Consider the following 71,012-nt stretch of genomic DNA (forward strand, 5'->3'; position numbering starts at 1 on the left):
CTTCATAAACTCTAGTGCTGCCCGTATCTTAACTATAACTCCCTCCATAGATCATATCACTCCTGTTCTCCAGCAGCTTCACTGACTTCCTGTTAAATATCACATCAATTTCAAGATTCTGGGTCTCACCTTTAGGCCCCTTCATAACCCAGCCCCTTCCTACCTGTCTGAACTCCTTCATATCTACACACCCTCCTGTACCTGTGCCCGCTGGACTACCATGGGTTCTGGATCCTTCAGCCGTTCTGCCGGCACCTCTGGAACTCTCCCAAACATGACATTTACAATATCGACTCCCTTTTCACGTTCAAATCCCGTCTGAGAACACACCTTTTCAAGCTGCCATATTCGGTCTGATTTAACGGTGACACACATATGGAGACCTGCACTGATGATGACTTAATGATGATTATACCTAATATTTATAATCCTGATTTTTGTCTAGTTATTTCATGAACTTGTTATCGTGTGTTAATGAATAGTTTGAAGCTCAAGTTGCCGCCACATGGTGGTCAGTGGAATCACACTAAATTATTAGGCGTGTGTATTGCATCACTGAAGTGTGTGTTTGTTTCAGTTATGGAAAAAGATCCCCAGCCTGTAGTCTGAGTCTGACGAACAAAATCATTCGTTATCTCAACACACAAACGCATTTGAGTGTTCCAGATATGGCAGTGAGCACATCTGGTGAGAACGTGACACAACTTTTAGGAATGGCTCAACATAAAGAGCTGCAGTGGACAGGGTGATTAAAAAACAAGTGCCTTTAATCTTATCGACTCTCAAAGTGGTTTTGTGCGGACATCTTGGCGAAGACGCTGCAGTGGAGGTCGTGGTCGCAGTGGACTCAACAGATGGACGCTTGTGTTAAAAGGTTTTAAAGTACTTCCTGGGACTTTTGGGAAACGGGGCTCTGATGTGTTTCAGAGGTGAGTGGGTGGATGTTAGGGGGAGGTTTGTGTGTGTCTGTGTGTGTTGACAGTGCTGAGCTGCAGACTGTGGACTCTCAGTAAACACTGGCAGTTAGTCATTAACACACCAGAAACAGAGCGAACCATCGTCCCTGTTCACGACCTCCTTTCTTCACATGTAAGTACAAAAACGCTCCTCGCTCTCTGAAATCTGCTTGTCGTTTCTGTATCATAGTTGTCATGGCGGTTTGAGGACGTCGTCTCGGCTCTGCGGCCCCCCGTTGTTCAGGGGTCAAAGGTCGCAGAGGTTCAAACAGGGACCCAGCTGTGTGTGTGTGTGTGTGTGTGTTTGGAGGCCTCTGTATTCTCATCTGAAAATGATCAATAATTTAAAAACGCTGTTGTGATTTTGTCTCCACAGATCATCTTATCAACCTGCGTCAATCTGGTGAGTGTCACTAACTATCATGTAGACGTGGATCATGTGTGTGAATGTTTGTGTCACGGTTTCTGCTTCACTTCAGAGAGTAGGTAAATATAAATACTGACAGGAAGAGGCGATTGGCTCGTGTCTGTCTCGTCTCATTGGCTGTAGGTTTAACTGAGGTCATGTCCCGCCTCGTCCTCTGCGTGTCTGTCATCATCACTCTGTGGTCGGCATCAGTGCTCAGTATGTCAGGTGGGTGAACATGTCCTCAGACCTCTCAAGTTTTTATTAATGTTTCTCGTTGGAACGTCACAGAGCTTCTACTTTACTGTTTTCTGACAGCTTTAGGTCCTTTACAAATTAAGATTCTTACACACGAGTTTATAAATGTTAGTTATGAATTAAACTCTTCATCAGTTTATTAAAGTGAAATAATTAGTCCATCAATAAGTCTATTGACTGAAAATGTACAGGGTTTCCCACAGATCCTTAAAAAGTCTTAAAGGCATTGAATTAAAAATACCTTAATTAGTATTAAAATATCTTAAATTAGTCTTTCAAAAGTTTAAAAAAATGCTAAGACATGGCAGGTAGGATTTTATAAATCTTTTTTCCCAAAGTTACATTGTCAGATCTTAAAATAACAGTACCTTTTTCTTTTTAAATAATTTACCAAATGCCCCTTGCATAAACGTCACGCAGATAAGGACGCTCATATTTTGTTTGTGGCCGAGATGCTCGGAGCAGAGGATGCACTGTCTGTTAGTCATTCGTCACTTTACCCTGGACGACATGAGGAGCCGCAAAGTCAACAAATTTGCAGCGTTAACCGCACACTGGGTTTCCATCCAAATGGATCGCAAATTTTAAGCAAATTTTGTGAAAATGCGCAAAAGACAATGTGAATTTATGCATGTTTCCATTCATTATTGTTTTGCGAGTATTTGGAGTCAACAGGTCGAGCAGTATGTGGCGCTTCTCGTGAAAAATAAAAATGCAAAAGAACGCCGTAGAAGAAGAGGGCACCGTGACGTCACTGAGAGCGTCTCATGTCCACAACTGATGTAAACAACTACCGGCACATCCACGACTACGACGAGATGGAGAGATTCCTTGGGAACTTCTGTGCTATTGCGAGAGCTCTCATCTCATATCAGCGTTGTCAGCGTACATAAGATTGACTGTGGACTTGTGGAGCAGAAGTGAAGTGTAGAAGTAGGATCCAGTAGCCTACGTCATCGTTTATTCGCTAAATCTGTTTCCATTGCCAAAAGTCACATTTTCCTAATATCGATGCGCTGACTGTTCCACCCCCTCCAAGCGTATAAACTTTTTTGCGATATTTCGGCCTTTTTTCGAATTTCAAAAGTTTTTTTTTTTTCCACAATTGTTGAAAATGCAAATAAAAATAGGTGGATGGAAACCCGACTACAGTCATGAAAAACCTTGAACAGTCGTCATTTCATTTTCCAGGCTTGGAAAGGTCATGGAATTAGTAAAGGTCATTGAAAGTTTTGGAAAAGTCGTAGAGCTTTGCTGTGTGTAATGAAACTGTAACAGTACTCTTCTGTCGATAACCTTCACGTGTAACATGTAACAAACAAGATCGACTATTAGAGATTGAAAAAGGTTGTTAAGTTTTCATACCTCAAACATATGGAGTAAATTACAGGGGACAGTTCTGTTCATGTTGTGAATGGTCATTACAGTTTATTATGAGTCCTTGAAAAGTCATGGAAAAGTTTTGTCCATGAAGATGTGTGGAAGCTCTGAATTTGGTTATTGTAAAATTAATTTTCATTCTGTGGCATTAAAGTCATTAAAATGTGTTGAATCTAACTTTCCCTAAGTTTTATGAACTCTGTAAATGAGTCGTAATTTTCTTTCAACCTGATGATCAAAGTTTATTCCCGACTCCAAATAGATGGATTTCCTTAATTTAATATTGATCAAACTTTCATGAAGCAAAGTTTGAGTTTATAAATATAATATAGAACTAATGTGACGTGACAGTGGATCATGAGTTTAATAGTTTATTAATGTGATCAGACAAACTGCCAACAAAGAAGCAACACGAGGATTTAAATCGACTCCTTAAAGTCTTGACCTCAGATTTGAAAGTAAAAACATTCACGTTAAAGTTTATATTCAGGTGTTGTCACAGAAAAATAAGACATTAGACGTCAGCAGACTCACCGACATTAAAACTTTAAACTGTTTAAGTGTAACACGTCTCTCTGTCTCTTCCTGTGTCCACTCAGTCTTCTCGGACGCTCCGGAGGCTCACATGCTGCTCCGCTCTCGCCGGGCGAACTCCTTCCTGGAGGAGCTGAAACCCGCTTCGATGGAGCGCGAATGTGTGGAGGAAAAATGTGACTTTGAAGAAGCACGAGAGATTTTCCAAAGCAGGGAAGCGACAGTAAGATGTGAATTTTAGTCTTGTTGTTAACTGTTACATCAGCAGGTAACTTAATGAAGACCAGCAGCGTGTCTCCAATCACGTACGTCTGTACTAAACACTTGATATGATGTGTGTGTGCCAAGTATGTTCACACAGCATAGTACGTGAAAATGCAGTGTACTACTAACGCACTCAACACGGTCCACAAGTTGAGTGTGGAATGACGGACACTTCTCACCCTCAACGGTCGCCATCTTTGTGACATACCAAACCGTCAGACGACAAGGAGCCTGTTAGTTACATGTTTTTTGAACTAAGTACCAAAACTGTCAGTAAAGTTTGTTGGGCCTGTAATGATTTGGTACCACAAACAATGAGTGCTAATGTTAGCATTCATTAGCTACTTGCTCCAAGCTATAGCAGCACAGTTTATCAGCACTGACCCTGTGGTGGAAGTTTAGTTCATGTGTGGGTGGAGATAGCCGTCAGATGTTGGCGATAATGCTCCACCATTGGTTTGCAGTTTGCTTAAAAAGAAGACAAAGAAAATGAAGAGGTGGTTAAAAAAAAAGCCGCCATCACTTTCGCTAAGTGTGCGATTTGAGACAACGCATGAGTACATAGTGCACTACATTGACGTGTACTAAAGGAAGTATGTGATTTGAGACACACTCCAAAACATGAATGAATCCTCGTTGATCTATTTACTGATGATGTGACGTCTGACGAGCTGTTCAGGTTTCCTGATCGTCTTTTTGTTCTGTGTGTTTCCAGCTGGAGTTCTGGACGGTGTACACAGGTAGGAAACCCTGAACCTGTTCAGTGTGCATCATTCTAAAGTCAGCTTTTGTTCACTTTCTTTTATGTACAGTTTAGAAATAGATCATTAAAGGGACAGTGCACCCAAAAATGAAAATTCAGCCATTATCTACTCACCCATATGCCGAGGGAGGCTCAGATGAAGTTTTAGAGTCCTCACAACACTTGTGGAGATCCAAGGGGAGAGGAGGTAGCAACACAGCTCCACCTAATGGAGGCAGTCAGAGCTACAGGCTACAATGAGGCTAAAAACAGAGTTCAAATGACGTTTTTCCAAACAACTTTTTATGTCGGGGCTTCAGCACACTTGGATCACTAGGACTAGGACTTGGATGAGCAGTATGGAGATATTTTGTGGTTTCAATGATGTGTTTTTGGACGTTTGAATCTGGGGCACCGTCAGCCTCCATTAGGTGGAGTTGTGTTGCTACCTCCTCTCCCCTTGGATCTCCGCAAGTGATGTGAGGACTCTAAAACTTCACCTTAGCCTCCCTCGGCATATGGGTGAGTAGATAATGGCTGAATTTTTATTTTTGGGTGCACTATCCCTTTAAAAACATTAACTGACTTATGAGACATTTAAAAACCTTTAAGGGTAAAACAGGTTTCCCTGATTATGATGTTGGACCTGATTCTTCTTGTTTTATTTCAGCAGAGTAAACCCAGCACAGATACTGTACCACCAAAATATTAATGTGTGAAGATTATGGAAGTTAAATAACCACCACACCAGGACGTATTAGTAATGACTCTAACTACAAAACTGAAGCAGATGTGTTCATGTCTTTAATCAGTGATTTCATTGTCGAGCAGATTAACAGGAGAGAAAGTAATTGACATGATGTAACTTTGAAATCTGGAACTTTCATCTTTTTCAGTAGATGGACTTTGATGCATTTACTAAACATCGGCAGGAAAAACATGAATCTGATTTGAGAGTGTTTAAGATTTATTCCAAGGTGTTGAAGGTGAGTGTGAACCTCGTAGCCTCACCAGATAAACGGCCTGATTGGCTGCTTTTGTTGAGTTGAAGCAGTTTGTTACAAAGTGAAACCAGATGGAGACAAACTCACCTGCACTTCCAGCTGTTCTGGAAACAGTTTGTTGTTAATGTCACGTGAACGAAGCAGAAAAACACAACACCGAATATGAATGTTTCTGCTGCTGTGACTGAATCGTGACTTGTTTTCTGTCCCCACTATGTGACTGGTCAAACTGGTTCCAACTGCAGTGTGCAGCTTTCTCCTGTGTGGACAGTTTGGTCTCTGAGCTGCCACCTTCAGGGCATTGTGGGAAATTAACTCATGGACCTGACTGTGTTTCAGATGGGAACCAGTGTGCCGCCAACATGTGTGTCCATGGAACCTGTGTGGATCTGTACCAAGCCTATGCTTGCCGCTGTCAACCTGGATACGAAGGCAAATACTGCAACCAGCGTGAGTGATACACAACATACAGTATGTGATGATTTAGTTCCCTCTCCGGGCCGTTCACACGCACTCAGATCAGTTGTTTTCAATGTACAGTACAGGCCAAAAGTTTGGACACACCTTCTCATTCAATGCGTTTTCTTTATTTTCATGACTATTTACATTGTAGATTCTCACTGAAGGCATCAAAACTATGAATGAACACATGTGGAGTTATGTACTTAACAAAAAAAGGTGAAATAACTGAAAACATGTTTTATATTCTAGTTTCTTCAAAATAGCCACCCTTTGCTCTGATTACTGCTTTGCACACTCTTGGCATTCTCTCCATGAGCTTCAAGAGGTAGTCACCTGAAATGGTTTCCACTTCACAGGTGTGCCTTATCAGGGTTAATTAGTGGAATTTCTTGCTTTATCAATGGGGTTGGGACCATCAGTTGTGTTGTGCAGAAGTCAGGTTAATACACAGCCGACAGCCCTATTGGACAACTGTTAAAATTCATATTATGGCAAGAACCAATCAGCTAACTAAAGAAAAACCAGTGGCCATCATTACTTTAAGAAATGAAGGTCAGTCAGTCCGGAAAATTGCAAAAACTTTAAATGTGTCCCCAAGTGGAGTCGCAAAAACCATCAAGCGCTACAACCAAACTGGCACACATGAGGACCGACCCAGGAAAGGAAGACCAAGAGTCACCTCTGCTTCTGAGGATAAGTTCATCCGAGTCACCAGCCTCAGAAATGGCAAGTTAACAGCAGCTCAGATCAGAGACCAGATGAATGCCACACAGAGTTCTAGCAGCAGACCCATCTCTAGAACAACTGTTAAGAGGAGACTGCGCCAATCAGGCCTTCATGGTCAAATAGCTGCTAGGAAACCACTGCTAAGGAGAGGCAACAAGCAGAAGAGATTTGTTTGGGCCAAGAAACACAAGGAATGGACATTAGACCAGTGGAAATCTGTGCTTTGGTCTGATGAGTCCAAATTTGAGATCTTTGGTTCCAACCGCCGTGTCTTTGTGAGACGCAGAAAAGGTGAACGGATGGATTCCACATGCCTGGTTCCCACTGTGAAGCATGGAGGAGGAGGTGTGATGGTGTGGGGGTGTTTTGCTGGTGACACTGTTGGGGATTTATTCAAAATTGAAGGCACACTGAACCAGCATGGCTACCACAGCATCCTGCAGCGACATGCCATCCCATCCGGTTTGCGTTTAGTTGGACGATCATTTATTTTTCAACAGGACAATGACCCCAAACACACCTCCAGGCTGTGTAAGGGCTATTTGACCAAGAAGGAGAGTGATGGAGTGCTGCGGCAGATGACCTGGCCTCCACAGTCACCGGACCTGAACCCAATCCAGATGGTTTGGGGTGAGCTGGACCACAGAGTGAAGGCAAAGGGGCCAACAAGTGCTAAACACCTCTGGGAACTCCTTCAAGACTGTTGGAAAACCATTTCAGGTGACTACCTCTTGAAGCTCATGGAGAGAATGCCAAGAGTGTGCAAAGCAGTAATCAGAGCAAAGGGTGGCTATTTTGAAGAAACTAGAATATAAAACATGTTTTCAGTTATTTCACCTTTTTTTGTTAAGTACATAACTCCACATGTGTTCATTCATAGTTTTGATGCCTTCAGTGAGAATCTACAATGTAAATAGTCATGAAAATAAAGAAAACGCATTGAATGAGAAGGTGTGTCCAAACTTTTGGCCTGTACTGTAGACGTGCAGAAAGTGCGCTTAAAAGTGAGAGTGACGCCAGGTTGTGGGTGCTGTTTGTTTCCAGTGGTATAAAGTCTTGCTGCTCTACGCACCTGATGTTTCTGCTGGAGATTTATTAAACCTTTAATCAACCAGGTGAAGACACATTAGGATTCAATATAATATAATACTGCGTTTGTACTGATAAACACATCCGTACATCCACAGTCTGCGTATTACCTACATGAGATGGCAGTCAGCATGCTGCCAGTACCAGTGCGATGTAAAATTACTGTTTTTTGTCAAAGGAGTTTGGTGGTTGTGGACAGGCTAAAAAACCTGTATCAGTTTAAGTGTACACTATATGAAGATTATTTTACCTGTGTGTCTTGATGTCAGACAGCACTTCCTGAAGCTGTAGTTTGTTTTTTATTGTGTGACTTGAGGAACCGCAGAAGTTCGTAGGTTTATACGTAGCAACGTCATCGTCACAAGGGAAATAACATTTTAATGAATGAACATTCGCAATAAGAGCAAAATTTTAATTTTCAGCTTTGACAACACAAAGAAACACTAACAGGAAGCTACAGGATGATATAAAAACCTCAAAGAAACAAAAAATAATGGAGTTAAAGAAGCAACTTCTTAAAATGAAGATGAACTGTATTTAATGAAAAGAAGATTCTGAGAAGTTCAGCTATATAGTAATTACAACAATTTAAACTTTAACATTTTTCAGAACTACACAATGTCATCATGGTCCAGTGTTTTTATACCAAACTTATAATCAGTGTTTCTATGTATAAGAGATGATATCATAGTAATAAATATTCTTTTTTCATTATTTTTCAGAAACAAGTTCACAGAAATGAAAAGTAAAAATACACAGTGCAACTAAGAAAGAATAAAAACAAATTAAAAGCCACTTTATAAAATTAGTGTTGTGAGGACTGATTAAAATCCTGATTTAAGTCACAACAGCAAATTAATGCCTCATAGACCTGCAGCTAATAATTATTTGCATTAAAGATTAATCTGCTGATTGGTTTCTTGAATAATCAGTTTATAGTTTTGAGACCAACAGTCCTGACACGGATCGCGTTCATCATCACAGTGAAATAAAACAATGTCCTACAGAAATGTTGAATATATAAACTGAGGTAATCATCTGTTGTCGTTCAGTTCAAACAGCCACAAACTGCTCGGTGGATAATGGCGGCTGTGACCATGACTGTTGGGAGAGCAAGGACGGCCTGTCAAGGACCTGCAGCTGTGTGAGTGGATACGTACTAAACGACGACTCCAAGAAATGTGGCCCGAAAGGTAAGAACATTTATAAAAGCATAACATATTAATAACTTAACACAGGCGGGCAGACAGAAGGACACAGCAGTGTGACTGCAACCTGTCCTGCTGATGTAGTAATTTCCTGTTTAACCTTTGTCATGTTGAAGTTTGTTTTACATGTGATGTTATATGTGATGAATTTAATGTGTAACGTTACACATTACACTGTTACACACAGCTTGCTAACATTAGCCAGCGTTATTAGCCCTGCTCTGTACAGTAACTGTGAAGCACTGAAGAAGATCAGCCGATTTATTTTCATCTCTTCAGGACCGACGACTTCACATTAAAGTGTTTATTTCACGGGAAAGAACAAGAAGGTAAAACAAAGTTAAACATTAACAGCAGGTTGTAATCGAGCTGCTCTGTCTCCTCTCACCTGTCTCGGTGTCTGTCCCGTACAGTCCGTCCGTTCCTTTGGAGCAGTGCATGATGGGATATATTGCTTAGTGAGTGACCATCGGTTGTACACAACTGTTCACAGTGCGTTGTGGGACACTTTGATAATACACAGTGCTACAAAATGGTGATAGAAATAGTGAGTAAGTGATTAAGACACAGCCCACGTTCACCTTATTTGGATTCTCTGTTGGCCGTAGACAGGGCTGAAAATTAACACCCGCCAAGCGCCAAATGCGGGTAGATTTTCCATTTGGCAACTAAATCTCAGAAGGTTATCCGCCACACTGGCGGGTAAATGTTTGTACCAAAATAATCATGTAATAAATTATATATATATTAGCCATTTGATGGTGGCTAATAGCAGACCGGCGCTCTGTTGTGTGTTGCACCTTAAAGTGAAATTTGGGTTTATTTCAACCTGTCTCCTATCGTCCTAAATTTGTTTCAACTGACTAGTGACATAAAAATAATAGTTAGCATGTTAGCCGTTAGCCTAGATACAGCCGGGGCGCATAGTAGCGTCAGACCTGTTAAAACATAAGTGAACGGGCAACCTTCAAGTGCAAAGTTAGTCCACTAAACAAGCTTTTTTTCCACAAAGACCGCCTCATATCATTAGGATAAATGTCAGAGAACATATAGAAAACGACATGTAAACGTGTTGTCTTACCTTACCGGTGTGCTGCCATGTTTGTTTACCATTTAGCTCTGCTTTCCAAAGCACGGCCGAAATCTCGCGAGAACAAGCAGCAACAGCTGGAAGGCAGAACCGGACAGTAGCCTGAAAAGTTCATTCATTTATTTTATTAAAGATTTATAGAATAATGGCTGACTTTTTGCCAGACTTTGACTTTGTGGAGGAGGAATTTGATTTTGCAGAGTTTGATGGCCGCCCTTATTTATTTGAGCCAGAATACACTGACGAAGAGCTTCGTTAAATTGAAGAACAGAGGAGGAGAGAGAGAGAGGCGCAACAGGTAGAGGACGAGAGAGGAGGAATGGCTGCTGCAAGGCTGCGTAGCTCTGGAGATTGGTGGTGTACCTGTGAATGCTGTGCCCCAGTGCCCACAGAAGAGGAATGCCTCTGTTGCAAGGAATGGGACCGGTTGCAGCCTTATTTTCAAGGTCTGGATGTGACCGAGGACGAGACACCTCCACCTGGAGTAGTATCCAGCTGGGCTTTATCTAGAGCTCGCCAGATGTATTTCGGCCGTGCTTTGGAAAGCAGAGCTAGATGGTAAACAAACATGGCAGCACACCGGTAAGGTAAGACAACACGTTTACATGTCGTTTTCTATATGTTCTCTGACATTTATCCTAACGATATGAGGCGGTCTTTGTGGAAAAAAAGCTTGTTTAGTGGACTAACTTTGCACTTGAAGGTTGCCCGTTCACTTATGTTTTAACAGGTCTGATGCTACTATGCGCCCCGGCTGTATCTAGGCTAACGGCTAACATGCTAACTATTATTTTTATGTCACTAGTCAGTTGAAACAAATTTAGGACGATAGGAGACAGGTTGAAATAAACCAAAATTTCCCTTTAATTGCTCCCCGCTGCATCATCAAGGAATCTGTACGCCTGCTCGGACGACGCGTGCCGACGTAGGCATATCCCGCGCCTAGATCCATGATCTGCTGTTAGTAGCAAGCAAGCTATCACCACGGGCATCATGTGGCAGATTACCAGGTGTAGGTAAACCAGCAACAAAACAAAAAAACACAGATGAGGACGAAGCTGTAACGTTAAAGAAAAAAAGAAAGGAGGTCTGAGGAGGTTTAAGTTACATGATTAATAAGCATCTGGAAGGTTTACAAAAAAAAAACAATTTACCGTCATGTTTGAAGTACAAAGTGCAAATGGAATTTTGAGCTCAAAACTTGATAATATTTAACTAATTTTGCTTCAAATTTCACGCTGGCCTCTCCTTTAAGCTTGTATTCAACATAATACTGTATTATCTCAATAAAAAGTACTGAAACAAATGTTTATGTGACAGAAAAAGGCAATTCATTATTTTGGCTGGTAAAAAATATGGATTTTTTTTCATCTACCAGTCTCCGTGGCCGGTGAGCCAAAAAGTTAATTTTCAGCCCTGGCCGTAGAGGCATGAGAGAAAACTTTTCTGTACAATTCCAAGGTGACACACGGAGAGTAACTGATATACAAATTTTTGTACCACGTTACGGTAACCTGATACTTTGAGCAGTACCAAATCAATCTAACACATTATTTATATGATTGAATATAACAGGCGAGAGTTCTGACCGTAGATTAGTTTCGATGTTTACAAAGACTTGGGGAAGACTTTTTATGAGTGGCTTTAGCTCTGCTAGTTGTGTTGTAGTGGCCACACTGTGACTGTCTGCGTTTCAAATCAGAAATCAGACCCAGTGAGTCCAAGAGTGATGCTGAACTGAAATTAATCATTAGAAAAGTGTGGCAGCTCTGACTTAAAATGTGCTGTTGACTGATTCCTCGCTGTCTCCCCCTCCCTCGGCAGGTCCCTCGTCCTGTGGTCAGCTGCTGATAGGCAGATCGTCGTACACTGAACCGCAGGACGGCCTGATGCCCTGGATGGTGGGAGGGGAGGTGGGGAAGAAGGGAGAGAGTCCCTGGCAGGTAACTGACTGATGTTTACAGTTATTCTCTACATAGAAACCTTTTCAAACATTTATAATGTTCCAGAGAAAATGATCTGAAACTGTTTTCAGGGGCTTTTAAAATGAATAAAGTAAATGTGTTTGTGTGTGCAGGTGCTCTTACTGAATGCCAGAGGGCGTTTTCACTGCGGAGGTGTCCTCATCGATAAGAACTGGGTCCTGACCGCCGCTCACTGCCTTGAAAACAACTTCAAATTCAGCGTACGACTGGGTGAGCCTTCACTGTGCCGACAACACAATTCAAAACGTTAACTCCAGTTAATGAAGCTAGGGCTCTCCCCTCTCTGTCCTAAGCCCCTCCCACCAGTCAACCACAGTCCACCACTAACATTTTTGTCACATCTCGTCTACGAAAACGAAACATAGGTTTCTTCTTAGTTTTTATTATCAAGATCAATTTTTATCTCGTCAGAAAAAAACTTTGAACACATGCAGATCTATTCACTCACTCTACAATGTAAATGTGTCTCACACATCTTTGGACTTTCAGGGAAAGTAAAATAAGACACTTACCGCCTTCTCTAACAGACGTCAACCTGCATCTGTCTCTTCAGGTGATTATGAGCGTCACAGAGACGAAGGCACCGAGGTGACGCTGGGGGTCGTGGAGACCTTCAGACACCCCCACTACAACAGCAGGACGGTGGACAATGACATCGCCCTGCTGCGCCTGCAGTCCCCCGCCCCCTCCTCCCAGTACATCGTCCCCGCTTGTCTGCCGGGACGCGAGATGGCTGAGCGGGTGCTCCACCTAAACGGCACCATCACCGTGGTGACCGGCTGGGGCAAAGAAGACCTGGACAGCACCAGGTTCAGCTCGGCGCTCAACGTCATCAAAGTCCCGCTGGTCGAGCGGAGCATCTGTTCCCAGCAGATGTCCCACAATATCTCCAACAACGTGCTCTGCGCCGGGATCCTTGGACAGAGGATGGACGCCTGCGAGGGAGACAGCGGTGGACCGATGGTCACTCTGTACCAAGACACCTGGTTCCTGATCGGCCTGGTGTCCTGGGGCGAGGGCTGCGGCAGGGAGGACAAGCTGGGCATCTACACCAAGGTGTCCAACTACAACGAGTGGATCGACAAAGTGCGTGAGGACTGGGACAAAGGTCTAATTCCACGAGAACCCCTGAGAGTCTGAACCACCTCGGCCCACAACAGTTGATGAGTCTGGTCTGGTAAAGCCACATTAAGACCTCAGTGCAGTAAAGATGTTTATAAATAAACTGATTGTGTCTCAACACGCTTCGGTTTCCTTTTTCACCAAAAACACCAACTTTACTTTCAACGTCACACTGACGCCCAAAATAATGCTCGAAATATTTCCAGATAAATATCAGCCGCACTGGTGCAACCCCCGGGATTAATAAATCTTCTCTCTTTATCTGGTTCACTTATTGAAACAGTGTTTTCTAACAAACATCAACACAGCATCTCTGCATCATCATCATAAACCATTCATAATATTAAAGGAACAGTTTGGATATTTTGAAATGGGGGGTCACAGGGTAACGATTCTATTATTAAACATTTATCAATTCATCAAAATGTTTTTTCTCTTTTAAAATATAGCAAATTAATTTTTGGTGATCCATAATTAAATAAACAGATTATTTTACTTGCGTACAGTCTGGCTCTTGTCCAGGTCCCTTTCCCCTTCAGCCTTCCTCTCTTTTGAGCCAGGGGGCGCCAGTCGGATTGTGTCCATCTGCGGATGCTCACGCTTGTCCACTGTGGGATATACAAAAAAAATGGGAGCAACACACACCTGCGTAGGGTGCTCCCCTCATTAATGTTAATGTAAGATGTCATTATTTAGACATTAAAACAAAGCAAGCTGCAGCTGCTGTCTTACACGATTGATTATTGACATTGTGAACTGATGCCGATTCATCCACGTCCGCATTGCAATGCATGTAAGAATCGTTTATTCCCACCCGAAAGAGGAACGTATCCACAGTCAGTGTGTTACCGACAGTAGATGGTGGTTGGCACACCCCAGTTTGGAGAAGCAGGCTGGAGTCCAGCATGGAAGCTAAGACATGTGCTGCTGTGGAGGGGTCTGTCAGAGTGAATTCCAACTAGAGACTGGATCTGTTACATCGCTCTCTTCAAAGCCAGACTCCATTGAGAAAACAGGTGATTTAACATCTCTGAACACAGGAGCTGCTGGTCTACTGCTGCCTCCATCTGTTGGTTAGTTTGTGTTATTGTGTGACTTTGGTGATTAAAGGGTTAATTCAGATTCACCAAAGTCACACAATAACACAAACTAACCAACAGATGGAGGCAGCAGTAGACCAGCAGCTCCTGTGGTCAGTGAGGTACAATTACTGTTTTAGTCAATGGAGTCTGGCTGTGACGAGGTTATAGATGTGGAACTGAGGCTGTTAACGGCTTCCCTGTCTGAACAGGCTGTCTGACAGAAAGGTAAAGCAGTGAAAACACTTTCAGTATGGCGTACACTTTAACTGATACTGATTTTTTTTAGGTGCTGCCCCCTCCACAGCAGTACATTGTTTAGCTTTTGTGTCAGACTCCAGCCTGCTCCTCCAGACTGGGGGCGTGTCGACTGACATCTACTGTAGGTAACACACTGTCTGTGGGTAAGTGCCTCATACACCTCCACTTCAAAAAGTCCGAACTGTCCCTTTAAGTTGATTTAAAGACACGGGTAGTGCACAATCCCACAGAGCAAATAAAGCTGATCAATGACTGATGAACACATGAATTTATTCAGATTGAAGAATTAGCATACACTAACAGCAGCAGAGTGTTAAAGGGACGCAGCGTCATGTGATAATCTGTGTTACAGGTCATATTGTTACACTGACAGAACAGAGCTGCACACTGTGTTTCATTATGTAAATATGTACATATACTGAGGTCTGACATGGCTCATGGTGACATCAGGTCAACTTTAAATTACTGCTTTTAATCGAGCACCACAAAAGACACACCTGAGGTTCACACACAAACACACACAGTGTTCTTGTATCAACAGATAAATATAATCTGTTCCTAACTTTAAAGGAGCAGTGTTTCAGATTTAGGGGGTTTGATGGTGTCTAGCGGAGAGGATTACAGATTGAAACCAGCTCAAACTTCTCCTGGTTAGAGCTGATTTATCCACAGAGGTCTCCTCCTCTTACTGTACTTGCACACCAAGAGGTCGCCGGAGCAGCGGCGCTGTCCAAAATACTTTTGGCAGCTCAAGTCGCTCATGACGTCATACATTGGAACGTTCGATCGTGCTTGTCAATTTAAAGGAGCCACAAAGCAGGTTCCTGGCTGGAGCACAGCGCCTTTGCCGGCTAATTTATTTGCATTCTTCACATTTGCACAGACAAAATGTTCGGCAGACCACGATTAGCATGCTAGGCGTTATATTAGCATGGATGTATTTGCCCCTAGTTTAAAAAATTCTTTCAATATCACCTCACAGGGCAAACCAATTACTCAGGACTCGGCTTCCCACACCTGCTCCTTTTGATTTCAGTCCCTCTATATAAACAGGCTTGAATCATAACAGACTCGGTGTCCAGCTACAGCAGTGATTAGCTTCTCTCTCATTTTGAAGTAGCAACGAATGTGTGGTAGGAACAAAAGTTTCCGAGTATGTTCTCTGTATCTCCTTTTCGATTGGTGGCTGGTCATTTGCAGCCGAAATGCGTCATAGCTAATCTGCATAAAGTTTACGACTCCCCAACTTTCATCTGACGCTCTGGTCGCCAATACGCGGACGCTTTGCAGCTTTTGCAGCTCTTGGTGTGCACGTACAGTTGGTGTGCACGTACAGTTAGAAACAAACAGACCAGGTGAATAAAACTGATCAAACCACTGAGTAAAGCAGTTTTTCATTAAAAAAAAAAAATCAGTGTTTATCCAACACTCGTCACAGAGGAGCTGCTAACTGTGTTGGCCGGCTCAAAAACACAAACATCCCTCTCTAGTCAGTGTTTGGTTTGTGTGTTCTGGGCTACTGTAGAAACATGGCGGTGCAACACGGTGATCTCCGTAGACGAGGACCTGGGGGGTATTCCAGAAAGCGGGTTATGTGAAAACTCAGAGTAAGTTAACCCTGAGATGAGGGAAACTCTTGAGTTATCCGTTCCAGAAAGAGAGGTAAGTGAAACTCTGAGTCAGTCACTATGGTAACAGACTCTGTGAACATAACCTGCTCGCTGGCAGGTTTTCTTCAATAAACCCTGAGTTTTTCTCTGTCTCCTCCCTCTTACACGCTGTTTCATTTCCTCATTCATTCAGTCTGTGTCAAAGCTTGTATCGAAGCGCATTCATTAGCGGAGATTTACCGTCTGTCACAGTCTAAATCCTGCTGGATATTACTTTGTTACTCAGGACTGTCTGAAGTTACTGAATTTATGCACATCAATCATTTCTTTGGACATCAGTTTTTGTCTTTACATTCAAATATTACACAGCGAGAATTCACCCTCAGCTCAGAATCAAACCTCTGTCCTTTTTATATTTATTATTTTTTATAACACTGTGCACAAGGATCAGACTGTCAGTCTGTTAGAGCAGCTCCCAAATGTTTATTGCACATAATGTGTAGGTCTAATTATTTAAATTTTAAAAATCAGTATGAAGCTTTAGACATGTAGTATCAATGACTAATGATCTCTGTCACTGATGTCATTGGTCGCACTGATGGAACATAATTCCTATAGCCTAATATTGGGGATTATATGTTCATATTTCTGAGTGAGCAATGGTGCAGCATTTCACTGTCTTTAAATTTACTACATTTGTAGCAGAAATAAAGTCACTGAATGCTGTTGAGTCAAGATACAAATACATGTGCAACATTTTCAAATCTACTGTATTTTAACCTCAACGTCTTTAAGTGCAAACCACCAAACATATTATTACTGGGTCAGACTGTGAGTTTACAGTCATGTCTTTATGTCTTTGATCTATAGCCTAGCCTATATGTTTTAATTCTTCTGCCTCCTGTGTTTTTCCCCATCAGATTAAATCTGAACAAATATATTATTATATATTATTAATATAATGTAATGTATCTACAGCCTGATACACAGTCAGATTCCACCACTTGATCTTCATTAAGGAAATGTAAGTCTGATAAATGATGAATAAACTTTTTTATTAACTTTATGGTTAACTTATTTACACTTTCCTCGCTCTGACTCAGGCTCTTCTTTTAAAGATAAACGTGCACCGTCTGCTACACGTGCATTAATATCTCTACATCCACTGGATTAAAATGGAGGCGCTGTCTTTTATTTACCTGTTGCCATGGTGAATCGTGGAGTCGGAGCTCCATTGATGATGGCTTTTTATTGTCGGCTTAACTCAGAGTGAACATACTTAGAGTTGACTGAACTAACTCAAATCAGCTGTTCTGGAACCGGTAACTCAGAGTTTCCCATCTCAGGGTAAATCAACTCAGAGTTTGTTGAACCTCCTACCTGGAATACCCCTCTGCTCCCTATGTAGATATAAACCTCTCATTCTGAGGTGGGGAAAACACACCTCCTATTTTCAGGTGATTATACTCATCATATTTCTGCCGATGTGTCCCCCTAAATCCTCCACCCTGCAGCTTTAATTGAATCACTATTAACAGTATCATAAGAAAACACTGAACAAACAATCTGCAGCTTTAAATTTACATCTCTGATTCAGTTTGTACAATCAGGATCCTGAGATCAGAACACATTTCATCCTGCAGTGATTATACGCTGAGCTAAGTCTTTGTTTTATTTACTAACTCCATCTTAAGACATCTGATGACTTGTTAATCATATTTAACATGTTGAGTTAAAAACTAGACTCTGTACAAGCTGTAAAAAACTGAAAGTGTCAAACTGAAGATTTAAAGGATTCACAATTTGTTGTATTAAACTTTGTGCTGCCAGAGCCAAACGACGAGTCGACCCACACAGGTGTGCTGAGATATTCTGGATGATAAGATGTGCTCAGGCGTGACGGGAACACGATGAGTAATAAAGTTATTTATGCTGTTTTCTGCATTCACATTTACACACCTGTTGATATTGAATTAGAGATTATGATGCACTGCTGTGGATAAACTACTCAACAGTTTATAAAGGAGTTCACATGAGCTCAACCTGAAACATCTACAGCAGTAAAATGACTCAGATACATTAATGCTGCAGAAATATTCATCCAAACACATCAGATAAAATAGGAAAACACTTTTTATGCAACATACTGACTTTAACTTCATTGTGCTGATGCAAACAGTGTGGTTTTGATACTCTGAAGTGAATTATCTTAATACGTCTTCAGTTTGTTATTAAACTGTTTTTATTGGAGTTAAATCTCAGAACTTTAAATATTACTTTACAGATTTATAAATCTGAAGGAGTCAGTTTCACCCTGAGTTTCTCTGTGGGCACGTTTCAGCTTCAGATCATTTTAATTGTACAGATCTTTTCCAGACTCGTCACCCTGACTCGTCCTGTGTTTTACATGCTGCGTTATCTTGTATGGAAATGTTTCCATCTAGAGGTAGAAGGTGGAACTGCAACCACAGTGTGTTACAGGAGAGCCGACACAGCTACACATGACTGACACAGATTTAAGGTTCATAGTCCTGAAAAATAAAAATTCAAGTAAATTCTGCAGCTTTTTGAAAGAAAATTTGTTTTTAAAAAGAGTAACAACTCTGTTTCTTTGACCTGTTTTTATGTTTTATCTCGTCATAATACACAAACAAACTCAGTAATCTTGGATGTGCTCTGACGGCTGGTTCTGTTCTGGATCAGAAAAATACCAACGTTCATTAAAGGAACTGTTTGCAGAGGGGTTGTATGAGGTCATGAGGCACAGTCAGCGTGTTACACACAGTGGATGGCGGTCAGCACGCCCCCAGTTTGGAGAAGCAGCAGGAGTACCGCCACTTTAGCTGAGCGATGTTCTGCTGCTAATGTGTTTTAGCCACCTAAAACAATGAGTATCAGCTGAAGTGTTCGCTATATTTAGAATATTTATGCAGCTTTATTTTGTTGTCAGGCCACGGCTTCAGTTCTGAATCAGACAGAGCAGACTATGTTCTCATCAAAGCCACCAAAAGTTATTTTAATAATGACTGCTGAGGTCTGTCTGACTGAAACACTGCTTTTATATTAACAGGAGCACATTAACAGTGTGTGTGGGGCTGGGCGACATGGACGAAAATTTATATCTTGGTATTTTCGGTTCAGTCGCCAATCAAAGCCACGTTTGAAATGTCACAAACACTTTTATATAAAACAGACTGATCAAATTAAAATGCAAAGACAGATTTTTTTTCTGTTTGAAAATAAACAGCTGCACAACATGGAAATGTAAAATATGATATCAAATAAACTGTGACTGTAAAAGGATCAGGAAGGTTTGAAACAATTAAAAATCTCTGTGGGCGGAGTTAAAACATTGTTTTCCATCTGTCGGCCTTTCAAATGAATCTGGTGCTTATTTCTTATACAGAGGCCGAGGTAGGGACGGCGAGAGGTCAACGTAGCTGTCGTCAGCTCAAGTTACCTTCACCTCTCTGTCTCCATCGCGGCATCTTTACTCCCTGACGCACAGGACGGCAGGAGGAGAGGCTGCAGCATGAATATAAATGCCACCAAACATAAAGACACAACGGCAATAGTTAAAGTTGAAAGAGCCGGTAAGGTTCAAGCTTGTCAACACCACCAGCGTTAATAATTTAGCACTGCGGCTCGTTTACTGTCGGCGAGATTAACGGGGTTAAAGCTTCACACATTTTTGGGGAAAAAGCTGATATTGAGAGATCGATGTTGGACTTTATGAATTATTATCAGGTCATTCAAATAAATATCGATTATTTGAACCCAGCTCTGTGGAGAGAGGAGGACACACGTGTTGTATCGCCCAACACTGGCGCCGAAAGGAATCAGGCAGCACTCCACAGAAAATCAGCATGTATTGCGGCACTTCTGCGTCCAGTGTGAACTCATTCTGAAAAAATCATTCTGAAATCATAAGGCCTCCATTGTTTCTTCTTTAATAAGTGATTCGCTTCTGAATGTTTCTGCCATCAAAAGCTGATTAAACTTCTTTAAACTGGAGTTATTTCAGACTAATCAAACTGATCAGAGTGATTCAGACTCAATCAATGGATCTGAATTCTAGTTTTCATTCTTTACTTACTGTTGGAGCCTCTGCTTGCTTTAAATATTATATCAGCGGAGAATAATGAGTTGAATAGTTTTATTTCTGACCCACTGAGCCCGACTATAAAACAGAAAAAGCTGCTGTCACAGTTTTTACATCTACATGTTTGACTAAAGCTGTCAGAGCACCTAAAGGTCAGTTATTACCTCTGCCAAGGAGGTTATGTTTTCGCCGGCGTCGGCCTGTTTGTCTGTTTGTCTGCAAAATAACTCAAAAAGTTATGAACAGATTTTGATGAAATCCAAAATGGATAAAATAATAAATAAAGTCTATGGTCTAACAGCCTCAACAGCAATTCCAATTTCTAATGAGGCGTTGAAATTAATGTTCTGTGTTGGAAAAAAATAAAGTGAAAAATACAAAAGAACATTATATTCTTTGTTGGTACAAAATAAAAACGACATAAATACACCACAGTGTCTCCATGGTGAAGGCATATATAACCTAATAATGATAGTGATGCAAATAACCTGATTGTGATGCAGGCTGCAAAATCTGATGCAGAGGGGGAGGGAATATCACCTACTTGGCGGAGGTCTGCACTCTGAGTGCTTTTCTAGTTTTCTTCTAAAATAAATAAATAACCTGGCTTTATATCTCCCAGACTGTGTTATATTATTTACATGATCTTATTAATCAGCTTTTTTATTGCCCCCCTCCCTTTTTAATTAAAGCACTTAGTTATGTACGAATAAAGTTATTGTGTATTGTTGTTTGCACCCATGTGTTTATTCAGTCCTAACATTATAGTCTCTATTCTCTACTTTATTCTTTTAATATTGCTTCATTTTATTTTGTGTATTTTACTAATTATTCATGATTCAGCCTTTAAATTGTTTTCGTCTCTTCCTCTTTGTTTTTTTTGTGATTTACATGAAGAAACTGCTGCAACACTGAAACTCTACAGTCAGTTGAAACAAGTGACATTAACCCTTCAGACCTTCACGTCTGTCTTTAAGTGAAATTAAATCTCAGGTCGATGAAAACGTTTCAGCTCTGACTTCAGTAATCTTGTTTCTGCTAACAGTCACAAAAGATCATTAAGGATCAGAAAACAGAGTTCGCACTGAGTTACAGTAGGAGACGGTGAGAAGGTGGACAGAGAGGGAGTCGTTCACCTGCAGGCTGATTTCAGGTCAGTGTGAAGGCGTCTGGTGGAGCAGACGGACGTCCATCTGTCTGTCTGTCAGTCCGTCTGTCCTCGTCTCTTCTTCAGCTCCTGCTCGTATCTCTGCAGCTGAGACAGGAAGCCGGGGTTTGGATCAATCTCGTGACGAGCCGTCTTCACTTTCTGGAAAAAAAGTGTTGAGGTATTAATGTGTGTCAATCATTGTGATTCCACTCTGTAATACAGGGACGCAGGACACTGGATTTTTTTGCCGGTATCTAATATGCCGATATATAACAACTAAATACTGATATCGATGTATCCACTTTTTCCTCCAGCTAATTTCAGTGATCATCAAGTCTCTTCTGTAGATGAATTAACATCATATTATTCATGCATAGTCTTATAGTGACGGCCCACCAGCAGATGGAGACATGAAATTAAATGCTTCTCAACTTATATAATATTCATTCATTCATTGTGCAAAATAAGAATAAAGCATGTCGGCCGATTCTGATAGTCCTGACAGTACTGTGCCCACTGTAATAGATAATACTATATCAATACTTTATTTTCAAGACAAAAGGATTTATGGTTTTTAAAACACTGATGAATTTAAGAGTAACAAAATTTTACGTATGTACATTTAGGAGTCATGTTTTTTAAATGTGCATGCACCGATCAGCCAGAACATTGAACCAGTGGCAGGTGAAGTGAGTAACATTGATCACCGTGTTACACTACAATGTTCTGCTGGGACACATTTGGTCATAGCATTCATGTGGATGCTACTTGACGCCCTCCACCCTCCCAAACACCGCTGTGGGCTAAGTAACCCCCCCTCATGGCAGCAGCACTCCCTGATGGCAGCGGCCCCCCAGCAGAAAAGCCACACCACAAACTGCTCAACTGAGGAATGTGACCAAAAGCTCAGGGTGTCGACCTGGCCTCCAAATCTCCCACACCCCAATTTGATGGAGCATCTTGGGATAAGCTGGTACCCCACCTCACAGCTGACAGGTCTCAGATGATCCGAAGCCAACGCCCTGGTGCCAGACACCACAGGACACCCTCCAGAGGTCATGTGTCCATGCCTTGACATGTCAGAGACAAGTCAGATCCTGGATTAGGGGTTCCTCTGAGGTACCAGCACGTCCCATGGATGCTCAGTCAGATTTAGATCTGGGGAATCTGGAGGCCAGCTCGATGCCTTGAGCTCTTTGTCACGTTCCTCTGGCCATTCCTGAGCAGCTTCTGCAGTGTAGCGTGGTGCATTGACCTGCTGGGGGGGCACTGCCATCAGAGAGTGCTGCTGCCATGAGGAGAGAAACTCCACCTGCAGAGGTGTTCAGGTGGGTGGAGCACATCAAGTGGCATCCTCCAGAACTTCCTGACCCCAAGGTTCCCCAGCAGAACATTGTAACAAGATGATCAATGTTAGTCACTTCACCTGCCACTGGCTCTAATTTTTGGGCTGATCGGTGTGTATTGATTTATTTTACAGGGACGGCACATTAATAAACACTTGACAGATGTCGCACTTTAAAACCAGAGCAATAAAAGATGAACTCAATAACTTTATAGTATGTAAAGCAATAACAGAAAAAGAAGAAAAAGATATTGATTGAAAATTACACTGTATTGTCAGGTCCTATATAGAACAGAGGCTCACACCATAAGACATACAAAGTGATTAAATGTGGACTATCACTGTTAATATTGATACGGAGTACATGAGACGACACTGTGCTGCATTATCAGACGCTAACTGAAACGTGCACAGCAGGAGCACAGACAGATTATTAATCACAGAAATCACTCTGACATAATAAAACTCAAGACCACAAACTGACAATATGAATATTACAACCCCTGGCAAAAATTATGGAATCACCAGTCTTGGAGGATGTTCATTCAGTTGTTTAATTTTGTAGAAAAAAAACAGATCACAGACATGACACAAAACTAAAGTCATTTCAAATGGCAACTTTCTGGCTTTAAGAAACACTAAAAGAAATCAAGAAAAAAAATTGTGGTAGTCAGTAACAGTTACTTTCTTAGACCAAGCAGAGGGAAAAAATTATGGAATCACTCAATTCTGAGGAAAAAATTATGGAATCACCCTGTAAATTTTCTTTCCCAAAACTAACACCTGCATCAGATTAGATCTGCTCGTTATTCTGCAGTTAAAAAGGAGTGATCACACCTTGGAGAGCTGTTGCACCAAGTGGATTGACATGAATCATGGCTCCAACACGAGAGATGTCAATTGAAACAAAGGAGAGGATTATCAAACTCCTTAAAGAGGGTAAATCATCACGCAATGTTGCAAAAGATGTTGGCTGTTCACAGTCAGCTGTGTCTAAAATCTGGACCAAGTACAAACAACATGGGAAGGTTGTTAAAGGCAAGCATACTGGTAGACCAAGGAAGACATCAAAGCGTCAAGACAGAAAACTTAACAAAGACAAATATGTCTTGAAAACAGAAAATGCACAGCAAAACAAATGAGGAACAAATGGGAGGAAACTGGAGTCAACGTCTGTGACCGAACTATAAGAAATCGCCTAAAGGAAATGGGATTTACATACAGAAAAGCTAAACGAAAGCCACCATTAACACCTAAACAGAAAAAAACAAGGTTACAATGGGATAAGGAAAAGCAATCGTGGACTGCAGATGACTGGATGAAAGTCATATTCATTGATGAATCGCAAATCTGCATTGGGCAAGGTGATGATGCTGGAACTTTTGTTTGGTGCCGTTCCAATGAGATTTATGAAGACGACTGCCTGAAGAAAACATGCAAATTTCCACAGTCACTGATGATATGGGGCTGCATGTCAGGTAAAGGCACTGGGGAGATGGCTGTCATTACATCTTCAATAAATGCACAAGTTTACGTTGACATTTTGGACACTTTTCTTATCCCATCAATTGAAAGGATGTTTGGGGATGATGAAATCATTTTTCAAGATGATAATGCATCTTGCCATAGAGCAAAAACTGTGAAAACATTCCGTGAAGAAAGACACATAAGGTCAATGTCATGGCCTGCAAATAGTCCGGATCTCAATCCAATTGAAAATCTGTGGTGGAAGATGAAGAAAATGGTCCATGACAAGGCTCCAACCTGCAAAGCTGATCTGGCAACAGCAGTCAGAGAAAGTTGGAGCCAGATTGATGAAGAGTACTGTTTGTCACTCATTAAGTCCATGCCTCAGAGACTGCAAGCTGTTATAAAGCCAGAGGTGGTGCAACAAAGTACTAGTGGTGTGTTGAAGTGTTCTTTTTTTTGTTTGTTTTTCATGATTCCATAATTTTTTCCTCAGAATTGAGTGATTCCATAATTTTTTCCCTCTGCTTGGTCTAAGAAAGTAACTGTTACTGAGTGCCACAATTTTTTTTCTTGATTTCTTTTAGTGTTTCTTAAAGCCAGAAAGTTGCCATTTGAAATGATTTTAGTTTTGTGTCATGTCTGTGATCTGCTTTTTTTCTACAAAATTAAACAACTGAATGAACATCCTCCAAGACTGGTGATTCCATAATTTTTGCCAGGGGTTGTACAATGACTGACCACAAGCACAACTTTTGTTGGATTTGTTGTATTTGGTGACTGTGAGCATGAATGCATTCAGTGAGCAGCGTGCTGCTCAAGGGCACCTTGGTAATAGACACCCTGACTTTAATACTTCAGTTCCTGCAGACGACAGCGTTTTGCTGCAGTTTGAACAGTCAGTGATATTTCTGACCTCTGATCAGCAGCTCAGAGAACACTGGGACATTACGGCTGTGCCCAACTCAGAATGACGTCAGTTGAATCTAATGTGGCCGTTTTTAAATGAATATTCTATCATTCAGGTTTGTTTTTTTCCATATATAAAGTTTTGAAGTTTGAACGGGCAGCAGCACTCATGTAATATATTAAACAAGCTAACAAGGGTTGGAAATGTGCAACACCACCTCAAACACCTCATCAAGTATTACCAGTTACTGTCAGACCTGAAGCTACGTGCATGTCACCCACCTGCAGTGCGTCGGTCAGCGTCAATCTGCGGTGTTTCATCAGGTAGGCGATGCAGACAGTGGCCGAGCGGCTGCGTCCATTCTTGCAGTAGACGACGCTGCGTCCTCCACAGTTCGCCTCTTTCTGGATGGCGTCGGCACAGCGGTCGAAGTGAGCGTACAAGTCCTCGTTGGGGTCGTCGTACACGGGGATCTGAAGCTTGGTGATGGCGGCGGCAGAGGGAAACGGCTGCTGCTTGGACACGTTGATGCAGAGCGTCACCGCCTCCTTCTGGAGGAGCTCGTCACTGCAGGCTGAGCGCGCGTTACTGATAAACAGAGCGCTGGTGACTTTACACAGCTGCAGCATCCTGCGGAGCTGACCCTCACAGGCTTCCTTACTCAGGCATTGATGTTCACAGGAAACTGCCACCTGGTCAGAAAGAGAAGCGTGTGAGCGTCAAAGCTAAGTTAACTTTAGTGTTGAAACAATCAGTTCACAAAAATATTATTTACAGAATTAAATTAATTTGGAAATCAGGAACCATGTTGAGGTCTTTGTTAACTTTTCTTAGGTGCAGTCTGAAGTCTGGTTCAGACCAAAGATTCACAGCAAGACAAACCCATCTCAGAACATTGCAGGGAAAAGCTGCAGCAGTGGTCAGTGATGCAGCTTCTGTTAACTGTAATGGACACGCAGCAGACATGTCGCACTATGAGCGTGACTAATGTATTTTGGCCAACACGTTATTTAAATCTTAGTCTGCTTTTATGATGTTGTTTCGGTGGGTCCACAACGTTTTTTTTTTATGTTGTGAGTATTATTTCCTGTGTTTTGGTCATCAGTTTAGAGTTCTGTAATTTAAATCCTTTATGGACAAATACATAAAACCTTTGAACCACTGAAACTATTAAAAGAAGATATGACTATTATTTTTTTAAATTTTCTTTTTGGACTTCATTAAAGCTACGTTCACACTTACGAACACACAAAAAGAAAAACACAAAGTGTTTTATACAGAACATTGTGATGTCACAGTGAAGTCTGACCTCTGACCTTTTGGATATAAAATGTCATCACATCATCATTTTGTCCAATTAGACATTTGTGTGAAGTCTTGTCATAATAAGCCTCAGAATTTGGGTGTAGGGGCGGGAAGTTGATACAGCGGTGAGCACTACTGTGCAGACTCTGGCTCCAAATGACGCCACCAGCACGAGATGGCAGCGACTATGTGTGGAATATTTTGGCTTCATTTTTGTACAGTGGGAGGAAGTGGACACGAGTCGTCCATCTTTATTTACAGTCTATGATAAAGCTACACTTAGCCGGGCTGATTGTGGCTCATCTTAGATGCATCAGTGCATACGTCTGCTACTAAGTAAAGAAAAATGACACTGCAATGTTGCTCACATCAACACAATGCGAATTTTTGCTTCGTGTTACTCGCACCAGTGTGAACGCTAGAGTATTTTCTGTTGACTCACTTCATAGGCGCGAATAACTCGTGACATATGCGAGTGAAATTGCTGATTCAATGAATGAACATATCCTCGAAGGATCTCAATGCTTGGGCTACTCGCTTCATTCATGGTGCTTAATTTGCCTGTTCACGTCCACTGCGTCTATCGTGTCCTTACACTAACTTTATGAAATTGCATACTTGCATAAATTGTTTTATTCGCAACCAGTGTCAACACAACATCAGACAGTGTAAAATGTCTCTGACTACATATCTTGGTCATTAGGCTCCAATTATCAGCTTCATTAAAACATATTAATTGACGCAAATACTAATTAACAGTTGAAGTTCTTTCTGAGTTGTTAGTTCACTTGTTTCGGCTTCTTTTTTTTTAACAAACAAACAAATAAAACCATCGGGGCACTCGGCCAAGTTCAAACCTTGTCTCCCAATGTTAACAAGTGAAAAATAATTTGTGTATCTGTCCCATGATTCAGATCCGCTCCTAAATGTAATGCATTCTTTGTTGCCCCATGCTTCACCCGTCCACGAAGTTTAATCCTCCCGTAATCCTGCTGACAAACACACAAACAAACAAACCGGAAACATGACCTACTCAACAGCAGTAATTATATGACTAAATTATGTAACACATATCCAATGATAACAAAGAAACATTCTTTCCTGCTTTAAACTACAAATCTCCAGTTGACCTACACAGGCAGCAGTCAGTGAACGCCTCACACAAGGACAGACTGACTCACATGCAGCCGTCAGCTGACGTTCAGGCCCCGGCTCTCTTCAGATAAACTCTCTGTGGTTTTCAGAGGAAAAGTGTTTCCTGTTCCCTCCTGCAGACGGAGGACGCTTCAGGTTGATCTGGTCTGTTCAGGTCTCCTCATGACCCCCGACTGCTCTGATCGACATGCCGCTGCTATATTTACTGCACGGACTCTGACAGCTGCTCTGCTCTGGGTCCTAGTGCTGATCACGTTCATGACTGACACACGAAACATGGACAAGTGGAGACTGGGAGGAACAGGAAGACTATGATGTTAGGAGTCAGTGGTGGAAGAAGTATTCAAATACTCTACTTCAGTTAAAGTACTAAAACCACACGGTGAAAATATTCTGCTACAACTTAAAGTCCTGCACTCAAAACCTTACTTCAGTTAAAGGTATGTCAACCAGTCTACATTAACTTATATTTATTAACACATGAATTCTGTTGCTGGGGTGAACATTATTTTTAGAGGATTATTTATATATTATTATTATTTATATTCTAAAAACCTGGATGCTTCACACACAGAAGATCTATACAATCAGCAGTGTTTAGAGATTAGAGTCACCAATTCAGTATCTGACCAAATGTCTCCCCTTCAGTTCCTGAGATATGACGCTGAGTAATGTCACAGTGAAGTTGACCTTTGACCTTCTGGATATAAAATGTCATCACTTCTTCATTTTATCCTGTTAAGACGTTTGTGTGAAATTTAGTCATGATTAGCATATAAATTCTTGAGTTATGGCCAAAAACATGTTTTTGAGGTCACAGTGACCTTTGACCACAAAGTTCCAATCAGTTCCTCGTGCAGTCCGAGTGGACGTTTGTGTCAAATTTGAGAAAATTCCCTCAAGGCGTTCTTAGAGCCCAGTTCAGACCAAAGATTTGCCACAACACAAGTTCTGATTTGCAGCTTTTCAGACTTATTTTGTGGCTGAATATAATTTGTAGCTTCTTAAAATCTGAATGAGGATAGTGATAGTGACATACTGGATACAGTGATGAAACAAAACCAGCATCAGATGGACTGTATTCATAATCAATACGCCACAATAACATAAATAACCAGCGCCAATTCAGCAGCAGCGACCCACCGTCTGACACCGGCACACTGTGAGGACGGAAACAGAGGGTGTTCGGCAGGGATGGAGCACCTGCTGCAGCAAGCCAACACGCCGTCTGTGGTCATTTTGACTTGACCAGCTGACTTCACTACAAGCTGATTGGCTGTTGAAACAGGTGACATGCTTTAAAACCAGCCGCCGGCCATTTGACCAGCTGAGTGTCAGGTGACACCATCAGCCGGCTTGAGTCCAGCTCAGACCGACCAGTTCACACCGCTGACACTTTTCTCTGCGGCGTTCTAAAGTGGTTTGCTGTTGTTAAAATGGTCTGCTGAGTGCTGCAGCACAAACACATGATGAATTACAATAAACAGATAAAGTAAAATATAATCCCTTACATCCTACATCAATAAACAAATCCATGAGGATTATGTTTTTCTTGTTGTTTCAATAGACAGAAAATTCACTTCAGAAGGTGCAATGTGTCACATGCCGCATGCTCCAAACAAACGGAGCTTAAAAGGACAAAACACACCATTGAGAATGTTTCTCTGTATAGTTTGTGTTGTCATTAGTTGCACACGTTACATGTTACTTGCCAGTGTAAAAGAAACATTGCAAGTTCAGTAATGAAACTCATCTCTTTGCTCGCTGAGAGCTCTCTCCAGCAGTGGAAAGCCACGTTCATGTTTCCTCTTGTTTTGCGTCTTTAACATCACTTCTTTTCTTTGCCGTAAAACTTGGTTTCTTGCCAGAAGGTGGTTAGGATGGTGATAAAGGTCGCTTGCCAAGAGCGTCAACCATCTTTTGTGTCATAAAAAGTTATGCTTTTAAACCATTTTAATGTGGATGTAGCCTTTGTGGACTGAGGGAAGACTGAACACTAGTGACTCACCATCACCTGTCAAGGCACAAGTGGTATTATAAGACAGGGAGGGCCAGGGCTAGGTAGTTAGTAGGGGTGTAACGATGCATTGATCTGGATCAATATATCAATTTGATGATCAAGCATAGGGATTTTTTTTTCCAAATCGGTGTCACTGTCAAACAGCAGCAGGCAGATAACGGCAAGCAACCGAGAAAAAAGACCGCGAAGATAATGTTATTTACTCTGTATGTGTCAGGTGAGTCAGGTGATGGGCGGAGCTTTATCATAACAGTTTCTCAGGTTGAGTTTCATCTCAAATTGTTGATGCTCATCTTTACATGACGACCTGTACTCCCTTTCCATTACCACCTTAGGCCGCGCAATCAAACCATGCTGCATCGATTAGCATTCTACATTCACATTCATTTGTTTTTTGGTTTTAGCTTCATGACCTACTTGGAAACTATCGAAACATCTGTCAAATTTGGAGATTAACGGACCACCAGTTTCAACACTGGTTAAAGTTCATACCTGGAGATGAGTTTTGTAAAAGATGTGACGTTGTCTTTGAGGAGCCTCGACAGCCTGGTCCGGTTAGCATCGTTAGCACCGTTAGCATAATTAGCGTAATTAGCCGCAGGAGGAAGTTTCCTCCACAGGTCGCTGTTGTTAAAATCAGTCCTCAGTATCTTCGGTGCTGTTTTACAAAGTGAAATAAACACTCACATCTTTAAATAACTCGTTTAGTCTCTATAAAAAACACGGGAGCACCATCGAAGATTCCAGTTCTTCTTTCTGTCCGCCATGTTTGTTTAGAGGACGCAGGTGTTTCGCTCCGCTTTGTGACCCGGTAGATTCTGTGACCTGCATTTCCTCCTCAACCGGAAATGACTTTAATTAAATAACGTAAAAAAATAAGTAAAAAAAAATATTTCGCAGTCTATGATAAAAACCAAATAAATCTATTTAAATTTAAAATAATATTAAATATAATTTGGTTATATTTTTTATAATTATATATAATTAAAAAGTTCAAAAAAGTGACAAAAGTTGTGTAAAATCTCTTTTTTTGTTTCTTTGTATAAACAAAACACTGACAAACATTGAAATAAAAAAATTAAAACATCATTTTGTTTAGTAACATCTGGAAGAAACACACCTGATGATTTCCTTTTAAGAACTGCAATTAACTTTAAATTTCACTTTCACTTTTAAATATTCAACTTACATATTTAGGTTTGATTGCTCTTGTGTTCAACTTGTGTCAGCAGCATGCCACAGTATTAATAAGCACACTTTAAAATGTGACATACATCCTGATGTGGCAAATACACCAAATCACATATAAAATAATTCAATAATCAAAGCCTTGAACTGTTTCATCACTTTAAACTACATGTGAACAAACTCTGAACGTGTCCAACAAAACTTGTATGACTCATTTTCTCTTTAAATCAGTAATTTGAATGTGTAGAATGATACAACATGATAATATTAATACTTGATATTATTGCCCAGCAACACTTTGACACACTAACATGTAAGTTTCATTTTCTCTGCAGGTTAATCCTTGTAGAAATAAAGTGAAACCAGCGGCATGTTCACAAACACTGTTCAGAAAATGGACAACACAGATGTAAAGACCAAACATGAACAACCATGATTTGTTTTTCTTCTTTTATAACAGACAAACAGAAAAATCTGTCAGTGACGACAAAATACAAAAACAAGTGAAGGAAGTGAGTTTATTGTTGGGGTTGAAAATTCATCACACATGCAAACAGCGATGTCGAAGCCGTGTATCATCAATATTTTATTAGCAAACCAGAGAGAAGTTAACAAAAAAAAAAAAAAAAAAGAAAGAAAAAGAACTGAAGGAACTGAACAATTTGTGTTTCTGTAGTTTCTGTACAGGTCCAAATATACTACAATATATACTATTATACAACTGGATTACAATTCATGTCAGTGTACAGCAGTCACAAACAAAAACTTCAAGTCTGTTACAGCAGTGTCGTCTGAGCAAGCTCTTCTTCCTTTTGATTCATCCGACCGACCGACCGACTGGTTTCTTCTCTGACTGATGAAGATTCAAGTGCAGCTAATACGAGCATGCTACGCTAACATTCCCTCTTTTTCTCAAACAAAGTGCAGAGTCTCACATTTGTTCACCCCAACGGCAAAATAAACCTCAGAAATCTGAAAACAAAAAGACTGACTCACATTTTGAGGCTTGAGATTTGTTTTCGCCAAAAACCAGAAAACAACATAGGTCAAACTAAGAGACTTCTTTTAAAGTCGAACATGAGGATTTATACTAAAACAAATGAGGTAAAAGCATTTAAAAGTAAAACCAAAAAAAAAGAACCATATTGTAAAACTAATCGATTTTGTGAAGAATGAACAGATGTTAAGGCCCGACGATCAGTTCCTCCAACAACATGGAGATGTGGAGAAAAAAAAACATTTTGTTGGCAACAAAAGTGTAAACTGACTTGGAGTCATTTTAAAGGAATAGTTCAGTGTTTTGAGAAATTTGCTTATCTGTGTTCTGATGGCTCATGATTGGTTAGCTTGGCCTAAAGTCCGGCCAGAGACCTGTAAAACTACAGTGGGTTGTTTTTACACTTTTTGTGGGATTTAAAACAAACAGGATGTAACAGAGGAGCTGGCAGGTGGATTTACCTTTGGACAGAGCCAGGCTAACGTGTCGTTTCCAGTCTCTAGGCTAAGCTAAGCTAACCCGAGAACGATCAGAACATCAAACTCTCAGCAAGAATGAGAAATAGCGAATTTCCCAAAATGTCAAACCACTTACTTTGAAACTAGTTTTGCTGAACTCTGAACCTTCTGTGATTCAAATGAAAGTCCTAATCAGAACTTTAAGGGATCATTGTAGTGAGAAAAGCCACAAAGGATGCTGGGAAAACAGGTCTTTATAAGCGTCTAATCACGACTTCAGGAGGCACTGAAGGTGTCAATCACCCACAGCTGTTTTCTGAAGCAGCACCAAACTGTTGAGCCTCTTATGTCATCATCCTTTTGATTTAATAAAGCGTAGATAAATGTCAGCGCACAAAACACATGCACATCTTTGTGGACCAGTCAAAACAACTTTCTGCCTCACAAGAACTCACAAAACTTAGGGACTGTTCGGTGCTTATGAGAGGGGAGAGGGTGGTGCAAAACCAGGGAGGACTCGGGGAGGACGTTTTTTATTTGGCTTAGGGGAGGGACAATCAACTTTAAACGGTCAATAAAAAAAAAAAAATAAATAAAATCGCCAAAATTACATCCTTTATCACAGTGAAAACAGAAATGATCAACAATGTCAGCTGATAAAGTAATCTGCAGACGGCAAGCTAGTTAGTATCATGGAGCCAATGGTCCAAATGAAATATAAGAACACTGAAGACAGTAACGCTCCATACTTCATTTTGTGTAAATATGGTCATTCATGGCGGCGGGAGAGTCATGCTGTTTTCCCCGGTCACTCAGAGATGCTCAAGGAAAAATATTTGTAGCTCCATGAAGGGGTCAAGACGACATACTAGAACTGGTGCATGAATTCTTGGCCAAAAATTTCTGTGAGGTCACAGTGACCTTTGACCATCAAATTCTTATCGGTTCATTCTTGAGTCCAAGTGGACCTTTGTGCCAAATTTAGAGAAATCCACTCCAGGCGTTCTTGAGATATCGCATTCACATGAATGGGACGGACGCACACATCTGAAAACAATGCCTGGCATAAAAACTGAGTGACACCCAAACCATGCCCTCCTCTGATAAATAAATAAAGAGTCAGAGCCAACTTTAGCCTGAAACAGTCTTTTCCTCATTGAAGGTTTTAAGGGGAGTGTTTAAGAGTGTTGTTTGTCCTCAACAGGCAGAAATCAAGAATCAAACCACCATGACACTGGAGATACAAGCAGCAGGTTGTTTGATTAAACCTTCAATGAGTGTATAAAAGAAGATTAAGACTCTCTAATCCTGCTGCTGCAAAATACTTCTCCTGCAAGAGTATACAGAGCTAAATTCAGATGGAAACCGGACACGGATCTGTCACACACACACTTTGTGAATGACCAAGCACCGGAGGAGACGTGCACTACAGGGCCAAAAGTATGTGAAAACCTCAACATGAAATCTTTGAGTGTAACACATGACCTACTGCTCTGAAAACCTCCAGTCTAAACTCTCTGTGTGCTGGAGCGTCAAGATTTCCCTTCGTTGGGACTGAGACGATGAAACAAAATCTGGAGAGACTGACCAAAAGTAAAAAGTGTTCTGACTTCAACATGTTGCTCTTCAGACTGGAGTGTTTTTCAGATCCATGAATAAATCAAATCACTCTCAACTATCCGCACAGACTGTCCACATCTTATCTTATCTTAACTCATGTTTCATAAGAAGCTGCGACACTGTGAGAAGATGCTTATAAAGACATGTTTTGTTGCTTTTCCTCCCTGCACGTCTGACTGCAAAACTAAAGAAAAGAAGCAGAGGAAATAAAAAAATAAATTAAATCTATTTTTTATCTGCAGTCTGGGGGACGGTTTCAGCAGAAACTGGATATAAAACCTCTCTGCTGTGGGTTTATCAGATTCATGTGAGTCTCACATGTGTATTTAGAGGTTTTTATTTGGAAGTTCAGTGAAGATTTCTTTGCATAGGACAGAAGCAGGCGAGCCTCTTTCACCAAATATCAGATCCACATTTTTTACACTGGACTTAAAACTTGAACCAGGTTTATCTTTGGCCTTTTTCTTCTTTTTTTAAATGGGTCGTTTTAAACATGAACCAAAGACAGTGAAGGGACGGTCACATCACACTCTTGCTTTAACAACGGACACATTGAAGGAAATTTTCGCCAACTTTGTCGGTGCAGATATACACGTTCGGCCAACAGAAACTCTGCTGCAGAGTTTGGGCATTGAGTTATTGTTATAGCGTATGGAGATAGATTTGTGTCAATATTTTTTTGTGTGAACACATCAACAGTTCTTGTGTCAATGTGTAATCTGTAACTATAAAACTCCTTCCAAAAACAAGATTTGTAAACTCACAAAAATATTTTGCAAATATAAAACAGATCTGCAAATACACAAATAAGACAAAATCTGTGAACACGTTAAATTATTTTAAAAATAAATGAAAAGCATTTGTGAATATTTTTCTAACCTAAGAACAACTGCGTCATCTTACTTTGAAATGCAGAAATGAAGTTGTCAGCAGGCGATCACGTGCTATCTGAAAATGATAGATACTAGTGTGTACGTTTTCAGGTTTTAAACGTTTGCGAGATACTCACCAGTGCTTTTCACTCATTTTTAAATTAGTGCATTCACAGATTTTTTTTTTTTTTTTTTAATTGTTGGGTTCGTTCATGTACATGCAGATCCGTTTTTAGTTAACAAAACTTTTTTTGTATTTGTTTTTGTAAAAGGTGATTAAATATTTACAGATTACAAATTTACAGATTGTCTATTTGTTCACAAAATTATACTGACATGAATCTATCACCATAAATCTGTAAATATTTAAGTCTCTCTACAAATGCAAAACAAACTGTACACTAACAAAACACTGTGCAAATGTAAAATGGATCTGCCTCTACACAAAGTCCTCAACAAAAAATCTGTCATTATATTAAATTAATCTAAAAATAAATGAAAAGCCTTGCAGGTGATCACGTGCTATCTGAATATGAGTGATACGAGTGGATTTCGTTCAGACTGGTGAAACATTTGTCTCAAAACTGTGTAAAATGCAAATCTGCAAGTGCAGAATTGTTGTTTTTTTTTATTCCAAAATAAAAACTGGATTCACAAATGCCTGTGGGTATATGCAGTGTATGTATATTTGTAGGGCAGTTTTATATTTGCAAATATTTTTGAGTGTATTTGTTTCCGTAGAAGGTGTTTTATATTTATAGGACACATATTTACACATGGATTGTCACAGATCTGAACACAAATAATACTGACACAAGTCTGTCTCCATACTAGCAGCATGTTTCGAACAGTGTCACACCGACAGACAGTTTGTGGTCATCATGTCCTTTTCTCAGCGCAGTTTTGTTGAATGGAGTAATGTGACCGCAGCTTCAGAGCAAAGAAAACTTGTTCTTCATTAATCTTTCTCTGACTTTTCACTGGCCAACTTTAACCTGCTTTTAGCAACTTAACATTTAAGATCAAATTAGATGAAATTTCTGGAAAAAAGTAAATAAATATTTAGATTTTCTTGACTTAGGAAACGTATTTAAAAAGCCAAGAGCGTAATGACTGATTTTTTTACCCATTCACCCGTTTTTGTTTTTTTTTTTTTGTTTTTTTTTGGTTTTCTTAGATATGAAGCACCTCATGGACTGGACTCTAGATTCTCCACAAGGGGGAGCTGTTCACTGGTTCTCAGACCAGTTCAACACACCTGCCACACCTTTACACAGCTCCTTAAAATCTGAAACAAAGCTAAAGGTTTCTCTCCATGTTACAAAGTAAATTTAAAGGAATACTATGCAGGATTTTTCTAAACAAACAACATATAGATTCATACAGAAGTAATCCTTACTTATTTTTTGTGTTGGGGATGTTTATGGGCATTTACCCCTGCTGTGCTCAGGGGAGGTCGCTGCTTTATACAAGGTCAAGGCAAGTTAGATTAAATAATCTGTAAGACTTTATAATGCCTGTTGGAATTACATTTAAGACAATTTTACAGTAGCCAAAACTGAAGGAGACATGTTTTTGTCTTGTTGCAGAGACAATGGTAGAACAGAACGGTTTTTTGGTGGTTTTATGTTTCTCACTCTGCATGTGGGAGTCATGCTGAGTTTGGAAAACTTGTAGGATCAAATACACGAGCCTCGTTTCAGCCATGTTCTCTGTGTTAAAGAGCCAATTTCGTTGAATTTCCACTTCCCTGTGTCGTGCAGGGTACAGTGACAGCAGATAGCTGTCAGTGTCAGATAGCTAGCAGACAATGGATCTTCATGTTGTTGATTTCACTTTCCTGATCTGCGTTTGAAACAGCAGAACATAAACGCTTGATAAAGTCATACTTCTCATGTCTTGGCATTTTAACTTTTGAAAGATTCATTCAACACATTTTAATTCCAATTGAGGCCTATTTTTTTACATTAATTAATTCAATGCCTCTTAAGATTTTTTTAGGATCTGCTATAAACCAGTTTATAAAAACTTAGCGATCAGGGGCCAGACTGTAAGCAGCAGGCATCCAAGAGACACAGCGCCGAACAAAAATAGTGTGGCAAAACATCACACCGGAGTGAATATGGGGTTGGCTTTTACTTTTGACTTTAACACTAAATTACAATCCTGCACAGTATACCATTCACAAATTATTTTGTTGGCGTTCCAACAAACACAGCTTTGTTGTAGCTTTTAAAGTCCACAGCCAAGGTTGTGCTCACATACTTGTATTTCAAAGTTTCAGTTTTGCAGACAGAAAACCAGGTGGAACAGCAGGACTGTTCTGGAGAATGATTTTTAAATTGTGCCATCTGCAGGAAACAAGTGTTACTGTTGCAGTTTTTAAAACTTTAAGTTTTCTTTGTGTGTGTGTGTGTTTGTTTTTTATACAAACTGCGTGACATCACTCTGCCACACTGACCTCCAGTTGATATTAAATACTCAAAGTGAAACAGCTTATGGCTGCTTCTGGAGATTTATCATTTATTTAACGTGTTCATGGCACGTGACGCTTTTTCAGGCACTTGACCATCAGATGTCTTTAATAATATAATTATCTGTCACCTGTCCAGAGTGAACTGTTGTACAAGTGAACATTCAAGACGAGGAGGAATTTAATCACAGCGAACCTGACAGTTCAATTATTCAGAATCAATGTACAGTTTAAGTTCTTTTTGGTATTTGTTTGCCAACGGAGCCCAACTAATATGATCTTCTTAAAGGGACTGTTCACCCCCAAAACCAAAAATATGCATTCTTCCAGTTATCTGGTGTGCTATTTATCAGTATAGATAGTTTTGGTGTGAGTTGTTGAGTGCTGTCTCTACAGCTGATATCGCAATCATTCGACACCTCACATCAGAACAATCTAGACTGATAAGTATCATTACAGGTAAGAGGAAAATGATGTTAATGTATTTGACATTTTTCTCGGCCAACAGACGATGATATCTGCCACAGTGTGCGGACAGCAGACTTGTGATGTTGCACTGTCTTAAGGAATAAACACAACTAACATTTTAAAGGTTTAAAATGCAAAAAATACTGAGAACACTCCTCACCTGCAGGTGGCACTGGTTGGTCTGAAGCTGCATTCAGGCGCTTCACATCAATCACTATTCGGGAAACGAAAATTTTATGTGGTGACCGTTGGGGAGGAAAAAATAATAATTTCAGGTCAAGTCAGGCAGTCAAGCAAACACAGATCCAAAGTTCTCCCCGTGGTCCTCAGACAGACAGACGGACGGACGGTGGAAAAGCAGATTTCGGCGATGAAGGCGTTGATGCGTACAGAGGCTGGTGCACCTTTCTCAGAGCGTGCACTTAAACGGAAGCATGTTTGCAGGACATTATGCTGCCGGCGACCGGCAGCTCTCCTCCTGGTGGCAGATTAAGACTCAGAGGATTCTTCTATCTACAGGAATGCGTCTCACGCGTGAATCCGAGCGGTGTTTTGGCCTCCGATCTCGGTGTGCGTGTTTGTAGCGAGAGGATTAAACGGTCTGCAGGTGGGAATCACAGGGCTAAAGATACAATCCTGTCACCACGCACGCCGCTCTGCGATACAATGCAAGACGGTCAGTTACGATACATCATCAGCTGAGAAGAACTTATCTAAGAAAGGCAAAATAATTTCTCTCAAAAGCAGAAATGAATCGTGTTGTGTTTGTTTATTATTTACTGCATTGTGAAGTTTCAGGTGTGGCAGCTGAGATGAGAGAGTGTGTACCAAAGTGCATAGAGTATAAACACACACACACACACACACACACACACACACACACACACACACAGCAGCCTCAGCACTGCAGCAGAGGTGTGATAATGTCGTGATGATGTATCGCAAGCAGCGCGTCTCAATATATCGCCTCATGGATTACTGTCCCACCGCGAGTCTGCAGAGAGGTGAGGACGGTCGGCTCGCTCTTTAGTCATGCAGAACAGACAACAAAACACGATGAAGACCAAAGCTTTAGGATCCGACCTGAGGCGTTATGACCCAAAGATGCCGGCGAGGCGGGGCGGGGGCGGGGCGGTGCTGGGGTTCAGGAGTGATCAGGAGTGATCCATGGGTTCGGTGGCGTTGCTCTGCCCGGCGTCCTGACTCTCCATCTCCTCTGGCTCCTCCGCCTTCCCGTCTGGTTTGCTCGCCATCGTCGCACCTGCTGCCGCTGGAGGTTCGTGGTCGACTGTAGATGCTGGTTGGCCTGCGCCCGTCCTCGTCCCGCCAGTCCGCTCTTGTCTGGCCTCGTCCCCTGCGCCGGCGCTCTGCTGCTCTCTCAGGTGGCGCTCCATGGAAGCCTGGATGGAGGAGACCATCTCCTGCAGCTTCTTCCGCTGCTGCTCCATCAGGCTGGGGTCCAGACCACGCCCGTCCTTCATGGTGACGAAGCCTGGAGCCATGCGAACCAGCTCCCTGGTGGTGTCCTCAGGGATGTCTGACAGGTCTGGGGGGCCTCGGGACACGCTGGCGCTCAGGTCCACACCACTGCTGTGCTGGCGCGTGATGGGCCGGTGCTCTGGAGGGGAGGAGGCCCCGGCGCTGCCCAGAGAGTGGCCCTTACCCTGGAAGGCAGTGACGCTCTGCAGCTGCTCCTTCTTACGGACAACGCCGCCACTGCCAAGTCGCAGCACGCCGTGGGATGGACTCCCCTCTCTGCTGCCCCTGGTGGCCGCCTCAGAGCGCAGCTGGACCAGCGCCTCTTTCACCAGCTCCTCCACATCAGGGCCGACGGGGAAATGACCAGCAGCGTCTACGCAGAGCTCCAGGCGCTCCTCTGCTGCGTTATAAACAAACGTTTTCCCCGTCAGGTGAGGCAGCGTGCAGTGCTTCCCGTCCATCAGGCCTGAAACAGAGGACGATCACAGACCGTTCAGGATGTTGAGACACAAAGTCAATAATAATTTCTATCCAGTTAATCTTATACTGCAGAAAATAGTTGAACAAATATAAGGAGGGATGGGAGCGGAGCAGCAACAGCTGACTGCCAGCTAGCATGTGCTAACACAGCAGCATCTGTGAACATCTGACACTGAGCCATTCAACGGCCCCTACAATCTTACACTGACACCGAAACAGCTCCACTCTGATGTTCAACCTATTGATAAATGTTGGGTGATGTTAGCTTCATCACTGTTAACCCTCTTCCACCAAATTAGCTCGGGATCTTGAACTGGTTTCGTTAAAGGAACCTTGGTGCTCTCTAGTGAACCAGCCCACGTTTCCACCAGTTTTGAAGAGAACCATTGTAATCGAGGATGTGTCATCAAAGGAGGGTGTTTATTGTTGTCTATTTACTATATAGTTTTTACCTGTGAACTTTTGTTGGGTTAGTACAGATATTTGTATTCTTCAGGTCAAGGAAAACCAGTTATTTTTTGGTTCCAGCTGATGATAAACTTTGCGGTTCTGGACCAATTTATCATTGATCGAAATGCTCTAAACGACTCACAATTAGGGAACCAGAATTTTTTTTCCATGTTGATGGAAAAGGGGTGCATGTGTGTGTGACACTGTCCGAGGTCCAGCAGCAGTCTCATGATAAACAGAGACAGAGAGGGGCTGAGCGACTCAATACACTGTGTGCAGCTGTACAATGAAATGAGATTTTCCTGGTTATAAACTGTCAAATTTTAAGTAACATTGTGGTGATTGGACATGTTGCAACAATGCAAACTGCAGAATTTAAGGGGATTGGCTGAATTTGCCAGTATTTAAATCAGTCACATCTGGGGAAGTCTGCACACCAAGTGGACGCTCTGGAAGTCTGCAGAAAGTCCACCTGAGGCTGCTTGTGCACGGGATGAATTGTGGATTTGGACAGCCCTCAGTACTCGCAGACTTCCTGGTAATGTCACTGCAAAGTCTGTGAGTGCAGTGAAGTCCAAACATTTAGAGTCAGCCTTTGACGCTCTGTTTTTTTGGTCGTGCACTAATCCTTCCATAAAAACAAAACCCAGAAACAGCCAGCAGATGTCACCATTGTGACTGCAGCAAAAACAGTGAAAAAAATGAAGCATCTTCAGGACAAATGCTTCAAATGTGATGGAGTGGATTAGTGCTCTGTTTTCTCCATTAACATGACCACATTACATACTGACATTACTGCACCAAAAACTACTTCTCCTGCTGGTATACATGAGGTTGCACATGTTTAAATGTATTGTAGTAACCTGTAGAATCTGCGTTTTCATGCAGCAGGTCAGAAATTAGATTTCTCTCCAAATCTGTATTAAAGGAATCAGGCGTCACGCTGTTTTCAAGTATCCTGGTTAATGAAGAGCATGTAAACGCACCACACTGAGTGACAACAAACGTACCCATGTCCTTCTTGACGATGTTGTAGAAGACTCCACCCTGCTGGAATAAGTGCGGCAGCTTCTTTGCATATGACCAAACGTCCTCGCCTGGAACACAGAGAGAAACTGGATTTAACAAACCAGCTGAAACACAGCGCTGATGTTCTGACCACATGAAAACAGAAGCACCACTGAGTTTTAAAGTTGGTTGAATGTCTGATATAATCACTGTCTTAAAGGAAAAGTTATTTTTTTTACAGCCTGGCCTTATTTTTGTAGTTTGGTGTGTCACTCAGGAGAATTTACTCCCCAGCTCATCACAGGGAGCAACATGAGCTGTCAAACAGGCAGACACATTGAAAGTTGTTGTTTTAATATATAAATTACAGTAAAACAAGTGGTGTTGGTGTATGATCACCTAAAAGCAGACAGGATATTAGCATCTTCACATTTCTACTGTATAAACTGTCATCATGAAGACGCTGAGCTCCGGCTCAGAGAGACAGACTCTGTCTGCTGAGCGGATGTTTTGTGTTTTTAATCAGACGGAAGGATTATTGAATATGAGCTCTTGCTAACAGGAAGTGCAGTGTCAGGCCTGCAGAGCGTTCAGAGTGCAGATGAAACCTTCCTGAATATCGACAGACGCTGACTGTTGGCCGGCCGACCTGTTTATCTGGACGCAGCCGTGAACTTTGACCCTGTTGGCAGGTGAGACGGGGAGGGGAGCGAGAGGCCTGAGTCAGCACATTGAGCACGCACACACACACACACACACACACACTCACAGACTTGTTTCTGGTAGCGTTCAGAGCAGCTGATCAGAAACAGACGCTGTGACGGGCGTCACCTGCGGCCTGTGAGCTCTGTCAGCCGCTCAGCGGATACTTGCAGTTTGTTATTCATCTGCCTGCTGTGACCAATCAGGAACTAGTGTATGCTGTGCACCTGGACAACAGTGTGTGTGCGTGCAGGAGCAGCAAGAGAAATAAGCGACTCTGTGGCAGCATGAACACATCCAGTGTCTAACAGATGCAGATTCACTCCAGATGTTGCTGAAATAAAGACACGTCTGCTCCAACTGCTGTTAGACCAAACTGTATGACCTCATCCTGATTTGACACAGTCAGGTCAGGTGACAATATGAACACTATGAACAGGTTTCACACACAGTAATCCTACTGGACATTAAAGATGCCTTCCTAATGAGGTTCTGATGACAGTGATGGGGAACAAAATCCAGTCCTTATGCTCTGTGAAAATACCTTCAGAACTTAACTCTAAAATGAATGTGAGACTTCAGCTGTCTGAGTTAACCTGAAAACACACCAACACCACTGCACCACCTCTGCAATATCTTTTTTTGTCATTGTCTTTTTATGACAGGACTTTGGGTCGTATAGCTCAGAATATTTCTCGGCCTCAACAATGAGTCTCTCCTCATTCATTCACACGCGTGAGGGACAACAGCAGAGTTCTCTTTCAACATCCATAGTGATGAGAGGAGTCGAGCTCCCATGGGAGCAGAGAAAAAGAGCTGCTACAGGAACCGTATGAACTAACACAGAGTGAGTGGAAAAAAAATATTGTTTTTTAGGGGGCTGGAAATAGGACAGTGACGTGAAGTACCACATGGTGATGCACCCATTGGCGCCAATGCATGTCTAGACGCTGTCAGTGTGAGGTTATACATTAAAAAAACACAAAAGGGGAACCTGTTTTGACGCACGCCATTTGGCATCACTGTGTCAGTCTTTTAAAAGGGACAGTTCAGGCCCCAAAACAAAACTAAATATTGGTGTGAGGTGCCAAGTGTTGGAGATATCGGACACAAGAGATGTCTACTTTCTCTCCAGTTAAGTGAAACTAGATGGGTGAGTGACATCTGGCTCCATTATACTGGAGAGAAGGCAGACATCTCTACAGCTGATATCTCCAACATTTTGCAACTCACACCAGAACTATCTAAACTGATAAATAGCACTACAGGTAAGAGAACAAATGTGTATTTCTGATTTGGGGTGAACTGTCCCTCTGAGCATATGTTGAGCAAATTTTATGACTGTGGAAATATCCACTTGATTTGATTTACTCAGACAGTCTCATATTAACGTCTGATAAACTTATGACTGTACTTTCCCGCAGAGCGAGGACTGTGGATTTTGATGAACTGATTAAAGGAACATTTCAGCGTCCGTACAGGCACCTGACAGTTGTTTTAAGACAAGTAGCTCTGAGCACTGCACCATGATGATCATACACAACTCTGCAGACTACAGCTTCAAATACGACCACTGAGCTCAGCAAAACTAAGACTTCAAGCTCCAACAGACATCTACGTACTGTAGAGCAGATACAGACCAAATTATGATCAATTAATGATTTAATCAGCTGTTGTGTGACTTCAGACAGTGAATGGGTATCAGGGGAGCCAATTCACCACACAGGACATCACTTTTTGTTCATGTTAATCATGCTGCTGAAACATTTATGTGTCTAATAAACCAACCAAACATGAGAAGAATGTTTTCTTTACATATTAATCATGCTTTTGCTGATCACGTTTTGAAACTAATTAATCTTTTAGTCTGTGAAATAAAAGATCAAAGTCAAACATCAACCATTAGCGAGGTCTTAATTTGGTCTCAGTTTTGTCATGTTTCAGAGGAAAGCAGAGAACCTAATCAATTATATAACCTGTGATTCAATTTCTGTGAAGATCTGATGTGCAACATGATGCCGACGGACAAAAATAAACATGATCCAACTGGTCAGAATAATGACGGGAGACTTCTCCAAAATAAAACAGCTCATCGAAACTTTTTTGTATGTTTAAAGTAGTTTCTTTGATGTGTGTCAAGAAACTTAATCATTTCTATAATCTGGGGAAACTTACATTAAAGGATAATTAATTGATGTACAGAAATTAAAGCTCCAGTGTGCAGGATTTAGGAGGATATATTGGCAGAAATGGAATCTAATAATAATCGCCTGAAAATAAGAGTCATTGTGTTTTTTTTACCTTAAAACGAGACGAATATATCTTCATAGGGAGCAGGTCCCATGGATGTATAAAGAGAAGTGGATACAGCGTCGGCAGGGCCCTGCTCATTTCTATCAAAGTTGCTCACATGGTTCAACTGCTGTGTATAAAATTACCAGGATGATCCAGGGATTATCGGTGCTGCTTCCGCATCACTGGGCCTATGGAGCAGGCTCATTAGAGACTTCGCCAGCAAAACCGGCTACTTCCTGTTTAGTGCGTCATTATCTTGAATGGAGATAAAATGTTTCAATCTTGTGGTTCTTCTCGACTCACCAAATGTTAGCAGACCACATGAAGTAAATTGCGATGGTGAAATGTGTCATTTCATGGGTTGTGATGCTCAACAAAATGCATCCTGTGGTTTACAGACCTCTCCTTTGCCATGTAAAGCAAGGTTTATGCTTCTGCGCACCTACGACGCAGAGGGCTTTGCAAAGGCGTTGCGTCCCTCTGCGACCGACATAGAGACGCAACCTGCAACGTCTAGCTAACACAGATCCAACACAGACTGCAAGAGCTATGATTGGTCCCTCAAACTACGTCATTTCCGGCATTTCACAAGGTTTCACTTCCCGCTGCAGTCCCACAACACCGCCTCGAGCCATTCAACGGGCGTACAGACCATCGGCGCAGTCGCCTCTCTCTACTAAGTAATAGAGCAATTGTTGTTCAATGTCGATCATTTCGAGCTCCAGCAGCAGTCTTTCTCTCGCGGTCGCCATCTTCACTGTGACGAAAGTAAAACTGGAAGATAAACAAACAATGAACGAGCAACGACCATAGACGGCACAGACTCTAGGTAGGTATATAAAAGAACACAGCGCCCCCAAGCGCTTTGGCGGGGAATTGCATAGCTACATAGACCAACAGGACGCAGAACTATGATAGGCACACAGCAACTGTGGAGCAACTGCGTGCACATTGTGTTGAGCGTACGCAGAAGCATAAAGAAACTTAAAGTCTTTTGGGGTCGCAGGGCATCACGTGACGGTGTATTTACACTGTTTAACCATATCAAGAATTGGCTTCAAAGCCTGCCGCACTGCCTGGGAGCCTGGTGGGTCCGCCCTGATGGCGTCTGCTATGTTGCACCGCCATGTTTCTACAGAACAACCCAGAACAAACAAACCAACCACTGGCTCTAGATAGGGCCGTTCGTGTTTTCGAGTCAGCCACTGTAGAAAGCAGCCCCTCTGACAAGCCAAACAGCCTCGGAAAAACACTGATTTTTGGCATTAAACTGCTTTATTCAGTGTTTTTACCCGTTTAAATCAGCTGGTCCGTTTGTTTTACAGAGGAAGAGACCTCTGTGGATAATTCAGCTCACAGTAAAAACCTCCTGAACAATGAACACTGAAGGGATTCTGACCAGGAGGAGATTCAGCTGGTTGCAATCTGCAATTCTCACTGCTTGATGATGCCATTAAATCCCCCACACCGCTCCTTTAAAGTTGAATTTAGTGATAATTACAGCAAAGATATGTGTAATTCTTCTTTCAGATGGTGGATTTCTTTAACTGGAGACTTTATTCAGCATTAACAGCAAAGCTAACTTTAGTCTTAGTTGGAAAATATTCAAATCAAACTGTCAAACGTAAACTCTTCTCCTGAGAGGACAAACTGCACCATGTTCAAATATTTTCTGTCTGTCTCTATTTCATATCACCTGACTGAATCATTTTCCCTGTTTGCTCTTCACTGATTAGTTAAAAAAATAATCAATCAAATAATCAATAATGAAAACAATCAGTCGTTGCAGCCAGGGTTGGAATTTAGCACCAGCCACCAGCCAAATGCTGATAAAATTATGCAAGTGACTGTTAGATTTGCTGTCCACCAGCCACAGTGGCAGGACAAAAAAAAAGTTAATTTCCAACCAGCCTAAGTTCAGCTGATAAAGAGACTTGCCACATATCAGCTGCATAATGTGATTGCTTTACCTGCAAAATGACTATTTGTATATCAATTACTCACTCTGTGTTCAGTTCAATTTGTGGAAAAACTTGCATGCCTCCAGCAAAGAATCTAAATGTGGTGAACATTCTGATTTAGTGATTGATCGGGGTCTGCATTTAACAACAACGAAATCAACACATCAGTTTACAAACTCTCACGACTCATTTCTGCAGTCCCATGTTCAACACACAGACATTTCAGCTGAACTGAAAGTGAAACTTACGTACGCTCACTTCAGAGTCAGACTCCAATACTAAGATTTTGTTTGAAACTGCACCTGTTTGTGAAGAACCGAGCGTGCGACTGGATCAGTGAGACTTGGATTATACTGCACGAGTCTTGTGAGAGTTTGTAAACGGATGTTTTGAATTTGTTGTTGTTAAACTTCGCCTCCAGTCAATGAATAAATCAACATGTTCACCTTTTCTGGATTCTTCATTCACTGCAGAGGAATGTGGGAAAACATATTCACAATTTTAAGGTAAAAATTGGTCATTATGGTGAAATATTCCTTTAATCTGCTCCCAGAACTAAACTCAGTGTTTTGTATGAGCTTCATGAGGAGGCGACCTACACGTCACCAGTTTGATTCTTACCCATCAGGGTAGCTAGGAGACAGAGGGAGGACATCTCAAGGTCGATGCTGTCCTGGAGTTCACGGCTGCTCCTGCCGGACGTCACGGCATCCTCGCTCTTCCCCGAGTGCAGGGCGGAGTGTGAGCTGGAGGCTCTGGGTATGGAGGCCGCGGGGCTCTTGTCCTCAGGGCCCCTCAGTATCTCCACCGTCACCCTGTCGCCGTGCTGCAGGGCCACTGGCTCATTCTCCTCGCCATCCTTTGGGGGGAGCAGCTCTTTGGGCGGGAAGCCGTAGCGGATACACTGCTGCGCCGGTGGCACGCCAAACTGGTTGGCGATGCTCCTCTGCAGCTCTGAGAAGGTGGTGTGGGCCTGCAGGGTCAGCATGGCCTGCCTGCCATCACTGGTGGTCACACGGATCTTCTTCTCCTTATTGGATGAGGAGGGGGAGGAGGATTTGGTGGGCGTGGCTGGAGCTGAAGAGGAGGAGGAGATTTCTGGAGACCCACGGGGGGAAGACGTCCGGCCGTGGCCCTTCTGCTCCTGCTTTAGCTTGTCAGTCCGTCGCTTCTGCGTGACGAGGGCCTGCTCGCTGATGCTCTGCTGGATGCTGCGCTCCGCTCGGCTCATCGTCAGCTCCTCTTTGTGGAGCGTCTTTGCTTTCTGACCAGTCAAGATGATCTTAGTGGGCGGCTGGGGATCCACCGCCGGTTGAGTCTCCGCAGTGTCGGTGAGACGCTGGACATGAGCCCCGTCGATGGACACTGGGTTGTATTCGTCTGGGTTCTTCTTGGCGGTGTGATGCAGGATGGTGTTGACTACTTTCTGCACCAGGATCTCGCTGCCAAACTCCCCCGGGAAGTGCTTGGTGACCAGCTTCATGGCCACATCATACACATTGCTGTTCAAAGCAGGGTCAGTCTCATACTGGAACCAGTACACCGTCTCTCTCACCACCCGACCCCCCCACTCCAACGTGATGGGGAAGGCCTCAGGGAGGTTGTCGTACTCCTTCCCCTCCCAGAAATGTTTGAAGCCGCACCCACACTTCCCACCCTGGGACCGGGTGTTGGTTCGGTCTCCATCCAGGTAAACCACTGACCCGTTGCCCCGGATGTGGCGGACCGATGTGCCATGACACCAGTTGCAGGTGTTGAGGGAGCTCAGTTTATAATCTGGGACGAGGACGTCTCTCTGGGGGTCATAGGAACAGACCACATTGTTGAGGGGGAAGCTGTAGTTCTTGTCCGGCCGCAGCTGGCCATGAGTGGATTTGGCCAAGTTGTAGAGCTTCCCACCAGGAACCAGCCACTCCGGCAGGACATGGAGCTCAGAGAGGGCGCCACAGATCAGGCAGCGGTGCAGCCGGTTCTCCATCACCGACTTCTTAGCTGCCTCGGTCACCTCTTCAGGCTGGATGCCAATAACCCCGGTGCGCCTGTAGACGTACTGGTGCACATCAGCCACCAGCGATGGGTGGATGTTGTGCTTCTCCATGAACACCTCCTCCATGGCGTTTACCAGCCGCATCAGATATTTATCCTGCAGGCTGCGGTCACCGCCAATCACACAGCTCCCGTCTGGCTCCAGCTTGATGTACTTCTTGATGAGCTCCTGAGGGACGCCCCAAGCCTTCGGCAGCAGGCGCGCAGGCAGTTTGGGCAGCACAGTGTTCTTGATTCCCACCAGAGGGATGTAGTGGTTCCTGCCCGAGCTGCTCCAGGCGATACAGATGGGTTTGTTGAGCTTCCCGTCTTTCCCCCTGCACTGCTCCTCGGCCACCAGCCCGGGCAGGAAGGTGGCCGAATAATCCCCAGAGCTCCTCATTCCACTCAAGGAGTCCAGCAGGATTATGGGTCGGTGGAGGACGTTGGCTAGACCAAATATGTGGATGTTGCGTAGTCCAAGAGGCACGCCTTCAGGTGGGATGAACAGGGGGTCACACTCATTGATGATGTCCTCCCACTCAGCAGCATCAATAAAATCCTGAAAGAGGGCCTTATAGCAGTCCAGGTTCTGCTTGAAGTTCTGTTTCAGGTTTTCTCTCAGGGCGTGCCAGAACAGTTCTCTGCCCACCAGCGCTCTGGACACAGCATGGACCAGGCAGTGCCCGTCTCCATCTACATGGACCGGGATCAGACATTCCCTGTTGGTGTTGGCTTTCTTGACCTCCTCCAGAGTGTCATGGAGGTATATGAGGCTCCCGGACCTGTCCTTGCCGTAGCCCATGGTGGACACATGGTCCGGCTCAATCAGGAAAGCTCTGTCTCCCAGGAGCGAGCAGTCAAACATCTCACCTTGGTTCATTTCGCTCAGCAGCTTGGCTTTGCCGGTTTGTTTATCCATGCCGTACCTGGTGAGGACCGGGGACAGCAGCTTGCAGTGGTAATTAGACAGCCCCATTACTTTCACCAGCTCCGTGCCTTTCTTCGGGGCCCCGGTGACGCCGAGCAGGGCGTTTCTGAGCAGATTGTGGAGCACAACATCTGGGTCAGTCACTTCTTCGACATTTAACAGGTTCTTCTGTTCGTGGCGTTGACCACACTCCGTGCACTCGATGCTAATGGAGCCGTAAGCGGGGAAGAATAGCCTCGCCTGACATTTCGGGTCTGGGCAGGTACCAGACAAAATACGCTTGTCTTTTTTCTTGGAGCTCTGCAGCAGCGACATGTCGGGCGAGAAAAGCTGAAACTGTGTGTCAGCTTCACAAAATCATGATAGTCACACTCCGGCGAGGCTGTCAGACGAGCTCCGGCTCTGCTAACGACAGTTATTTGCCAAAATATCACAAGAACAACACGGAAGCGGCTGTTTTTTTCCTTTAGCAACTGACCGTTGCTAAACGTATTACGTCATGACGTACGATTGTGGGACTTGTAGTTCTGCTGTCATTTCTGTTAAATATTTACAATAGAATTTTTTTTAAAGACTTATTTTCACTGTCTCTTGCGTCAGTTTAACTCAAAATAGATGGAATACCTGTTTAAGTTATCACGCATGTATTTTGAAATGATTAAAATTAGCAACGTCAACGCCCGTCTGACCACATTTACCAGAATGCAACACGCCGCAGCGACGTTTTGTTGTGTGAGGAAGTCAATACGGCAGAAATATGGCAGTTCGGGCAGAGAGGAGCTCGTTTCCCAAAATATCTTATAAATTTTCTCCCTTAAATGTATTAAAAGTCTTGTTGGCTGTACGTACTTCAACAGTTTTGTGGTTCGTCGTGGTTTGTATGATTCGGGGCATTAAACTAGCTGACTGAAGACAGCGATACTGACTGAACAGTAGTCTGCAGGTTAGCTAACACGCTATTAACGTCAATTATTTGTTATTAAAACGGTGAATAACAGCTGTGAATCAAACTGAACCCGCAGTGCAGGCTACTAACGGCTGCTACATGGAGAGCTGTACACCGACGGAGTGATGACGCTCCTGCCTGGGCATGAAACTTTAAAGAAAGGATGCTCTCGCCAAACTCCATTCAAAAATATGTCAATTTAAAGGGATGGTTCGTGTTTCTTGAAGTGAGGTTGTATGAGGGACTTATCCATAGTCAATGTGTTATCTATAGTGGATGGCAGTCAGAACGGCCCCAGTTTGGAGACAGACAGGAGTACATCTCCACGAAAGCTAAGTAATGTACTGTTGTGGGGGGGTCAGCGATTAAACCTATTTTAGCCTCCTAAAGCCCAGCTAAAAAACAAAATATCAGTTTGAGGTACTCTTTACTTTACCTTTCCTTCAGACAACTCGTTGCAACAGGGAAGCTGTTAACAGCCTATGTTTCACATGTATTATTATTATTATTATTATTATTAACTATTGATGCAGCAATTTTGAAATTCTGGGCTGATATTGACACCAATATTTAAAATAACAATTTCATCCGTACCCACCGATGTTTTTATATTGTTGTGTCTTTTGTTTTTCATTGTTATATATTCTTTTAAAGTTTTACAGTTTTTCAGTCCTTCATTACACGACCTTTGAGTGAGCACACGTTCAGTTTTACACATTTATGAAACAACTTTTGACATAACCTTTCACATGAAAAATATCTTTTGCATATGATACATTATAATTCCCTCTCAAGTAACTATTTTATCGTGCTGTGAAAACATGAACAAAGTTCTCCTTCAAACAGCTGATTTGGATTTTGAATCTTGCCCCACCCACCTGTGTGATGTCACACCCGAGATCACCTGTCATCAAATTAAAAAAACAATAAATGTGTTTATACTGTCCCATTTGACCTTATTTCCCAATCCTTACCTCAGGAGAATAACAGTTTATGAGAATGTTATAATTTACCTTTGCCCAACACTGATTTTTACTGAACAGAGAGCCCAGTCTCATTCCAAAGTTGTGGAAATCCGATGCTTGGGCAGTGAGTTGTGGCGTCAGAAACCAATGAAGAAAAGCATCCTTTAACGCTGGCGTGATAAGTGGCTGGTTGCTGTTATAGGAATGGCATCCGGAGGCATCAGGGGGAAACATGGCGGGACAAGGACAAACGTTAAGTTGACTAAAGTCCGACAGGGGCAGGCAAACACCAACTTTCACCTGAGAGAGCGGTGTTCGCATCCCATAATATTCCAAGGCCAAAGCTTGTTATTTTTTCCTGAATCTAACCACATGTTTTTGTTGCCTAACTCTAACCACGTGTGTTTGTTGTTGAAGGAAAAAAAGGTCAATCTGCAGTGTTGTACCAAAGTAGTGCATTTATTTTTAAAGAAACTGAATGTAAACTTTAAATTTCCTGTGAAAACAGAAGTGTATCTTGAAAGAAGACAATGCATGTAACAGGCAGAACTTGACACTGTGACCCAGAATGTCAACAACCAACAACACTGTATGTGGACGTGGACAAACATCAATATGTGACGAGGTCGGAGTGAGCATGTGTTGGAGCAGAGGTTGAAAAGGCAACACGGTGTTGCCTTATAACGAGAGGGTTTCTGGTTCGAACCCTGTAATTAGGGAGCCCTTCTGTGTGGAGTGTTGCATGTTCTCCCCGTGTCACCGTGGGTTTCCTCCAGGTGCTCCGACATGTTCTCCCCGTGTCAGCATGGGTTTCCTCCAGGTGCTCCAGCTTCCTCCCACAGTCCAAAGACATGCAGGTTAATTGGTGACTCTAAATTGTCCGTAGGTGTGAATGGTTGTCTGTCTCTATATGTCAGCCCTGTGATAGTCTGGTGACCTGTCCAGGGTGAACCCTGCCTCTCACCCAGTGTCAACTGGGATAGGCTCCAGACTCCCGTGACCCCTAACAGGACAAGCGGTTATTACTTTTTGAAAGTGGAGAGGCATTGTACTGGGAGCACTGGGGTTTCAGCTGTGACTGTGCAGTAGTGGTTCATGGTTTACACGACTCACAGGTCAGATCGGAGGGTCCCTTAGCAGAATTATGCATAGGTCAATGGGATATCAGCAGAAATATCTGCTTGCTCGTCAATGAGCATGGCTGTAGAAGAATGTTAGCATTGACCAGTATGACCAGTATAAAGAACACACACATGGGGGAGTAGAAAGGTTTACAGCTGATGAAAAACAGATTCCAGATCAGGAGAACAGTGCTGCAGAGTCACTGTCACATCATGACACCAGCCACTGTTAGTGTAACAACAGATTCCTCCAGCTTTCCTTTTACCTGACAGTTGTGTGTGGTGATCGGCTCTGAACAGCTGGAAGTCTGCCAGCTGCAGCGCAGAGTCCGCTATCCATCCACACAGAAACGTTTACATGAAGCACAAAACACAAGATGAAGAAAAGTCTGTGTTTTTCCACCAGATTGAGGAACAGACAAAAGGTTCAGTCTGTGAGAACCTCAGCTTTCTATCAGAGCTAGTAGAAGTAGTGCTAATATTTGTAATAGTAGAATTTACTGTGTTGTATTAGTCGCAGGAGGAAAAGGATCTGAATTCTTTTTACAAGTAGGAACAACAATAATACCAGTGATACTTGTCCTTTACTGGTTTTTGTCCACTAGATGGCACTGTGGGGATTTGTGGTCAGCATCATCCTGTCGTCATGGCGACCATCATCAGCCTCATGTGGATCCTCTTGCACTTCCTGTGACTGACCACATGGTGGTGCTCTTTCTCTGTGATGTTTAATGTCAGCACCAGCAGCAAACACAGAAATCCAGCATGTGATAAAGTTTGGTTTGAAATCTGTCACACAGCCATGTTGGAAGAGCTGATTTATTGGTGTGACACCTATCTAAGAGCGTAAAGAGACATGTGATGTCATAGAACAGAGCCATGCTTCATGTTATTAGTAACACTTGTGCTTTTCCTTCTGTGACAAGTCAAAATGTCTGCTGTGAAAAAGGCCTGTTGTCACACAGCAGCAGCCTCATCTGTCCGCCGCAGGGGCTGATGGGAGGTCTGAGGAGCTGTTAGAAACCACGTGGCCCTCGTCTGATCTCACAGCTCATCCTTGTTTGGCCTCAGCTGCATCAGAGCGCCACTTCTCCCCAGGTTCACCAGAGGAAACACCACTGCACAAAATGCTTTTCCTCCCAGCTGCTGCTCTGTGCTGTCTGTGTTCAGGTGAGTGTTTCCAGCCAATCAGGAGCCCACAAACTCAACCTTTAACAAACACTGTCACACTCACCTTCATCTACCTGTCTGTTTCTCTACAGCGCTGGTTGCCATGGCAGCAGACCAGCTGATTCAGGATGATTTAACATTACCAGGAGAGTTGGTGAAAACGTCTCCTTCACCTGTCGAAACACTGACCAGTGTGACTATGATTATGTATACTGGTACCAGAAGAGAGACACAGAAACATTCACAGTGATTCTTGATATTATTAGGAATAGTGGTGACATAGATAAGAACAGTTACAATCATCCTCAGAAAGATGATTTCTCAGCTGTGTATGAACAGAACGTCTGTGAGTTGAAGATCCAGACAGTTAAACTCAGTCATTCAGCCACCTACTACTGCTGCTGTGAAAAAGTTGCTCCCCACAGTGAGAAAAGATCCCTGCAGCCTGAACAAAAACCTCCAGATGAACAGATGTCAAACAGTGTTTGTGACAGGAAGAGAGCAGTAAAGCACAGCCCAGGTTCACATATTTCACCTCCATCTCAGCCAGAGTCACAAACACACTGAACTGAGGGATTTATTTTCTTTACTGCTGTCAGGATTTATTCAATATTATATTGATTCATATTTTTATCAGATATTCCAGCAGCTTTATTGTTGTTCCACACAGTGAGGACAAACTAGAAACACAGAGGAACAACAATGAAGGAAAATAAAGAGAAAAGAAAAGATCAAAGTAAATAAAATAATAATTCAGATCAAAGGATAAAATGACAGATATTTTTTAAAAGTAAGACTTCAATCTAATTTACAAATAGAAGAAAATGAGCTGAGGACAGTTTTCTCACTTGTTTTTCTAGTGACACAGAGGAACAACGATCAAAGATATGACAAAAGAAAGAAAACAATAACATGAAATGAATAATACACATAAATGGGATAAAAACACAAGGATGTCCTTTTGAATCAAACAGTGCCTCATTAATAACATAGAGCAAAACAACATTTGAGGAGAACTGCTGCTGAAAGAACACTTTGAAGAACGTATGAACCCGACCATCACGTCCTCCATGAAGGAGCAGAGTCTGAAGACTCGGGAGAACTCTCCTCCACATCTCTGGCAGAGGTCACTGAGGTCGTCACAGGGCTGACAACTTTTCAAAAAACCTTGGAGTGAGATTCAGCGGGGCCGACCACAGTTTTGTCGTTTAGGCCTCCACATAAAGGTTTTGTTTGTCAGCTGATTTGGTAGATGTGATCCTGATCCCCTGCATCCTAACGGATGTTTGGGGCGCCTGCTGGAGATGGCACAACTCCAGTTTGACTTATCAAAGCCTCGTGTGTGTGTATCACACATTTTGGGGAAGAAATACGGCCCATTTCATTGATGTTGTTCTGTTATCTTGCTTGTGACAACAATGGCATGCGAGTTACAGTTAACAAGCTAACTTGGCCGCAGGCTAATGTAAAGTTGGTGCTCTGAAACAGGGGCGTCACTAGCAGTTGAAAACATCCGGGGCCTTAGCCCTGAAGTGGGAACGATGTTTTTACCCTGAATTTCGAATAATTCCCTTCGTCTTCTATTGGGCTGCCCAAATTGTTGGTTAAAAACCCGAACAATCCCAATTGGGGGACTTTGAGAACGACTTTGCAAACACAGAGTGAAACAATGCACTAATCACAAAGAATATAGTGATGTTGCACATCAAATTAAACAGCAGAACCTGGACTACAAGGCTGTATAAACCCTTTTTACATGCCCCAAACACAGCTCAAACAACAACTAAATAAACAACAACAAATCCAACTCCACACAGCACCGATGTGCCGACCCACTCTGCATATTTCAGGCTCTAAAGGCCCAAACATACTCGGGCGTACTATAAGCGGAGCGGACTCCTCGAGGAATGTCCGCAGTCATTTGAGCTTCCATAGTCGAGTGCACTTCCGCGTTGTAGTTTCCTTTAAAAATATCCATGAAACACACTACATTACCCACAATTCTTGTGTGTCAATGTGAAAACTACATGCCGAGCAGTCACTGGTGCGTGGAGCAGAGTCCGCACGGTTGTAAAATCTGAGCTTTGCAGCCGTGCGGACTCCGCGGAGTCCGCTCCGTGTACGTTCCGCCCGAGTATGTTCCGGCCTTAACTCAACGCCATGTTATGCGAAACACACGCCATTCATCTCAAATGAAAGCAGAGTCTCTGCTGTTTCCACACAAAGCACTCTACACCAAAGCATCAGAGAGATAGAGGCCAAAGAACAACAACAGAAATCGTTTCGCCGAGCCATAGTTGTAAAATTTCTCTGACCGTTGTTGTTTTGCTGTGAAACATTAATTCTGCTGGTAAAACACAGTACATCCTGGTAGACGGACATGTTGTGCTGCATTCAAATGAATCCGGGCGAACATGACAGGCTTTAGGTTATGAGGGGAAAAACCGGCACCTCCCTGACAACTGCATTCTGCTGACTCTGACTGGCTTAAGTGCAACACACACCGCCGCCGTACGCCGCGCGTCAAAACGCCCGCCTCCATTATATTCTATGAACCAACCCACACTGGCGCCGGCCGACGTGCCGCGCCGCTCTGCTTCAGCCCACTGCTCTATTTCCAGCGCGGCCGGCGCTCATGGCGGCGCTGCAAGAAAAGCCTTTTATGTACGTCTCGTCTCGTAGGATCAGCTCCGGTTGTTTCAAATTTTTAGTAAGACGACTTTGATAAGAAACTCACTCATGAAATTCAAGTTGTTGTTGCCTCAAAGTTTTTCCTCTTCTTCTTCTGTTACTAGCAGTTGGCAACCGTTGGCAACTAGTGTAGGTAAAGCCACCTAGAGGGCTGGGGTGGGAAATACATGTTGACGGTGCCGCTGCGCGCTGCTGCCAGTGTGCGTTGGGGGGCGGCCCTTGACGGCCGCCGCACCGCGCCGGCGGCGGTGTGCGTTGCACTTTACAGTGCTGTCAATCTCGTGTTGGTGGGTATAGCCTCATTCTATTGGCTCTAACGAATCAAACGAGGTGTCAATCACTCAAATCGACCAATCCGTTGTGGAGATAGAGCCTCCAAAGCACAGAAGAGAAAATCTGCTTCACATATAGATGGTGTGTGTGTGTGTGTGTGTGTGTGTGTGTGTGTGTGTGTGTGTGTGGTCAGTTTGGAGTGGGAATTACATGACAAAAACAAACGGACAGTTGTATGTGTACAAGACTAAGTTAAACGCGGCGACTCGGTGCTGGCCACCAGTATGCACAATAAATTAGTGATGGTGAAATGGAAGCTTCATGAAGCAGTGAACCACTTTGACACAACTGCTTCAAGAATGACACACTGCTTCAAGCATTTCATACAGTCAGAAGAGTGACATCTGCTGGCTGTGTGTCAGAACTGCATCTAAGTGGAAGACCTGGAAAAGCCTCAAGACTGCCTGTAACGAGGCCTCGCTCTGGGTAGTCACGTGATTGTGGGCGTGCCAAAGCAGGGACACTGTCACGGAACACTTGTGCTTCAAAAGATCAACACTGTGTCGAGCAAACTGGCTCGAGCGTAACATCACTACAATAAATACACTTGTAATACAGAGCAGCCTACTGACGTTGCACTTGAAAACTGTAACACGTTATCATTCTGACTGCCCATATATGGGCATATGCCATGTAAGCTGGTGTGACAGTGAGTGTGTTGTGTGCTACTGTGCTGCGTGCACTGCTGTCTGTTGTGCTCCCGTGCCGTGCCCTGGACTTTAAGTTGGAAACGAGGTGCTTTATTAGTAAAAAAGAACAAAACAACAAAAAAACAACAAACGGGGCTGAAAAGATCCGGGGCTGAGCCCAAAAGATCCGGGGCTGAGCCCAAAAGATCCGGGGCTGAGCCCAAAAGATCCGGGGCTATAGCCGGGAATGCCCAGGTCTAACGACGTCCATGCTCTGAAAGTTAGCAAATATATGCCTATAACGACCGTGGAAAGAGGAGAGCTTATTTTCTCTTATTGTCTCTGGATGGTGGAGTTGAAATTTACCAAGACTTCTGATATCACGTTAAACTTTGTATGGAAACTGTTAGCTTACCTGTCTTTATGCTTCCTTTCGAGGTGACGGTCAAAGTTTGATGTCGTCCCAGCTGTTTCGGTGAGCAGAGCACTGCAGAATTTGCACACTGCTGAGCTTTTTCGCTTAGTTTTACAAATGAACTCCTTGTGCTGTGTGAAACGAGTTGGCAGACATCTTTAATTATGACGAGTTCACACAGCCGCTCTCCTCCTGTTGTCTCCATCCTCTGTGTGCAGCTGCTACCTGCCGGGCGCACAGCAGCTGCAGCTGGGGGGAAATCTTTACACTACCAATGATTTTTGTTATTAGCTGTTTTTGAGAGGGTACTTTTTCACTCTTATCAGTGGGGCACGGACAAAAACCCTATCAGCAGTGGTCTTGATCGGTCTCATTCAAAAAACCTGAGTTCGCCCAGTCCAAGACCGAGACAAGACCATCAAAAAATGGTCTCGAGACCAAGACCGATTTGAGTACTACAACACTACCTGGAGGTGAGAAATGCAAGACTTAAAATATAATAATAATAATAATAATAATAATAATACATTTTATTTATAATGCCCTTTTCATCAAAAGATCTCAAAGTGCTACAAGTTAAAAACAAAGAACGATAACAAATAATAATAATAAAAAAAGGAATGGAAGGGAATAAAAACAAGATGAGCAGTTATTTAAAAAGGTTTAAAAACAAAAACATCTAAGGGGGACTAAAAGCTTTGCTAAAAAGAAATGTCTTAAGATCTTTTTTAAAACAGTCAGTGGATTGTGGTGCCCTCAAGGTGTCAGGGAGGACATTCCACAGACGTGGGGCAGCAGCACAGAAGGCCCTATCTCCCATGGTCCTGAGTCTGGTTCTGGGTATGTGGAGGAGGTTTGAGTGAGTGGAGCGGAGGGAGCGTGTTGTGTTTTGTGGGTTGAGAAGTTCTTTGAGGTGGGGGGGGGGGGCATGTCCATGGATACATTGGTGTGTGAGGAGGGAAACCTTGTACTCAATCCTGGTGGAGACGGGAAGCCAGTGGAGTGAGTAGAGGTTGGGGGTGATGTGCTCATGTTTCCACACTCTCATCAGGATCCTAGCTGCAGAGTTTTGGATGTATTGAAGCCTCTGCAGGCTCTTGCTAGGAATCCCGATGAGAAGTGCGTTACAGTAATCCAGCCTGGAGGAGATAAAGGCATGAACCAGCTTTTCGGCATCTGAGAGGGAGAGAATGGGGCGGAGTTTGGCAATGTTACGGAGGTGGTAGAAGGAGGTCTTGCAAAGGTGGTTGATATGGGATTCAAAGGTGAGCTGGGGGTCCATTTTTACACCAAGATTTGTGACTGTTGATGAGAGGGGGATGTTGGAGCCAGAAAAGGTGTTGCTGGTTATGGATGATGATTTGGTCTGGCGAGGGGTGCCAACCAGGATGGCTTCGGTTTTGGAGCTGTTGAGTTGGAGGAAGTTTTGCTCCATCCATACCTTTATCTCCTCCAGACAGGTGGTGGGTTTTGACGGGGATGACTGTGATGATGAGGGTGGGGTTGCAGCTGTGGCATTTACATAGAGCTGTGTGTCATCGGCATAGCAGTGGAATGAAATTCCGTGGGGGCTGATGACTTGACCAAGGGGGATGAGATAGAGGATGAAGAGGATAGGGCCAAGGACTGACCCCTGGGGGACACTGCAAGTGACTGTGTGTGGATTTGATTTGGAGTTACCCAGGGAGATGTATTCTGTCTGGTTTGTGAGGTATGACTGGAGCCGGTTTAATAGAATACCATGGTCGACTGTATCGAATGCAGCAGAAAGGTCCAGGAGGATGAGGAGGGAGGGGGAGCCAGCATCAGATGATATGAGGAGGTCGTTAGTGACTCTTACGAGGGCAAAAAGTCCAATGATGCAAAGTTTATTTCAGTCTGCAGTGATGGTGATATTTTACACTCTGATTCATCACTGCAGCTCAAAATAACCTGAGACACCTGTGTGATGAGAACTGGGACAAAACACATCATATTTTATTAGTAAAATAATCCAGACATTATTAATTGGCTCATGTTATTATAAATGTAACATTTGGATCAGACAGACCTCATCAGTCCTTAACTACTTTTGCACCCTTTACTTCATTAACACAAATAGTCTGGCGTCACTTCAAAGTGTTTTATGTGACAGATTGAGGGTGGTATTATCATCGTCCAACTAAACAGCAAAATAATACTCTGTACTAATGTCACATTGGCCCATAGCTCAGTGATACATGCACCTAACTTAAGTCTCAGATGACGCTACATTTTTGGATGGTGTTTACAATGTTTCTAGATTTTCCTTTTGAAGATTACAGATTGTTGTTTACATCCCACGCCACTGACATTTGACTGTCTCACAGTAGCAGACACTTTTGCTGCCGTTTCATCTCATATAATATGAAGCAGCCTACTTGGCTTCTGATGATGTGGCCCATAATTAACACCACTGGCTCTTTCACATGAACACGCTCGTGGCTGATAGGAAAACCCAGAGCTGACTGAACTAGTTGATAACCAGCTTTGTAGCAGCGCTTATCCAGATGTCCAAAGTTAAGCTTAGTCAAAGCAGATAACCAGAAGATATCCTGGCTGAGTTGAAGTGGCTTTGTAGTACAAGCCTCTGGCCTGGGAACACCTTGGGATCCCCCATTAGGAGCTGGAAAGTGTTGCTGGGGAGAGGAACGTCCTGAGAACCTTGCTCAGCCTGCTGCCCCCGTGACCCAGCCCCAAGTAGTGCTGCAAATGCATGGATTCAAATGAAAGGATAAAAATGATAAAAACAAAAACAAGCTTTAGCATTTTGACAAAGTTTCAAATCTTCTGCTTTGACCTGCTGCAGGAATAAAGTCCATTCCTCCTCACAATGCTGATGTTGTGCATGTTTATGGTCCCCAGAGGATGAATCCTAAATTGATTTAGTTTGAAGATGTCTTTTCAACTGCTAATCAACAGAGAAATGTCTCATGAGCATATGTGACACAATATTGATATACAAGATATTTGAAGGCTTGAAAACAAAGTAGAATGATATCAATGTCAAACCCTATATACATCCATCCAAACACTGACATCACTTTGAATCAATGCTTAGATTTCAACTGACAACAAACCTTTTCAAGCAATAAGCTTCATTTGATCTTGAATATTTTTCAGCTTCAGTTCAGCAAAAATATTTGAGTGTTAAGCCACTAAGTGTTTACAATATTTGTCCTAAACAGTAGTTTGACTTGTTGAGTGTTTGTTTGTGTCAACAGTAACTCTGCTCTCATGTGTTGCACTGATTTCAAAAGTAGGAGGATCACAACTCTTTCTACTTCAAATCAAAACAAGACTACAGAGCAACACACACTGGCTATGTGGACAAGCGTCCTGTCATCTGACGCACATCCGTCATCAATCAAAGTAATGGGCAATTTCAAAATGTCAGCTGATGATGGTGCCGGATAAAAACTTAGCAAAGTCAGTAGGATTCATCCTCTGAGGAACATGAACGTGTCAAGCAACCATCCACGGAGACACTCTGCTAGTGTGTCTAAAAAGGAAATCAAAGAAGAGACAGTCATGTTAATATGAACATTAGAGAAACACATCATGGAGCTGAAATATGATACTGCTTCATCATTTGGACTCCTTCACCTCAGCTGACACATTCAACAGCACACAGGTTTTTGTATCACTCTCTCTCACTGTGGGAGGTGGAGGGTACAGGATCTTTGGCTCAGGAACTAAACTGTTTGTAACAGGTAAGAATAAAGCTTCATTTTCCTTCAGTTGTTTTATTGAACAAGTTGAAAATGTGTTTTTAATGAGTTTGTGCTGCTTCAGGCTTTACATGTTAGTTTTTTCATCATTAGTAGAGAATTCTTGCAGCCATGCAGCTATTGTTACATAAAAAAGCTTCATCATTCCTGAAAAGATGTTTAAATCTCACTGCACAACTCAAGTTATTCTTTATTTCTGCAGGAGATTAAACTGATTCATATAGAAAAAGTAGGATTATTGGAAATGTTACAGATATACAGTATTTGATCCTCTCAGTGATTCAGCACCATCTCTGCTTTTTATTAAACAACATTATATATGATAATAAACACTATTTATATATATCAGTAAATGTATTATGACGAGCACATATTAACAATAATAAATATATATATTTCAAAGGATGAATTTTGATTGATGATAAATGTTTCTTAAGATGGGAAATAATTATTAAATGAGGACACACACACACACACACACATATATTTATATATATATATATATATATATTTATTTATTTATTTATTTATATATCCATATATATATATATATATTTAATATATAATATATTACAGCAGCTACATTTTGAATATTTCATAAAGACTTTTTTATTAATATTTAAATGATATTCGATGAGTGATGATATATGATCATAAACACACAGACAAATATAGACAAAATCAAAACTATATATTATGTCCAGTGTCATCTTAAATATAACGGCAAATATTCTCTGGAGGGTAAATGTTGGCAGATTGTATGCATAAGTAAACACAGCTGATTTAATTTCAAAAGGAAAAAACTGTATTATATAATATCATAATCAGTATTATTTTTAAAGACGACTGTTGTGCACGCTGACATGCTGTGTTAATTGTAGATTAACAAGAAGCTAAAAACTGACATTTAAAAGTTATTCAATTAATTGTTATATGTTGGTAAATGTGAAAACTGTCGTGTTTATATTGTCATCAATAAAGGGAAATTTGTATTTTATGTGAAGATAAATTATTGTAAATTGTTTATCAAATATTTAATATAGAAGAATAAAACTGTAAATTCTGTGAAGGAAAATGTCTTTACTATATTATATTATATTATATTATATTATATTATATTATATTATATGTGTTATACTTTATTATATTGTAAGTTACTCTGTTTAGGATCAGCATGTTTTCATATTATTTTTCATTTCATAGCAGTTTTTATTCGTATTTCACAAGTGATTGTGTGTTGTTAAAATTGTTGAATATTAATATGAATTGTGGAAAAAAAGATATTATTTATATATCAATTTTTTAAATTGGTCAGAGTAAAGTATGCGGTGGTAAATGTATTGTTTCTTGTTTTACGTGAAGGTAAATATGTAGTAAAGTATAATATGTGTATTCATGTACCCGTCAGTTATTTAAAATACAGCAAATCTATTCCCTTTTTATTGGAGGTAAAAGTGACAATTTTTGATGTAATAATAATTCTTGTTAAATGAGAGTGAGTGAAGTTTGTCCATTAAAATAAAGAATAGTTTCTTTAGTGTCCATAGAAGACATGCTGACAGTAGCTGCTCAGTGTGTTTGATATGAAGGTGAATCCAGTATATGTAGTGAACTTTGTGCTGTATTGATGAGTAGTTTAGTGATCAGAGTCCATGTAGTTTCCAGGATCAGACTGAATGCAGTGCAGTGCTGTAAGCTGCTGCTGACTGTGTGAATGTGTGTCTGTGCTGCTTGTTGCTGCTGCTGCTGCTGCTGTCAAACTTCAGATGAGCAGGTAGTGAAGCCCGTGGTGAGCGTGTACCCAGCAGCATCCAGAGCCCACCTGGAGGGGAAGAGCTCCCTGCTGTGTCTGGCCTCAGCCATGTTTCCTCCTCTGGTCCGCTTCTCCTGGAAAAGACAAGAGGAGAATGGACCTCTGCTCCCTGCTGAGGGAGAGCAGCTGGAGCTCAGAGAGTCGGGACGCACCGCCGCCATCTTGCTGATCCGTCAAAAAGAGATTGGTACATATAAATACCGCTGCTCCGTCCAGCACCAGGGGGGCACAGTGGAGGCCCAAACACAACAAGGTAATGAAGGCTTGGTGACTGTGTTCAGCAGTGATTCAGCTTCATGTCAAAGAGAGCAGAGGAGCAGAGGACTGACATTTCTCACTGACACTCCAAACATTTCACTCCTTTTCTCTTTCAGAGGTTTCCTACTTTCCAGTCCAGACTTTCCAGTCCAGGGTGAAGCTGCTCTGTGTGCTGTACACAGTGCTGATAGTGAAGAGTCTGGTGTACTGCTGTGGACTCTCTCTGCTGATGATCCTCAGAAACAAGGGACCGTCCACCAACTGCACACATGCTGACTGACTGTTTTCTGCTCGCCTTTTCTCACCATCAAATCTCATCAATTCATCTCATTTATCACTTTGATCAGTGTTCACAAATATCACTTATGACGTCTTGTGCTTGGTTGTAAATTTCACATCCACATGTCTTAAATCCATAAATACAAATATACACACATATATTTGTACATGAAGCCTTAATGGTTATTAAGTGTTGATATTTTTGGACAACAATGGAGCTCTATGGCACAGAGGAATAAGATCTATCAGCCTTTGATACACACACAATACTTGTTAGTAAAATACATTCAGTGATTTTGTTGATAGAAAATCCAAAGATCAAATAACACCAACATCATCTTTGAATCCATTTTTAATGACAACATCTTAATGATCTCATTATCTGGAGAGAACAAATGTTGATGATACAGATAATATTAAGAAAACTCTTATCTCAGGATAACTTCATTCAAAATCCACATATGAGATATGATCAGAAGATAACAGGCTTACTAAGAACTCCCACAGCAACTTTCACTGTTTTTATCATAGAATGCTTCTTTTATACATCATATTGAATATTTCTATTGATTTTCTTCATCTTATCAGCTTTAGTTAGTTTTTGATCCAAATCTTGTACTTTGCTTTTTGCTTTCATCTCTATTTTATTGACAGTTAATCACATTTGATCAAATCTGTTTTATAAATAAAGTTCAGTTTGATCATTTTTATTTTTCTATTAGTAATAACAGTAGTGCTTTTATTTTTTATGACTGTCTGTTTGTGTTATTCAGTTTTAATAAATGAAAGAAAAACATTTTTGACTTTTATTTTCTACATCAGACAAAGCGTAAATCATTTCATTGAACATATTTGATGTGGAAAGAAAAATATATTTTCAGCTTCAAAATCTCTCTTAAATATAAATGTGTTTGTCTGCAGAGAAACTTTAGCAAATATTTAAGGTGGTGTCATTTCCTGTGTAAAAGAAAAATCCATATTCAGTGCTAAAGTGCATAATTGATGCCTTTCCATATAAAAACATAGAGAAATCAAATGAGTCCAATAAAAACACTGTCAGATGGTGTTGCTATAGTATTAACTTGAATCATTTCAGAACATTAAGGAGTGGATGAATGTTGTTGTCATGACAAGTTGAACATCAGAGTTGATTTTAGTATTCAGTCTCATTTCTTTGAGTTTCCTGTCTATGTTTGTTAGGTTGACCTCTCTCAGTTTGCTGCACTGTAACAAACAGGAAAAGTGACTCAATATTGAGCATGTTGTCAATATGCATCAATAATCATTGACTGCAAATAATGACATCACAACATAGCTTGTGCTTTGAAATGTGTGATATTTCACAGCTGTTTGTGCTGTGAAAATGCTAACAGGAACATACTAAAGCTGCTGATTGACTTCCTGAGTTTAGCTCCTGGAGCTCCTCACTTCTTGGACTATTTGATCAAAAAGCACTTTGAGTTGCTGAACCTTAACAAGAATCTGTTTGCATGACCACGCTCCTCCAAGCACATAGTTGAACAGACAAATGATGTTGATTTACAAGAGGAGCCCACACTTCACTACCATACAGTAATGTCAGTTTGATTCTAGATGTGAATATTGTGAGCCAGATTCTAACAGGTATATCTATGTTTGAAGACTTCTTTATAGCATAGGGCTCTCTGGGCTCAGTTCAGCTGTGTGTGGGTGGAGGGCTCAGTGGAAAAAAGGCTTCCAGACAACAAGAGAAAAGACAAACAGCCACAGAGAGGGAGAGCAGTTGATGAGTGTGTACAGCAGCAGATATGAATCTGTTCTCAGTGGTTATTAGGACTCATAAAAAACTGTTGACAGCCCATCAACACTTCCTCTCCTGCAGCAGATGGGCTGTGTGGGTTTCTGCTCTGCAGCCTTTCTCACAGTAACAACACAATGACAGTTACAACCATGCACTCTGCTTAAAGAATCCAGATTCCAGGAACTTCACTCACTCACTACAGTGTTCACATGGGAATAAGAACTAAACTACGCTTCAAAACAGCAGCATGTTCACAGTCACAGCACACCAAGAAATCAGCTCAACTATTCTTAAATGCTGTTTCTGAAATCTTCTCAGAAATGTCTCTGTAAAAATACAATTTCACACAAGTTTGAAGTTTCAGAGTCTTTAAATCAGCACGAGAGGATTTGAAGCACTGACTCCTCCACCGCAACATTTCCAAAAATAAGTCTTACATGTGTTATCATTGATCAGAGCCACAGAACACAAACCACTCAGACAGAAACACAAACCACAGAGACAAACAAGTCATCTTGTTGTTTCACCCCCTCAAAAAAACATCTCTATCTGTTTCTGAAGCAGAACTAGAGCGGCCATGTTGCTTCACCTCAGGATCATAGTGTGCATACATTTTTAACACGTCAGTACAAAAACAAGTTCAAATTCATCTCTTCATTTTCTGCCATGTTTAAATAAATACTCTTCATACATGACTTCATCACAAATATGTTTTCTACATGTCTAACTTTTGTATTTCTTTGTGAAGCATTTTGTGATTCTGTCTTGAAATGTGTTCCATAAATATAAATCTTAATTCCCGTCTAATCAGTAACTATACCAATCCATTTCATCTTGATCAAACTCTAATAGTTAAGTGACATTTTATTGAATGATGAAAACAAACAGCTCCATTATTTCAGCAACATTCAGACTTGAGGCCGACTGATGAAGCCGCTGTGTAATCATTTTATAGCAGTTGTAGCTTCAAAGCAGCTCGCTCTGCTGTTTGTTCATGTGTGTAAACAACAGTGTCATCAGCGTGGAGTTTTACATCCACACTGACACAATTATAAAAGGGGCTCAGCACTGAACCTGGTGGAACACCCACACCTACTGACTTGTATATAATAGCTGTGTGTATATATTTGCTGATCTTTGTTTAGCTTTGTTGTCCTTGTTTAGCTGTATGCTTATATTCATATCTTCCTGTGCATGTGTTCTTGGCGCTGTGTGAAAGTATATTCAGAGCTACTTACAACCAGAATCAAATGACTTGTAGGTGTCAACATACATGGCCAATGAAGCTGATTCTGTTTCTGATTATTTACTATGAAGCCAAACTGGAATCCATCAAAACAAAGAGGTTTATAAAACACAGACACTTTGATTTTTCACTTTATTGAGAATGTGACACTGAAAGAATTTGACAAACCTGCCGCACTCTGCAGAATGTATTAAAAAGAAACACAAGAACAGAAGAAATACTACAAACAATAAAATATCTGACAGACAGCTCATGATTCAGATTCAATTTCTGTTATTATACAAGTCAAATTTAAAAGTGGAAACAAACTGAAGTATTAAAATAACACAAGACAGAATTTACGCTTGCAAATATATATGTGTGTGTGTGTTTTTATATGTTGAGGATGACTCTATCTAACTTGTGCATAAAAAGATAAAATTCACAACCAAGCACAAGACGTCATAAGTGATATTTGTGAACACTGATCAAAGTGATAAATGAGATGAATTGATGAGATTTGATGGTGAGAAAAGGCGAGCAGAAAACAGTCAGTCAGCATGTGTGCAGTTGGTGGACGGTCCCTTGTTTCTGAGGATCATCAGCAGAGAGAGTCCACAGCAGTACACCAGACTCTTCACTATCAGCACTGTGTACAGCACACAGAGCAGCTTCACCCTGAACTGCAAAGTCTGGACTGGAAAGTAGGAAACCTCTGAAAGAGAAAAGGAGTGAAATGTTTGGAGTGTCAGTGAGAAATGTCAGTCCTCTGCTCCTCTGCTCTCTTTGACATGAAGCTGAATCACTGCTGAACACAGTCACCAAGCCTTCATTACCTTGTTGTGTTTGGGCCTCCACTGTGCCCCCCTGGTGCTGGACGGAGCAGCGGTATTTATATGTACCAATCTCTTTTTGACGGATCAGCAAGATGGCGGCGGTGCGTCCCGACTCTCTGAGCTCCAGCTGCTCTCCCTCAGCAGGGAGCAGAGGTCCATTCTCCTCTTGTCTTTTCCAGGAGAAGCGGACCAGAGGAGGAAACATGGCTGAGGCCAGACACAGCAGGGAGCTCTTCCCCTCCAGGTGGGCTCTGGATGCTGCTGGGTACACGCTCACCACGGGCTTCACTACCTGCTCATCTGAAGTTTGACAGCAGCAGCAGCAGCAGCAACAAGCAGCACAGACACACATTCACACAGTCAGCAGCAGCTTACAGCACTGCACTGCATTCAGTCTGATCCTGGAAACTACATGGACTTTTTTTTTTACCTCCAATAAAAAGGGAATAGATTTCCTGTATTTTAAATAACTGACGGGTACATGAATACACATATTATACTTTACTACATATTTACCTTCACATAAAACAAGACACAATACATTTACCACCGCATACTTTACTCTGACCAGTTTAAAAAATTGATATATAAATAATATCTTTTTTTCCACAATTCATATTAATTTTCAACAATTTTAACAACACACAATCACTTGTGAAATACGAATAAAAACTGCTATGAAATGAAAAATAAGATGAAAACATGCTGATCCTAAACGGAGTAACTTACAATATAATAAAGCGTAACAGATATAATATAATATGATATAATATAGTAAAGACATTTTCCTTCACAGAATTTACAGTTTTATTTTTCTATATTAAATATTTGATAAACAGTTAACAATAATCTTCACATAAAATACAAAATTACAAATTTCCCTTTATTGATGACAATATAAACACGACAGGTTTCACATTTACCAACATATAACAATTAATTGAATAACTTTTAAATGTCAGTTTTTAGCTTCTTGTTAATCTACAATTAACACAGCATGTCAGCGTGCACAACAGTCGTCTTTAAAAATAATACTGATTATGATATTATATAATACAGTTTTTTCCTTTTGAAATTAAATCAGCTGTATTTACTTATGCATACAATCTGCCAACATTTACCCTCCAGAGAATATTTGCCGTCATATATTTAAGATGACACTGGACATAATATATAGTTTTGATTTTGTGTGTATTTGTCTGTGTGTTTATGATCATATATCATCACTGATCGAATATCATTTAAATATTAATAAAAAAGTCTTTATGAAATATTCAAAATGTAGCCGCTGTAATATATTATATATTAAATATATAGATATATTTATATGTATTTATAAATAAATAAATAAATAAATATATATATATATATATATATATATGTGTGTGTGTGTGTGTGTGTGTGTGTGTGTGTGTCCTCATTTAATAATTATTTACCATCTTAAGAAACATTTATCATCAGTCAAAGTTCATCCTTTGAAATATATATATTTATTATTGTTAATATGTGCTCGTCATAATACATTTACTGATATATATAAATAGTGTTTAATATCATATATAATGTTGTTTAATAAAAAGCAGAGATGGTGCTGAATCACTGAGAGGATCAAATACTGTATATCTGTAACATTTCCAATAATCCTACTTTTTCTATATGAATCAGTTTAATCTCCTGCAGAAATAAAGAATAACTTGAGTTGTGCAGTGAGATTTAAACATCTTTTCAGGAATGATGAAGCTTTTTTATGTAACAATAGCTGCATGGCTGCAAGAATTCTCTACTAATGATGAAAAAACTAACATGTAAAGCCTGAAGCAGCACAAACTCATTAAAAACACATTTTCAACTTGTTCAATAAAACAACTGAAGGAAAATGAAGCTTTATTCTTACCTGTTACAAACAGTTTAGTTCCTGAGCCAAAGATCACGTACCATTCACCTCCCACAGTGAGAGAGAGTGATACAAAAACCTGTGTGCTGTTGAATGTGTCAGCTGAGGTGAAGGAGTCCAAATGATGAAGCAGTATCATATTTCAGCTCCATGATGTGTTTCTCTAATGTTCATATTAACATGACTGTCTCTTCTTTGATTTCCTTTTTAGACACACTAGCAGAGTGTCTCCGTGGATGGTTGCTTGACACGTTCATGTTCCTCAGAGGATGAATCCTACTGACTTTGCTAAGTTTTTATCCAGCACCATCATCAGCTGACATTTTGAAATTGTCCATTACTTTGATTGATGACGGATGTGCGTCAGATGACAGGACGCTTGTCCACATAGCCAGTGTGTGTTGCTCTGTAGTCTTGTTTTGATTTGAAGTAGAAAGAGTTGTGATCCTCCTACTTTTGAAATCAGTGCAACACATGAGAGCAGAGTTACTGTTGACACAAACAAACACTCAACAAGTCAAACTACTGTTTAGGACAAATATTGTAAACACTTAGTGGCTTAACACTCAAATATTTTTGCTGAACTGAAGCTGAAAAATATTCAAGATCAAATGAAGCTTATTGCTTGAAAAGGTTTGTTGTCAGTTGAAATCTAAGCATTGATTCAAAGTGATGTCAGTGTTTGGATGGATGTATATAGGGTTTGACATTGATATCATTCTACTTTGTTTTCAAGCCTTCAAATATCTTGTATATCAATATTGTGTCACATATGCTCATGAGACATTTCTCTGTTGATTAGCAGTTGAAAAGACATCTTCAAACTAAATCAATATTAGGATTCATCCTCTGGGGACCATAAACATGCACAACATCAGCATTGTGAGGAGGAATGGACTTTATTCCTGCAGCAGGTCAAAGCAGAAGATTTGAAACTTTGTCAAAATGCTAAAGCTTGTTTTTGTTTTTATCATGTTTAGACTTTCATTTGAATCCATGCATTTGCAGCACTACTTGGGGCTGGGTCACGGGGGCAGCAGGCTGAGCAAGGTTCTCAGGACGTTCCTCTCCCCAGCAACACTTTCCAGCTCCTAATGGGGGATCCCAAGGTGTTCCCAGGCCAGAGGCTTGTACTACAAAGCCACTTCAGCTCACTCAGGATAAGTGGAAACCACCACCCTGGTCTGCCACTCTACATGCACTGTACCAGTGTTTCAACAATGGCAGCAAAACAGTGTCCAGAGCCTTCAGCATCTCAGGGAGAATCTCATCCACACCTGGCACCTTGCCTCCAAGGAGCTTTTTACAGGGCTGTCATGCAACTGGTTGATTTCCCACGGTCTCACGCCACACCTCCAATTTCACACTCGACAAAACAAGTGCTGGTAGTCGTTCCACTCCTGTACGGTAGGTGGCGCCACCTTACATAACTAGGCTACTACCTACAATGATGAATGATGCCCTCCTGCAGAGGATGAAGAAATATTTCAAGTCTTGCATTTCTCACCTCCAGATATGGTGGCATGTGTGTTGTGAAGTAGTTAGACCCCTCAGGAAAACGCAGTTCTGCGATTACACGCCGTCTTCCGCTGATTTCACGTCTTGTCATGGATTCCTGGAGCTGCCGCGGCATAGTGCAGAAATTATACTGTGGATGTGTTGTCGTAACAAATATGGCCACTGAAAGATGGCCACTGAAAAATGGTGATGTAACAAGAGTCTGTGAAAAGGGAAGTGGTGTGTTTACCCCTGGTGGCGAAGAGCCTGTCAGTTATCTAAAAGCAAATGTTTGCATTAACAAAAGCATCTGAATCATCATCATAAACAATATCATGTTCCCGTGAGTCTAATTTCTAAAATATAAAAAGGAT

At 41.7% G+C, this 71,012-nt stretch overlaps 5 protein-coding genes across 7 annotated transcripts; 2 read left to right on the forward strand and 3 right to left on the reverse strand.

Annotated features, from left to right (window-relative positions):
- Nucleotides 1-958: 958 nt before the first annotated feature.
- proca (protein C (inactivator of coagulation factors Va and VIIIa), a) lies at nt 959-13,344 on the forward strand. The gene is made up of 10 exons (XM_033650001.2): nt 959-1,089; nt 1,333-1,359; nt 1,507-1,590; nt 3,600-3,757; nt 4,514-4,538; nt 5,884-5,994; nt 8,874-9,014; nt 11,944-12,062; nt 12,197-12,314; nt 12,658-13,344. The coding sequence occupies exons 3-10, from the start codon at nt 1,521-1,523 to the stop codon at nt 13,242-13,244; spliced, it is 1,329 nt and encodes a 442-aa protein (XP_033505892.2). The 5' UTR covers nt 959-1,089; nt 1,333-1,359; nt 1,507-1,520; the 3' UTR covers nt 13,245-13,344.
- Nucleotides 13,046-30,405, reverse strand: dusp28 (dual specificity phosphatase 28). Of its 3 annotated transcripts, XR_004502907.2 has the most exons (4): nt 27,637-28,044; nt 25,432-25,842; nt 21,415-21,587; nt 13,046-13,834 (listed from the first exon to the last, which is right to left on the reverse strand). XR_004502907.2 is itself a non-coding variant. In XM_078172811.1 (3 exons), exons 2-3 carry the CDS (start codon nt 25,777-25,779, stop codon nt 21,483-21,485), a joined length of 453 nt encoding a protein of 150 aa, XP_078028937.1. In that variant the 5' UTR covers nt 25,780-25,842; nt 30,123-30,405; the 3' UTR covers nt 14,823-21,482. The 3 variants fall into 3 exon arrangements, 2 of the variants coding, with proteins under 2 accessions (XP_078028937.1, XP_033505895.1); XM_078172811.1 differs by lacking the exons at nt 13,046-13,834; nt 27,637-28,044 and adding an exon at nt 30,123-30,405 and having other exon boundaries at nt 14,823-21,587; XM_033650004.2 differs by lacking the exon at nt 13,046-13,834 and having other exon boundaries at nt 14,823-21,587.
- A 917-nt stretch (nt 30,406-31,322) lies between these two features.
- On the reverse strand, nt 31,323-49,514 carry vcpip1 (valosin containing protein (p97)/p47 complex interacting protein 1). Its single transcript, XM_033650427.2, has 3 exons — nt 46,703-49,514; nt 41,126-41,212; nt 31,323-39,651 (listed from the first exon to the last, which is right to left on the reverse strand). Exons 1-3 carry the CDS (start codon nt 49,350-49,352, stop codon nt 38,861-38,863), a joined length of 3,528 nt encoding a protein of 1,175 aa, XP_033506318.2. The 5' UTR covers nt 49,353-49,514; the 3' UTR covers nt 31,323-38,860.
- Nucleotides 49,515-60,775: 11,261 nt separating this feature from the next.
- On the forward strand, nt 60,776-64,202 carry LOC144464960 (immunoglobulin lambda-1 light chain-like). Its single transcript, XM_078172803.1, has 3 exons — nt 60,776-61,038; nt 62,823-63,122; nt 63,244-64,202. Exons 1-3 carry the CDS (start codon nt 60,900-60,902, stop codon nt 63,405-63,407), a joined length of 603 nt encoding a protein of 200 aa, XP_078028929.1. The 5' UTR covers nt 60,776-60,899; the 3' UTR covers nt 63,408-64,202.
- A 2,345-nt stretch (nt 64,203-66,547) lies between these two features.
- Nucleotides 66,548-69,533, reverse strand: LOC144464965 (immunoglobulin lambda-1 light chain-like). Its single transcript, XM_078172808.1, has 3 exons — nt 69,142-69,533; nt 67,248-67,547; nt 66,548-67,126 (listed from the first exon to the last, which is right to left on the reverse strand). The coding sequence occupies exons 1-3, from the start codon at nt 69,278-69,280 to the stop codon at nt 66,963-66,965; spliced, it is 603 nt and encodes a 200-aa protein (XP_078028934.1). The 5' UTR covers nt 69,281-69,533; the 3' UTR covers nt 66,548-66,962.
- Between the last annotated feature and the right edge of the window lie 1,479 nt (nt 69,534-71,012).

The sequence above is a fragment of the Epinephelus lanceolatus genome, chromosome 12 (assembly GCF_041903045.1).
Source record: "Epinephelus lanceolatus isolate andai-2023 chromosome 12, ASM4190304v1, whole genome shotgun sequence".
Classification (NCBI taxonomy): domain Eukaryota; kingdom Metazoa; phylum Chordata; class Actinopteri; order Perciformes; family Serranidae; genus Epinephelus; species Epinephelus lanceolatus.

Bases quoted from the DNA above. Each gene is read 5' to 3' on its own strand.
- vcpip1 (XM_033650427.2), bottom strand. From the start codon at position 49,352: ATGTCGCTGCTGCAGAGCTCCAAGAAAAAAGACAAGCGTATTTTGTCT. The intron at 41,213-46,702 runs GTAAGAATCAAA...TCTGTGTTCCAG, and splicing joins TCTCCTAGCTACCCTGATGG to GCGAGGACGTTTGGTCATAT. The intron at 39,652-41,125 runs GTACGTTTGTTG...CCTCTGTTTCAG, and splicing joins CATCGTCAAGAAGGACATGG to GCCTGATGGACGGGAAGCAC.
- dusp28 (XM_078172811.1), bottom strand. From the start codon at position 25,779: ATGCTGCAGCTGTGTAAAGTCACCAGCGCTCTGTTTATCAGTAACGCG. The intron at 21,588-25,431 runs GTGGGTGACATG...CTTTTTTTCCAG, and splicing joins CGCTGACCGACGCACTGCAG to AAAGTGAAGACGGCTCGTCA.
- proca (XM_033650001.2), top strand. From the start codon at position 1,521: ATGTCCCGCCTCGTCCTCTGCGTGTCTGTCATCATCACTCTGTGGTCG. The intron at 1,591-3,599 runs GTGGGTGAACAT...GTGTCCACTCAG, and splicing joins ATCAGTGCTCAGTATGTCAG to TCTTCTCGGACGCTCCGGAG. The intron at 4,539-5,883 runs GTAGGAAACCCT...ACTGTGTTTCAG, and splicing joins GTTCTGGACGGTGTACACAG to ATGGGAACCAGTGTGCCGCC.
- LOC144464965 (XM_078172808.1), bottom strand. From the start codon at position 69,280: ATGATACTGCTTCATCATTTGGACTCCTTCACCTCAGCTGACACATTC. The intron at 67,548-69,141 runs GTAAGAATAAAG...GTCAAACTTCAG, and splicing joins AACTAAACTGTTTGTAACAG to ATGAGCAGGTAGTGAAGCCC. The intron at 67,127-67,247 runs GTAATGAAGGCT...TTTCTCTTTCAG, and splicing joins GGAGGCCCAAACACAACAAG to AGGTTTCCTACTTTCCAGTC.
- LOC144464960 (XM_078172803.1), top strand. From the start codon at position 60,900: ATGATACTGCTTCATCATTTGGACTCCTTCACCTCAGCTGACACATTC. The intron at 61,039-62,822 runs GTAAGAATAAAG...GTCAAACTTCAG, and splicing joins AACTAAACTGTTTGTAACAG to ATGAGCAGGTAGTGAAGCCC. The intron at 63,123-63,243 runs GTAATGAAGGCT...TTTCTCTTTCAG, and splicing joins GGAGGCCCAAACACAACAAG to AGGTTTCCTACTTTCCAGTC.